We start from the raw sequence: 71,773 nt of genomic DNA on the forward strand, positions 1-71,773 counted from the left end.
GGCACATGATGCAGGCTTGGCTTGGGATGCGGATGTTTTCTAGGATAATGATGTAGCTGCTTTCCAGGGAACCCAATGCTTCATGGACTCTTTAGGCCTGCCTGGGCTTATTCTGGGCCCTTTGGCACACAGAGGCAGTCACAAGGTCATGACTTGGGGCTGGGAACTTGGCATATCTTTGACATTCTGGGTGCTTTTTGAGATGTGCTGGCAGAGTGGGGTGCAGGAAGGAAGGATGTTATCTGGCAGGAGCGTGTGCCAAAGATCCATCTGGTGTACCTAGCTGGCAGCTCAGGCCCTCAGCCTATACCTGTTCCAGTGTGCTGGCTTTCTTGGCTTAGCTCTACTTGCTGGGTGACAGGCAGCTTGGTGGACCCCATTCAAGAGCAAGGGCAGAGACTGAACACCAGTAATGTAGCCCCATTAATAGCCCAGGCAAGCCTGCCTCATGGGCGGAGCTAGGGTTGCTCTGTCCAGCCATTATCCAAGCTCCTTGGCTGATTCCCTCCAACCCCAGCATCAGTAAAAAGAAAGACAGCCCCACTTTCCTGAAGCCACCACAGGGGTGAGTACAGGATGGACAGTACCTCTGTAACCCAGGGCTGGGTCTGTGGGAGGATATGAGAGGATGGGGCTCAGCAGGCATGGCCATCCTGCAGGGTCAGCATGAACTGATCTTACAGAAGAAGAGAGCCTGGCTTCAAACACCAAATTGGCTGCAGCTTGAGGGACACACGAGGTCTCCTGCTAGGTCTCATACTCCATGCATGGTGACCCATCTGATGGCATGGGGCCTTGAAAGTGGGGCTTCAGGGAATGTTGACAATCTATGCCATTCCAGATATCCTGAGAGCCTTGCTGGTAGCTTAGGTCCTGCACTGTCCCTGGGTCATGTGGGGCCTGAACCTCATACATGCTTCCTCTCAGCCAAAATGCCTTCTGTATTCAGTTCTCCCCTCCATGACTTCTTGGCATGACTATGGCTGGCAGGTGGGCAGAGGAGGGCCAACTGGAAGGCCTTCCACATCCCCTATAGCCACATCTCTGCCCCCCATATTGCTGTGAGTAAAACTAGATCCTTCCTTCAAGCTCTATACCCAGGCTCCATACCCCCACTCCTGCACACTGGTTAGAAACCATGTAATTTCCTGGACAATGGAATGAAGTATTCAGGAGACACCAATGCTCACAGGGCCAGGTGAGGCCTGGCAGGCTCTGGGTATTCATAGGTATCCATTGCCATATGGATGTACCAAGGTCTTCGAGTCTAGAACAGAGGCCTAGAGGTCTGATACTGTGACAGAATGGAACGCACCAAATAGAGGCTCAAAAATTCCATGGATCCCGAAACAGGGACCTTGACTTTGTAAGAGAGTTAAGGGTGGTTCAGGGGTCTGGGTGGGTAAGGCAGAAGTAGAAGGATTGTGGCTGTATCTAGAAGCCCTGGGAGGTCAGAGTGATTAGTCAGAGGGTTCAGGGCCAGCTCCCTTCCTCCAAAGTGTCCTTAGGTACATACCTAAGTAGGGAACATGGTTTTGGTAGCTGGTGAAGAGTCAGCTCTACCTAGGTGGACAGTTGGAAAGTCTGGAGCAGGACAGGACAGGACCTTGGCTGCCAGAATTTGGTGAGACAATTGTCCCTAAGTCTCCCAATTCATACAGGTGTACTTTTCAGAGTTGCCGTGAGCATATGAAATGTGAGTTCCATGGGCACTATGGACTCTGGCAGCAGGATTAAGAGGTGGTGGGCACCAAGGCACTGATGTGTTAGGCTGGTGACTTCAGGGATAACAGGGAAGCAAAGATGGGGGCCAGGACTTGCCCTGTGAGCTCCAGGCAGCCGTATTTGGTGATGTGAGATGATTCTATGGCAGACCATGAACTTAGGCTGGAGTCTTTCCTGTTGTGGGGACAAAGAACCATGGTGAGAGGTTCGGCTCATGACTCCAGCAGCAGCCTCTGCCAGCAAAAGGGAGAGAGGTACATGTGGCATGAGCACCTTGCTGGCACTGTTGTCTGCACTCAAGTCCCTCCCCTCTCTCCTACCCCACACCCCATCATCATCTGGGTTTCAGCTTGGTCCAGAACTGACCGGGAGGTGACTTCCAGCTGCCCTAGTCTAGAGAAGCCCCGGTGAGTATTCTGAAAGTCCCAATAGCCAAGGGTCCCAGGCCATTCCCCCTATCCCACCACAGACAGCCTCATGTCATCATGGAGCCAGCATGGGTCTCTATCCTCCCAGCCCTGGTAATGCACATTGCTGAGGCTGCTGGGTACCTGCCCCCTCAGTAGGCCAAAACCCAATATTGAAGCCTGACTGGTGTGTCAGTGACAGCCCATAACATTGTGGGTGGTGGCCTGGGCTAGGTGGGGAGGGTTTGGGCCAAAGAGACCCTCTTGATCCATCTTGGCCTGCCTGCACTTGAGATGAGATGGCTCAGGCTGACCCACATTTGCCTTGAGTGATGGTGTGTGGTTATTCTCACCACTGGAGCCTGTGCATGGTGAATTAATTTCCTGGTGCAATAACTATCTGAAAGGCTAAGAGTATGTACCAGCAAAGTCCTGCAGGTCTGGATCCTATTTTGTAGGTGCCCAGAAGAAAGTGAGATTCCAGGGCCTCTGAGGGTCCATTGGTATGCTAAAGCCTCCCCTGTGTGGGAACCAGCTCATGGGGGGTTCCTCTGGGCTCCACATTGGCCTCTTGGGTAGGCAGAGCATTTTTCCATGTGGCCAGGCTGCTGGCTGGTAGCTATGCCATCAGACTGAGCTGGGTCTTAGGCCTGTGGGGCAGCCATGTGCTGGGCTTTGGGGCAAAGAATTCTCAGTTCTCGAGGCAGAGAGTTAGATCTTAGATACTTACAACTAAATGGCCCTGGCCGAGGAATGCTATCTCTCTAGGTGAGCCCCTCGGGCAGCACAGGTGGCCTCTACCATCCGGTCAGGCAGTTTCTGCAGGAAGAGAGGCGCCAGTGTGTCTTGCAGGTATAGCCTGGAGGGTGAAACTGAAGAGGCTCTTAGGTAAGACTTGGGAGACTTCCTCTGGGTTATCTCCACATTTCCACTCACCATTCCAGGTCTTTCAGTCCCAACTGCCTCTGGGAAGGTGTCCTGTATGTTCTATGGGTGAGGGCTTGATCAAAGGCAGGATTTCAGGAGCCCAATGCTCATTCATTTTTTTTTCTACAGTAGCCTTGGGATTCTCAGCTCCAAGGGTCTCCTGTGGAGGGGGGCACAGTGTTGTGGCCCCCACTATGTAGCCGTGCCGGCTGACAAGCAGAGCTTTCCAATATCTGTCTCATTGGGTTCTCCAAAGGAATTTGGCAAGTGTGGGGAAAAGGATGAAGAAACAGGTAGAGAGAGGCCAAGGGGCTGTTGAGATCCCCAGTTGGCTCCAGCACCCTGTTCCAACCCTGTACGTCTTCACCAGGATTAGAAACAGGTTACCCAGCTGGTATACATGTGTATACCTGTACGCATGTATATCTCATGTACACATGTGTATTATACCTGTGTACACATACAATGTTTTCTGGTGTGTGTGGCATGCGTATGTGTGCACAAGTGCATGTGTGCCATGGCCACAGAGAAGTTCTGTGCCCCTCACCCAGCTACATCTATATCACTGTGTCTCTTCTTACTTGTGTTTGGCATTTCTGATGCTGAGTTGGGGGGCTGCGGCTGCAGGGGAAGGCTGGGTAGTGGGGGAGGGGCTGTTTATGCCAGACATCTACCCAGGCTACACATTCCTGTGGTCATCTCTTTAACTTGGTAAAAATTTGGGAAATTTCTAAATAAAACAAAGCAAACATTTTCAAAAGGATTTCAAAATCGATGCTGCTGTGTCTCCCAGGAATTGAATCACATGGGGTGAGGGGAGGGGAGAACTTCTTGCCAGCCAGTACCTTCCAGAGGGCCAAGCTGTAAGGTAATGGGCTCCCCATCAGGAAAGCATCTGAACTTAGGAGACGCTGGACAATGGGCTCTGAGACCTATCCCTCACCCACTCCGAGAGGTGTCCCCAGTGTTAGGATCTGAAGGAGTCTCAGAATCTGCGTTCTGATTCAGGTAGGAGGAGCTGGTCCCCACCCTCTCTGAGATTGCATGAAGCAGTGAGGTGGGTAGGAGGGGCTAGGAGAGAGTTCAGTTAAGGGCTGGAGTTCAGGCAGCTGAGAGGGAAGCTTCAAGGAAAGAGAGAAAGGAGAGAAAAGGGTGATGGGTGGGTGGGGCCAAGGGGCAGAAGTGTGCTCAGTGGCGCGGGGCCAGGGTAACCCCATCACCTGAAAAAGTCTAGCCTAGACAATGTGAGTGTCATGGTCTGGTCCTATGAGCCCTCTGTGGTCCAGGGTGGTATGGGGGCAGGGGCAGGGCTTAGGAGCGCAGGGCCTGGGAGGATGTACCTTCTACAAGACACTCTCTCTCAGTATCCCTGTTTACCAACACACAATGTCATGTATGGTGACTTCTGGCTTCCCCTGAGAGCAATGAGTGGTTGTTTAGTGAGGCCCTTTATTGGGTCTGAAAGATGGGAAGAGCCTTCCCGGTGTGGGTAAAACTGTATTACTTCTCTCATGGCTACGACCAACACCTGACCAAAACAGCTTGAGGGAGGAAGGATTAATTTTGGCCCACAGGCTGGAGGATACAGTCCATCTTTGCAGGAAGGCCTGGCAGGAGGCGACTCCATGATGGCACAAGTATAAGCTGCTTGCCTTCACCTCAGCAGACCAGGAAGCAGAGAGTGAGGATGCTGATGCTTAGCTTGCGCTCTCTCTCTTTTCCGTTTACTGCATCAGGGACCCTAGCCCATGGTTGGGATGGTGCTGTCCATGCTCAAGCCTTCTCCCCTCAGTTAATCCTCCCTGCAGATTCTCACACAGACAGCTCACAAATGTCCTAGGTGTCTCAATCCGATCAGGTTGAGAGTCAAAATTAACGAGCTACCAGAAAGGTTGGGACAAGTGTGAGCAGAGAATCCTGGAGGCTTTGAAATGCCCTCAGTAGACCACAGGCCCTACCTCCAAAGACAAGCAGAAATTCCCAGGCTGTGGCATCTCTGTGCCCATGCTGCAGTCATCAGTCTCAGGAAACACACTCCCTGGGAGCCATGTGTTAGCAAATTCACTCCTCTCCTTATTCTGCTTCTGGCCCCAGACTATTAGTGTGCCTAGTGCACATACATACACACAGGACACTGATGCATATCTGTGTGTTCACACTTGGGGCACAGGGGACAGTTAGGAGGACTCTCCATTACTAATGTTTGTGAGCCACAGAAGTGAACCCAGGTCCTCTGCAAGAGCAACAGGCACTCAGCCACTGAACCATCTCTCCAGCCCCTGGTGAGCTGTTCCTCGGGTGGGGTGCGGGGAATGAGGTTATCCCACCTCAGAGGTTGTCAAAAGAACACAGGCCAGAGTCTTGGGGTCCCTGAGCTGGGCTTTAACAGTTGCCCCTCTGGCCAGTCTTGGTTGTCCTACTACTATTAGAAAACATCAGTCAGGAGAGGCGTCTACTGCAAGTCTTTTCCAGAAAAGAGCAGGTGGCCGAAGACTGGATTCAAAGTCTCTGCATCCTCCTCAGAAGAAGAAAAGGAAAGCTCTAGGTCTCTCAGTGTGAGCTCTGCAAGAATTCTCAGCTTGGGGTGTGATGTGGGAGAGAGTCAGTGACCCCTTCTTTGTGTTTTCAAGTTGTTCTGGTTGTAATTAAAGGCAAGGCATCCCACAGTCTCTCTGAAGTCCAGTGGATCTGCTTTGGAATAAGACAGAGATGGGATGGGAGGCCAGGAAGGTGTGACAATCTGTGTAGCATGCAGGAGGTTCTTCACTCCAGTGTCTGTCTGCTCCAGTTTCAAAGCTCCCATGGCACCTTTGGGCGATTTCTCATATTCAGGCATCTTCTCTGGATCTAAAAAAACTCAAGTTAAGATTATGGGGTGAGGTCTGAGTGCCAGGGCATGTCTCCCATCATGGCTTCTGTTGTCCTGGAAAAGGAGACACAAGAGGCCTCCAAATAGCTGTGAAGGCAAGAGTGCTCCGGTTTGGGGGTCTGTGGTTCCAAGATCTGGGGTGGGTCAGGGATCTCAGGTGGAAGGTCTTAGCGGAGGAGGCTTTGGCTTCTCAAGGGCTTGACATCTCAAGCCAGGTGAGGAAGGCATGGAGGAGCATGGAGGTGGCTGTGAGATTGAGAAGGGCATGGAGGGGCATTTCTGGAATCCCATGGGTGTAGGACTTGAAGTTCCTGTGAAGCCTTCAAAGAAGAAATGATCACAGTAATGAATACCTGTGTGAGACCCACAGGGACCACAGCTACCCATATAATCCTGATTTCCTCCATACTGTTGGGACAACTCATCCTTGCCTCCACTGCCCTTGGCCATGGGGAGCATCTGAGCTACCTTCTGGCTTCCTTGGACCAGTTATTTCTTTCTAGGTCCCCCACACTCTCCAAGATGATACCTGGAATACACTGGCTCTCTAGCTGGGTCCCAAGTTCTGTCTTGCCCATTACAGATCACTCCCAACGTTCAATAATGGTTAAATAGGATATGCAGGGTGTCTGGCCCAGGAGGATAAGGGGAGACCAAGAGAGGTCAGTAGAGAAGGCCATGGCAGGGCAAGCCCCACAGAAAGATCATGCTGGTCTCTTTCTGGTTTCCCATTGGGCCCATCCCCCACCTCCGCCTCACAGTGCCAACTCAGAAGATTTGACCAAAGTCTAGTGACCTAACAACCTGGGCACCAGACAGCACACAGCCAGGCAGGGAATCAGTTACCTCCAGCAGGGAGTAGGAGGCTGCACAGATACACAGAGTGGTGTTTGCGCTGTTGGCTGGAGGGATTGCTACGGGTGAAGGACTTGCTATGCAGACAGCATGGACCTGAATTTGGCTGCCCAGCATCCATGTAAAAGCTAGAATGGAGGGCATCCGTAACCCAAGTGCTTAGTGCGGTGGTAGTGGGCAGAGTCGGGAGGATCCCTGGAGCCCATTGTTCAGCCAATCTAGCTAACTGGTGAGCTGCAAGTTCAGTGGACTTCCTTGGCTCAAAAGAATAAGGCAGAGAACAATAGTGGAAGATGTCTGGTGTTGACCTCTGGCCTCCATGTACACAGACATATAAATGCACCTGCATGCAAATATACATACATGCACATGAATAGGTGCATATACTATACTCCCCCCTCATCCCACCCCCCAAAAAAAACCAAAACTCAAAGGAGTAGATGTGCACAAAGTGACAGGAATGACCTCAGGTCAGAGTCCTAACTCTCCCCAGAGCCTTGGACTCCCACTTGGCCACTGCCTCTGTGTGCCCACCTGCCCACCCAAGGCAGCAAACAAAATTTGCTGAAGAGCAGGCTTACATCACAGGGAGACATATATGGGAGTTAAGTTTGTCTGAGGGCTTTCTCTTTGGAAGAGATATTAGGTGCCCTTGAGAGAGGACCTGGAATTCACATGCCCAGGGGAAGCCTGCTAGATGCGCAGGATCAACCCACAAATGCCATCTAAATATGGCCAGTGTTTGCTTGAGGCAGCCTTATAGGAAGCGAGAGTGGATGGAGTTGGCAAACACACCCACAGCAGCATGTAGGTGAACTTCATGATACCAGGTGTCTGACACATCGAGAGCCAAGGACCGTCCTAGCTCCAGTGCCATAAGCAGTGGCTGATTTGGTCCCCATCAAATTCCCCGAGTACCTTTCCCCATAGCCCACCTTGTTCCATTCATTCCAACCTTGGAGAATTCACTACCTCTGCTTCTGGAACATTCCTGAGAACACGGGGCAGGTCCATAAGCTACTGATGACAGCCACCCTCATGGGGACAAAATGTGACTTACTGTCATCTGTCCATGTGAGGGACCGAGGGTAGGGAGCCCCCCAGCTGTGCAGGAATGGCGGAGACCAGGGAACTGGCCCCACCCCACCAGTCTCATTCTTCCTGCTCCCAGGGAATGTCAGGTCCTTGTGAGATGACCCTAGGGCTGGCCAGGGCCCAGACCTCCTGTCTTCCTTCCCTGCTCCTACCCTTGATCCTGGAGTTGGATGGCTGGGGACCCCAGGAGAAAGGGCCTGCTCTGTCCCTCCTCAGCTATCACCTTTCCGAGGCCATGTCTGGGGTCGTCAAGTCTGGTGGTTGCCCCTAAGGGCCACAGAAGACTCTAAACTCCAGGACAAATGTCTGGTGGCTGACTGCAATGGCCAGCTTTAAGGTTGGTAAGAGCAGTTGCTCCAGCTGGGCCTGCTCCAATAAAAGGACTCAGTTCCTCAGCTGGGGCCTGTCTTCCATCCCAGCCTGGTGGGTAGGGGTCCTTCAGATAGGCACCTGCTCTGTATCATCAGTACAAGCTCATGGTGGATGGACAGCCCTGGACATAAACCAGAGCCAGATGTGAGGTGCAGGTGTGGGGGCCCCAAGAGGCTGTCTAGCTACCCTCCTTCCCTTTGTGGAGGCTGGCTGGCAGCCACTGTCAACGCAGAAGCTCCCAAAACACACACACAAAAACACAAATGCACAAGGCACGTTCCAGAACCACTTTAGGACAATATTTGCTCTGAACCAGAACCCTGTGGCTACAGCTGGCGTCACCTCCTGCCACCACGCATGCGTGGGTGGTGGGACATTCTTAGAGAACTGTCTTCCTGCGCTGTACATGCACATGGTTCTGCTTCTGGCCCAGTGGCATGGGCAGCACAGTGGACAGGGCTCTGTACTCTGAACTTCTGTATGTGAGGTAGGAAGTGGCCCTGCAGGGCCCAGGTGGAACCCGGAGACCTGGGATCATCTGTTACTTAAAGAGGCGCAGACTCCATTCTGGATGTCCCTGGCCTTGTTTCAGTGTTTCTGTCCCTGGGAGGTCTCACATGAGAGAAAGCTGTTGTGGTTCACCAGTGTCCCAATGTGCTCCTAGTGTGTCTATGTCATCGCGGGTGTCGCAAGGATGGAGCCTGACATCCAGCGCTTTCCACTAAGCCAAACCCAAATCCTTGAGCTCTCAGGAAGCCCCTCTCTCCATGCCTCAGTTTCCCACTCTGTAAATGGAGACATTGCTATCACCTGCCACCTACTGAGAGTTCTCAAGTACCAGGAAGGGAAGAGAAAGAATGAATGTGGTGGGCTATGGAAGAGAGAAGGGTGTGTGTGTGCACGTGTGAATTTGTTATGTACCTGTGTGATTGACTGAAGATGTGTCTGTATGCACATTTGAGTACAGATGTGAGTGTATGTAGTGCCTGTGACTCTATGTATCTGGTGAGTGCATTTGTGTATTCCAGGGTGAACCCATCTTGTACTTGTGGGTTTCAGTGAAAGTGCTTGTGTTTGGGTGTAAGATATTAGGGTGCATGCATATGAGTGTGGGTCAGCATGAATAATGGGTTATGGGGCATAGTCCTGATAAACTTCAGGGACCCCCTCCCTTCTCAAGGCTCCCATGCACCCTTCTTGGATGTATGGCTTGTGTCTGTCTTTGAATGTGCTGACAGAGCTCCTGTCCTGCCTCCAGCTCTATGGGGCACCATGTCGCAGGCCTCCTCTCCTCAGCCCCCTCTTTTCAGCCTCCCCTGAACTGTAGACCCTGCAAGGCTCTGTTCTAATGCTCAGCTCACCATCTTTGAGCTCCTTGGCATCCTCCTGCTTCCTGCCTGGGATGTGCTGGAGTGACTGGGTGTTGAGCTGCCCTAATAGAAACATAACAGGCGTAAATACCAAAGTGTACCAGTGGAAGAAATCAGAAAGGACTGCTTCTAAGAAACTGTCATCCTAGGAGAGAACAGATTCACAGGGGATAAGGCATGTCACACCTCAAAAGCTGAAATTCATTATTTGGAGCCAAAGATCAGTAAGCAGGAAGAGGCAGGGGAATGAGGTCCACAGTGAGGAACACCAGTGGGGACCGGCAGAGGCTCCACAATCACAAGTGACATATAACCAGCCTTACCTAACCAGACTTACAGCAATCTCCATATCTCCAGAAGGCCAGATCCTCAGAAAGTGGATGTTAAGCCCAGAATTTGTAACTTTCCACTTTTAATCCCATTTCACCCAAGAAAATTTTACATGACCTCACAAATATAAGATGGGTGTATAAATAAAACATTTACATTTATTTCAAAGCAATTCCTGATATACATATACATATAATTTTACCATTAATTAAAGATGAAAGAAATTTTCACATCAATGAGATGGACATGCTTGTTTCTTACATAAAGAATGAAATATGGCCTGAGTATTTGATATCACAGGCTGACATCTTCAATGTTTTTCATAGTTGTCCAATATTTTGATTTTCTGATGGTTAGTGCTGGGAACACTGATTTGAAAAAAGACATAGTACAAAGTCTCAAGAGAAAGTTTACAGTCATTTCAGAAATTGTTAGAAATTCTGTCCCCATCCTAAACCTGCCACTGTGCCTTCCTGGCCATGACAGACAATACTCTCAAGCTGTGAGCTCAGGTCAGCCCTCCCTTTCCTCAAGAGTTTTGTCACAGCAACAGGAAAGTGGCTAGCAAAGAGCTAGAAGGGGAAAAACCATCAACCCACCTATACAGGCAGAAACATCAGAATAACATCAGATCTGTCGGCAACCTTCAAAGCAGGAACATGTGGAGCAATGGGTTTCAAGCCCTGACATTCAATAAATGCTCAACCAAAAGTGTCCTATGCAAGAAATCTCTACTGTAAGATCGATGGTGGAAAAGGACATTTCAAGAGGAGCAGAAACTAAGTTCCTGGCCACCAAGCCAGCACTGCAGATGGATGAGAGGAGCAACACATACCTGAGAGAAAGAACAGTCTCGGTCACAGAGCTCAGGAAAGCATGAATGTCTCGAGAGAAAGGGCTGAACAAAGGAAAGCTAGGTGGGACTCCATCATGTCCCACATACCAAAGCAGCAAACCCTTAATACTAACAGGAGGAGTAAAGAACTAACAATGATTCAACCAATCAGAAAAAGAACCAATAAAATTACAGAAATTAGCAAAGATCTCTCAATAATAACAATGGCCCCAACTTACCAATAAAGAGACATGGACTGGTTGACTGGGTTGGAAACCCTGGCACTAACTACCTGTTGGCTCCAAGAAACGTGCCTCCTTGGTAAAGATGCAGACTGAAGGCCAATGATGGAAGACCATCTATCAAGCAAACAAATGCTTCAAACAAGGAGCATAGCTAAGACACCTGACAAAACATACTTCAAATCAAAATTACTTAGAAGAGATAAATGGCCGGGCGGTGGTGGCGCACGCCTTTAATCCCAACACTTGGGAGGCAGAGGCAGGTGGATCTCTGTGAGTTCGAGGCCAGTCTGGTCTACAGAGCGAGATCCAGGAAAGGTGCCAAAGCTACACAGAGAAACCCTGTCTCAACAAACCAAAAAAAAAAAAAAAAAAGGAAGAGATAAATGAAGCCACTATGCACTAATAAAGGGAACAATTGACCAAGAAGGCATAACAATTTTAAGCACATATACAAATAAATACTAATGGACATAAAATGTCAAATAAGTTCTGATAAAAATTACTGTGGCCAACTTCTGTACCCCACTCTCATCTTTTGATTGGCCATCAAAACTAAAAGCCAGTAAATAAACCTCAGAGTTAAACTACACCACAGATCAAATGGACTTAAGAGCTATATATTCTCTCCAAAAGATACAGAATACATGTTCTCAGCAATCTATGGAACTTTCTCTGAAATAGATCACATTCAAGGCCAAAATGAATTTTCACCAAATACAAAAGGATAAAAACAATTTCATGCGTCTTCCTTATCTTTGTCTTCCACGGTAGCTGCATCATCTTACATTCCCATCAGTTGGGCAGAAAGGTGCCAATCATTTCACTCTATGTTTTCTGTGTTGTGGCAGCAGCTGGTCATGTGAGTAAAATAGTGTCTCATTGTCCTTTTGAGGTGCATTTCCTGAGTTGCCAGAAATGCTGAGTGGTACTGAGTGACACTGGGTGATGCCAGGTGTTGAGTAATTATGAGTGATTGTGGATGATACTGGGTGGTGATGCAGGGTGATACTGGTTGATGGCGAGAACCCTTTTATGTTCCTGTTGTTCACCTTTCCATCTGTTTGGAATAAATGTCTTTCAAGCCTCTTGCCTATTTTTAACTAGGGTGTTTTATTGTTGGGCTGTGGATATTTTTGTGTGTTCTAGGCATTAGCTGCTTCTCATACACACATTTTTCAAATATTTTCCCATCCCAGAGGATTTCTCACTCTTATCCTTTGGCAGGGAGTAGGAGATGTACCCAGAAGCAGTGGGAAAAACAGTCAATGTGTTTTTCTACTCTGTGGCGTCCATGGACTAATGTGAGAAGAACTGACATCCAAAAACTATTGAATAATCCAACCCATGAAAAAAGTGGATCTCTTCACTGTTGTAAGTACTTATTTCCCCCTCAGTAATATTTAGTAGGTGGGAGCAGGAATTTTACATCTTCTGTAGATTTATCCCCAAGATTTTCATTGTTTGGGCTCATTGTCAATTTCACTTTTATTTCAGTCTCTGATTACTCATCATTAATATTTAACTATCTCATTTATATAGAGCTGAACTAATTGGCACAAAGGTCTTCATAATATTTTCTTGTTATCCTTTAACTGTCTACAGACCATAGAATTTTGTTACTTTCTTTTCTTGTTTCTATGTGGGTTGCTCTCTCTCTCTCTCTCTTCTCTCTCTCTCTCTCTCTCTCTCTCTCTCTCTCTCTCTCTCTCTCTCCTCTCTCTCTCTCTCCCCTCTCTCTCTCAAACACACACAGTTGGTGGAGTATAGAGTATGACACTGGTGAAAGGAAATAACTAGAGAATAAAGTATTGACTATACAGAAGGGAATATCAAGTATGGAAAGTGGAGAATTATCTGGGTAAACTAGAGAATGGAATCTAGAGGATCTGGTTATAGAGTGGAGCATGGAGACTAGATGCTGGAGTATGGATGATGAATCATAGGATTAAAATATGGAAAATGAGCCGGGCGGTGGTGGCGCACGCCTTTAATCCCAGCACTCGGGAGGCAGAGCCAGGCGGATCTCTGTGAGTTCGAGGCCAGCCTGGGCTACCAAGTGAGTCCCAGGAAAGGCGCAAAGCTACACAGAGAAACCCTGTCTCGAAAAACCAAAAAAAAAAAAAAAAAAAAAAAATATGGAAAATGAAGTACGGAGAAAGAAAAAACATGAAAAATAGAGTATAGTATGAAGAACAGAGAGAAAAGACGAAGAATGGAGTTTGGCATGTGAAAGGTAAAGAATGGAGTACAGGAAATGACATGCAGTAAAATGAAAATGAAGTTGGAATATGAAGATTATTGTATGGGGAATATTTACAAAAAGTGGTTAAAGCATGAAAGGTAGTATATTAACAATGGAGAATAAAGTATAGAGTACAGAGCACGGATAATGAAAAGTCAAATATGGTATGTGGAGAATAGAATTTGCGGAGTTAGTTAAGGGGGAAAATATGAGAATCTGAGTGTGCACAATATTGACAAAATAGTATGGGGTGTGAAGAATGACAGTGGCATATGAAGGATGGACAAAGGACACGAAGGATGAATAATATAGTGGAACTTAGCATGGGAGATGAAAGGTAATCATACTGAGTAATGTATCAATGATGAAGCATGAAGTAGAGTGTAAATAATGGATGGATGATAGAATAGAATGTGTTGAGAATGGAGTACCAACAATGGTAAATACAGTATGGACAGTCCAGCTTGGGATATGGAGTATGCAGACTATACTCTGGAATGGTAATGGGAGTGGGATCAGAGGAAGGGTTCTACAGAACAGAATAGAAGGTAGAATGAGTTTGAGAACAGAGGATGAAGAATGAAGAAAAGAGTGGAGTGTGGAGCATGGATAATGGAGACTAAGTGAGGAGAATGGAGTATAAACATAATAATTACCACGTATGGGAATAGAGGATGAGGTAAAGACAGAGGAGGATGAATGGAGCACAATATACTCAAAACAAAGTAAACAGACAGAAGTGTGTTAACAAACTATGGAGAGAGGAGAATGGAGAATGAATGAGAGAGGTTGGTCAATGGACCATGAGGTATAGAGGTTAGACTACAAGTGAGTAGCGTGAAGAATATAGGGGAGACCATGGAGAACTGAACATGATATAAGGATAGTATATATAGAAAGAAATATGGGGGGGAAACCATAGAGTGAGGAGCAAAGAGAGAAGAAGTTAATCATTGGCATGTGAAATGTGGAGAATATATGATGCAGAATGAAGTGCGGAGTAAGAAAAAAAAGAGTATGAAATGAGGAAATGAAGAATGAAAAGAACTTTGCGAATGGATCTTGAAGCATGGAGAAGAGGAATGTAGAACAAAGGAGGGAATATCAAGTGTAAGTAGAGGCATAGATGGGAGAACATGATGAACAGAGTGTGAGATATGGAGTCTGAGTACAGAAAATGAAGTATGGAGAATAGGAACAAAGTCTGGAATAGCAGAATGGTGCCTTAGTTAGGGTTTTTATTGCAGTGAAGAGACACCATGAACATAGCAACTCTTATAAAGAAAACATTTAATTGGGGCTTGCTTACAGTTTCAGAGGTTCAGTCTATTACTATCATGATGGGAGCATGGCGGCATGCAGGCAGACATGGTGCTGGAGCTGAGAGTGCTACATCTTGCAGGTAACAGGAAGTCAACTAACAGTCACACTAAAGGAAGCTTGAGCAAAAGAGACCTCAAAGCCCAGACCACAGTGACACATTTCCTCCAACAAGGCCACACCCACTCCAACAAAACCACACCTTCTAATAGTGCCACTCCCTATGAGATTATTGGGGCCAATTACATTCAAACTACCACAAATGGGAAATGGAGGAGAAAACGTGAATGGAAATGAGTTGTGGAGAATAGAGTGCACAGAATGAAGTATGGCTAATGGGTTGAGAATGAAGAATTGAGGGGAGAAAAGGGTAAACCAATATGCAGGGTTGTAAATGATTTCTTTTACCATTTATTATAACAACAAAACCCGTGCACAAATAATAAAGAACAAAATAGAAACCTGAGTCGAGTCACAAGCCACTGAGAACACCCACCAGTGCTGGCTTCCCAGCTCCAAAAGGGCCCAAGACACCCTCTGGCCCCACCTCTTCCCTTCAGGTCACTCTCTCTTTCTCTCTCTCTCTCTCTCTCTCTCTTCTGGGTCCTCCAAGGCAGCAGGCTGATCCATTCTGGCCAGCTGAATGGAAACTCTGCCTCTTTTCAATTGAATAACAGACCTGCAACATAACAGAAATCCCGTAACTTGGAGTGTAGCAACAGAGTTTGGCATGAGGGAGCTGGAAAACAGAGAGGAAAACGTGATAAATGGAGGAGAAAGTATGAGTATAGAGTATGCAAAAGTGAAGTATGGAAACAGAGTGTGGAGTGGGAATGAAACACAGGAGAACATGTGAATGCAGCATGAAATGGAGGGTACAGGGTGTTAAATGAAGTATAACATGAGAGCGGAGTATGAAGTGAGGAGACTCGAGAATGGAAAGGAGAGCATAGTGCATGGAGTATGTGATATGGAGGAAACACCGTTTAAATTGAGGCTGGAGTATGGAAGCACTGTATGGAGTGAGGAGATAGCAAAAGTAAGGCTGAACATGGTGAGTGGAGCATGAGGTACACAACATAGAACATGAAGAAGGGAAGAGAGAACTGATTGACAAGAATGGTGTATGGAGTGTGTGACACAGTGAGGAAAGTATGAGGACTAGACAATATGTGGAACAAAGCATAGAGAGAACTAAATGGAGCGTACAGTCCAAAGGATAGCATATGTAGGCTGAAGTATACAATGTGGTACCAGTGTGTTGGGTGGGGAGAGTAAAGATGTAAAGAGAACTTAATGAATGGAGTGTGGGGTTTGGGGAAGAGATGATGTACAATGAAGTGAGGAGTGAGGTATGAGAAGACTGGCAAACAGAGGGATGACATGGAACACACAGCATGCGAAATGGAAGTGGTGTAGAATGAAGTATGAGTATGAAAACAAAGTATGAGTGAGGAGAATGGAGACGGGGGAGGGCTTAATCAATGGAGTGTAATGTGCAGCGATTAGACTGTGTAGAAAGAAGTATAAAGAAAGGAGGAGGAGAACGGAGGGGAGGTCATGGTGACTGGTGCATGACATATAGAGAAGGGAGTACACACAGAGAGAAATGTGGAAACAGACTATGAAGTGGGAAGAATGGAAGATGGGGGAGAACTTGGTAAGTGGTGTGTATGAAATAGAGAATAGACTATGTAGAATGATGTATGGAATACAAAATGGAAGTATGGACAATAGAGGGGAGAACTTGGTCAATGGACAGTGAAGTATTGTGACATAGCAGACTATGTACAATGATGCATGCATTATGGAGTTAGGAGAATGGAGGACAGATGTGGTGAATGGTGCATGACGTATGGAGACGACACTGTAGAATGATGTGTGGAGTATCACAACAGTATATTATGACCAAACTGTGAACGGAAATCATACAGTGAATAGAGTACAATGTATGGAGTCAAAAAGTGAGAAGAATAAAACAGGGATTATAGGACTAGAGTATGGAGTGAGTGAAGAAATGGCTAAAATAAGGGCTAGCAGAGTGAACAGAGCATGAGGTGTACACTATAGAGAATGCAGAGTGAACTACACATGAAGAATGGAGTGAAGAGAATGGAGAACTGAGTATATTGTATGGTGACTAGAGTATGAGGCATGGAGAATAAGAGTGTAGAATGAACTATGGGATGTGGGGAAAGAGTTTGGAGAGAGGAGAACAGAGACTGGAGAGGACAGCACTGTGGATGGAGCACGTGGTCAGGAAAACAGAGAATGTAGAATGAAGTGTGCAGTGTGTAAATGGTGTTCTGTGTAGAAGACCAGAGATGTAATGGAGAAGTTCATGAAGAGAGCGTGAAGCACGGAAAATAGACCTTGTCCAAAAACTATGTAATATTGTAATATCTAGTCAAGAGGATGGAGAATACAGAGGGGGACATGGTGACTGAACACGTATGGACAGTAGAGTGTACAATATGAAGTGTGGAGTATGATGTGAAGCAGTTAGGAACAGAAGGAGAAATGTGGCAAGTGGACTGTGATGTATGGAGATTAAAGTGTGAGAGGTAAGATATGGAGCACAGGAACAGGGGAGAGGAAGGAGAACGGATCAGAGAAATGTGAGGTGTGGAGGACAGACTATGTGGGATTATGTATGGAGTAGGGAAACAGAAGCCAGAGTAAGGAGAATGGAGAGACAATGAATGCATATAGACTAAAGTAAGTAGAACAGTAAGTGTGTGAACAGAGTAAGGACAGTAGAGAACAGAGAAGAGAACTTGGCCAATGGAGTGTGTGATGGGAAAAGCATGGAGAATGGAGGAGAGAGATTGAGAATGGGTTTATAAAATGGTGGATGAAGCCGGGCGGTGGTGGCGCACGCCTTTAATCCCAGTACTCGGGAGGCAGAGGCAGGCGGATCTCTGTGAGTTCGAGGCCAGCCTGGTCTCCAAAGCGAGTACCAGGAAAGGCGCAAAGCTACACAGAGAAACCCTGTCTCGAAAAACCAAAAAAAAAAAAAAAAAAATGGTGGATGAAGATGTAGGTGTGCAGTAGAGAGTATATGGAATGAAGAATTATGGGAACAAAGCATGGACAAGGAGAATAGAAAATAGGGAATAATATGGTGGATGCACAATGAAATGTGGAGAAGAGAGGATGGAGAGTCCTGTATAGAGAGAAGATACAGAGAATGGAAAAGGGAACCTAGTGAATGGATACAAGGTGTGGAGAAAACACTCTACAGAATGAGACATGGAATTTGGGAACAGATTATGGAGGGCAGAGGCTAGAGGAGAGTGTACATCATGATGGACGATATGATGTATAGAGGATAGACTTTGTAGAATGCAGTGCAGTGTGTGGGAACAGAGCGGAGAGAGGAGGGTGGAGAGGTCAGCACTGTGACTGGATCATTGGCTGTGGAGAACGGAGGGTACAGAGTGACATGCACATTTTCTAAGCAGTGTGCTGAGTGACAAGAATAGAGATGTCAGGGAGGACTGGGGGAAGAGGGTGTGAGGTGTGGAGAAGAAGCTGTGCACAACGAAGCATGGACTATGGAGTAAAAATGTGGAAAACAGAGAAGAAAGCATGGTGAATGCAGCAGGAGATACTGTTGCTTTTCTGTCAGCACAGAGGCTGCACTTTAATCTGCTGCTATTTTAGCCAGAAAATGCAGCTCTGCAGTTACTGGCCTACTTCTCTGGTAGCAGCCAAGCTGCTCAGGCCATGGCCTGGTGGGAATTCTGTTTCCACAGGCACCAGGTATGTCGCTGTTGTCAAATATAGTTTTTAATTGAATCTCTGTTGTTCTTTTTATCAATGAGACTTGGGAGTCAAAGGCTGAGGTGAAAACCCACTAGCTCAGAGAGGTTGAGCAGCAACTAGCTGACCTTCTCTCTTTGCCAATATCTCCAAAAGAGAGCATCCTTCTGCTCGCCAAAACAAAAGAAGCCACACTACACTAAGTCCCTCCCTACTGCTTCCTGTGTATCTCTCTATCATCTTACAAACACTCTGTGACTCTGTATGATTACTTTCTGTCAACTAGTTGCTAACTTGGCCTTTGATCCGAGGTTGATTTCGTTTAATTAATGCAAATGCAAACTTGGGGCTCACAGTGTGATCAAATATCCCACAACAAGATACAGAGAATAAAGTGTGTAGAATGAACATGGTATATGAGAACAGAGTATAGAGAGTGAGGAGAATGGAAGAGAGAATGTGGTGAATGAAGAAAGTTAGAGAAAGGACCGTGTAGAAGATGTATGGAGTACAGAGAGAAAAGGACACACAGAATAAAAGAGAGCATTGTAAATGGAGTAGGAGGCATGGAGAAAACACTGTAGAATGAAACGTGAAGGAAGGGACCAGAGCTTAGAGATAAGAGGTTGTGAATGTAGGGGAAAATGTTATGAATGAAGCATGGGGTGTGCAGTGTAGGCTATGCAGAGTGAAGCATGAAAACAGGGAATAGGCTGAGTAGACTGGAAATGGAGTAGATAACATAGTGAACAGAGTATGGGATATGGAGAATAGACACTACTGACCAAACTATGGTATACAGAAATGCAGTATGAAGAGAAGCAAGTGGAGAACGTAGGACCTAGCCCTGTGAGTGGGGCATGAGGTACAGAGAATGATATAAGAAGAATTGTCTAATGTGTGAACAATGTTGGATGAGAAAAGTAGAGGATGTCAGAGAGAACCTAGTGAATACAGTGTGTGGTGTAGACAATAGATTATGCACAATAAAGTATGAAGTACGGAGTTAGAAGAATGCAACACACAAAGGGGATAACATGGTGAATGGAGCTTAGGATTTGGAGATAGAGTGTGGGGAATGAAGTATGGAATATGAAAACCATGTAAAGAGAGAGGAGAATTGAGCATGGAAAATGAAATATCATATATAGAGAGAAAAATATGCAAAGGTTGTTTGGAGTATGGAACAGAGCATGGTGAGAAGAGAATGGAAAGTGGGAGAACGTGGTGAATGGAGTAGGAGGTGAAGAGAAAAACTGTAGATTGGAAAAAGCATATGGAAACTGTACTGAGGAAACGGTGAATGTAGCAGGGCACTTTTGAATGGGGCATGAGATATGCAGTGTAGAGCAGGCAGAATGAAGCATCAGAATAGAGAATGGCATGAGGAGAATGAAAATTGTGGATGACATGTTGAACAGAGTGTGAGGTATAAAGAACAGACCATGCAGAACAAAGTACAGCACATGGGAACACAATACAGCAAGAGAAAAACGGACAATGGAGAGAGCCAGCCCTTGGATGGAGCAGGAGGTGTGGGGTATCAAGTAAGGACAATAAAATGTGGACTACAGAGTGAGGAGGATGGAAAACAGAAACTATAACATGGCAAGTGGGACATGGAATGAGTGTGTGGATGAAATTTAGAGTATGAGAACAGAGCATGGAGGGAGAAGAAAGAAGTGTGGAGTATGGACTGAGAAGAGTAGAGGAAGGACCATGGTGAACAGTCGTGATGTAAAGAGGGTCGGTAAGTAGAAAGGCATTTGGGAACACAACGTGGAGTGGGGTGACTAGAGAATGCTCGGCACTGGTGAGTGGCGTGTGAGATAACAAGAACAAATTATGTACAATAATATGTTAAAACAAAGAATGGAGAGAGGAGAATGGAGAAAGGAAGGGAGAACTTAGCCAGTGGAGACTGAAGTCTAAAGATTTATCTATGTAGAATGAAGTATGCAGCATAGAGTGAAGAGAAAGTAAAATGGAGGGAGAAACCCCTCAATGGTTCGTGATATATGGAAATGAGTATGTGGAACGATGGGGGGGAAATAAGTATGTGGAACGATGTGGGGGACAGCAACAAAGTGTAACATGAGGAAACAGAAAATGGGGAAGAGAACAGGGTGAAAGGAGAATTGTGTATGCATTATAGAGGATGAGGCTGAAGTGAGGGAACAGAACATGGAGTGAGGAGAACAGAAAACCGGAGCCGTGACTGGTCTATCCAGCATGAGGCATGGAGATAGGATGCAGAATGAACTTTTGAGGGTGAGGGAAGAGTATGGAGGGAGGAGAATGGACAATGGAAAGCAAAACATGGTGAATTAAATACGATGTGTAGAGAAAACACGAAGTAGAATGAGGCATCGATTGTGGGGCTAGAGTATGGAGTCAGGAAATGGTGAGGTGGGGAGAACCTGGTAAGTGGAGCAGGAGGTATGTAGTATAGAGTATGAAGAATTAGATATGAGGAAACAGAATGGATGAGAAGAATGGAAAATGGATTAATAACATGGTGAGTAGAGTATGTGGTATAGAGAACGGACTATGGAGAGCAAAGTATGGCACATCAGAACAGAGTGTGGAGAATGGAGAGGAGAGCTGAGTGGATAGCACATGAAGTATGAAAGATAATGTATAGGGTGACGTATGTGGTGTGAGAGCAGTGTGCTGTGTAAGAAGAGCAGAAAATGTCAGGGATACGGTAACCACACCGTGAGGTGCAGTGACAATAGTGCGCACAATGGAGTACAGAGTCTGAAGTGAGAATGGAAAACAGAGGGGATAACACGGTGAATGCAGCAGGGGACATGGATGCTAGGGTGTACAGAATGAAGAACAGAGTGTAAGAACAGTGGGTAGCGAGGGAATGGTAATGCAGAGGGGAACATGGTGACCGGATCAAGAGGGAGGTAATATACAGCATGCTGAATGGACTATGGGAACAAAGTACGGTATGAAGAGAATGGAAATGAAGCAGAGAACACGGTGAGGAGAGTATAATGTGCCGAGAATAGACTATACAGAATGAAGTATAGTCTACATAGAGAGGAAAACAGAATGGATGGGACAGTATGGATTACAAAGAGTAGAGAGTGTAGAATGAAGCATACAACATGGGAACAATATTTTGTGTGGCAAACGTAGCATATGTAAGGGAGAAGGGAGTGAATAGAGTGTGAGTTATGGAGAAGAGATTATGCACAATGAAGCATGGAGTGTGAAGTGAGGAGAGTGGAGAACAGAGAATACCATGAATGAAGGAAGGTGTACCGACTGTATTAATTTTAGAGCACATAGTATCAAATGTGGAGCATGACATGAGGAAATTGAGAATGGAAGGGAGAACATCATGGGTGGACTGTGGTGTACGGAGATTAGAAAGTACAGAATGAAGTAGGGAGTGTGGAAACAGTGAGGAGACTGGAGAATGAAGGACAGAACAGTGTGAACAAAGATTGAAGTGTGAAGGATAGAGCATGTAGAACTATGTATGTAGAATGGAAACAGAATGTGAAGTCAGGAGAATGGAGACAAGACCAGGGGAAAAAGAAGCATGATTTATGGAGAATAAAGTCAGTAGAAAGAAGCGTATAAACAGACTATGGGTGAGAAGAACAGGGAATGGGGGCTAAGTTTGTTAAGGAAGTGTGATGCATGGAGAATGGACCACACTGATTGAGGTATGGAGTATGAGAACTGAGTAGTAAGGAGAATGGAGAACGGTGGGAAGAAAGTGGTTAATAAGGCATGATGTAAAGAGTAAAGCAGGCAGGAAGAATTATGAGAAAAGAGCATGGAGTGAAGAGAATGGAGTACGGAGGCAAGAGCTCTGTAAATGACGTGTGGAGATTATCCTGAGTATAATGAAGTGTGTAGTATGGGTTGAGGTGAATGCACAATGCAGAGAAGAACATGGTGAGTGGGTCATGATGTATGGAGATGAATCTATAGAATGATATGTAAAGTATACTGACAAGGTATGGTGGAGAACTTGAAAAGTGGGGAGAAGAATGTGGTACACTGAGAACTAGGCATGCCGTGTAGGAGATGTAGAATGAAGCACAGAATACTGAGTGAGGACAATGGAAAATAGGGGGATAACATGAGGCATAGAGAATAGAGTGTGTGTGCAGAGGGAAGTGTGGAGCATGGGAACATGCAGAATGAGGAGAATGGATAATGGATAGAGGACATGGTAAAGTACATAGGATAGAACAGTGAGGAAGTGGAGGATGGAGGGGAGCACAGTGTGAGTGCTGTGTGAGATATGGATGACAAAATTTATAGAATTATGTATGGAGTACAGGAACATTAGACAGAGGAGAATGGAAGGGAGACCATCATGAAGGGGGCATGATGTATACAGAATAAAGTAACTAGAAAGAAGTATGTGAACAGACTATAGAATAAGGAGAATGGAGAGGAGAAGTTATCAATGTGCTGTCAGGTAGGGAGAACAGACTACACAGAATGAAATGTGAAATAGCAAGTAAAAAGGGTGGGGAATGGAAGGGAGAGCTCCATCACCAGAGTGTGTGATACTGAGAACAGACTATGATTAAAACAAGTATGAAGTAAGAGAACAGAGTGCAGAGTGGTTGACAAATAGACTGTGAGGGACGAAGAACATAGTACAAAAGATGAAATGGAGGCGGAAGAATGGCAAACAGAGGGGAGAGCGTAGTGAAATGTGCATGGTGGATGAGATGAGTAGACTAAGCCATGAAGCATAACAACATAGTGGTACGAGGAACCTGAAGACGGTTAGAACCTGGCAAATGCAGCATTAGGTATGCAGCAGAGAGTGCACACTTAATACAGGAGCAAAGTGTGGGGTGAGGAGAACTGGAAAGACAGGATAGCATGGTGAATGCAGCATGAGGCATGGACTGCAGTCTGGAGGGTGAATTGTAAGAACATAGTATGAAGTTAGAAGATTGGAGAATGAAAGGGAGAACGTAGTAAATGGAGTACAAGGGATGAAGAAAATGCCATGCAGAAGGATGTATGCAGTATGGGGACAAAGTATGAAGTGACAAGAATGGAAAATGGAGTAGCTGACACTGTGCATAGAATGTTAGGTACAGATAATGGACTATACAGATGGAACTCTGGCATAGAGAATCAAGAATAAGGAGAGAAAACAGAGGGAACGCACTGTGAATGGGGCACAGAGTACAGGGAATAGAGTAAGTTGAATGAATTACGCACCATGGGATCAGTGTTTTATGTGAGAAGAGTAGAGAATCTAAGGGAGAACTAAGTTAATAGAGTATATGACACAGAGAATGGACTATGAACAATAAAGAATGGAGAATAAGGTGAGAAGAATGGGGAAAATGGATAGTATGATGTATGTAGCCTGAGATATGGAGAATGAAGTGTGTAGAATGGAGTGTGGAGTATGAAAACCATATTGAGTGAGGAGAATGAAGAGTGGAAAGGAAGTATATGACAATCAAGACTGAAGTATGGAAAAAGCTTATGTAGAAGATGTAAGGAGCATGAGAACAGAGTATAGAAAAAGGAGAATGGATCGTGGAATGGAGAAGATAGTGAATGGAGTAGAAGGTATGGATTTAAAACTGTACAATGAAAATAAAACACTGGATATGGGTACAGAGCATGGAGTGAAGAGAAACCAAACACAGGAGAGAACGTGGTGAATGTATCATGAGGTATGCAGTATGGTGCGGGTGATCAGAGTATGGAGTGAGAAGGATGGAAACGGGGGCTATGATGTGCTGTATACAGTACGGCATACAGAGAATAGATGGCAGAATAAACCATGTGTATGGGAACAGAGTGTGGTGAGAAGAGAATGTGGAAATATGGGGCTAATACTGTGAACAGAGCATGAGATAAGGAGAATGGAGCCTGTGGACTAAAGGACATGATGTGGGAACAGTGTGTTGGGCAAGAAGAGTAGAGGACACAAAGGAGACCTTAGTGAGTAAAGTGTGAAGTGTGAAAACAGATGATGCACATGAAGTATAAAATGTGGACAGAGGAGAATGGAGACTAGAGAGGAGGAAACAGTGAGCTGGAACGAGGCATGCAAATTAGAGTGGCACAGTATAAAGTATGGCTACGGTATGAGAAGGTTATGAATGGAAGAGAAAACAGGGAAAGTGTACTGTGCGATCAGAACTGAAGAATGGAGCATGGAGCATAGAAAGTGCAGAGAATGGACAAAGCTGTAGAGATCACTGTGAATGCAATGTGAAGTAGGAACAATAGAATATGTAGAATTGGGTGTGGAGTATGTGAGCAGAGGACGGAGTGAGGAAAAATGAAGGGCTGGTGGAGCATGAAGACTATAGAATCAAGTAAATAGAAAGAAGTGTGTAAGCAGACCATAGCATGCGGATAATGGAGAATGGGGCAGGGGATAACCTCATCAATGACATGTGAGGTACCCAGAGTAAACTATGGGTAATGAAGTATGGATTACAGTGATTATGGAGTGAGGTAAATGGAGAATGGAAGGAAGAAGTTGGTGAATGGATGATAAAGTTTGGAGAATAGAGTATGTAGAATGAAGTATGGAGTATCAAGGTTGAGTAAGAAGGTTGAGGCATGCGTGGGAGAGTACCATGGATGGAGTGTGAGAGATTGAGTTCTAGTGTGTCGAATAAAATATGGTATATGGAAACCATGTCTACAGTCAGTAGGATGGGAATGGAAGGGAGAACATGGTGGACAAAGCATTAGGTGTGCAGCGTAGAGTCTGCATAATGAATTGTGACAACAGGTTATGAGTGAGGAAAATGAAAAACAGATATGATGTATGGTGAATGCAGCAAGAGTTGTGGAGAATAGAATGCGTAGAAGGAAGCTGGCATATAAGGCAGAGTATGTAGCTAGAATCACAGAAGGGAGAGCCAGTTGAGTGCAGGATAGTGAGTGAAGAATAAAGTATACAGAAAGAAGTATTGAAACGGAGTATGGAGAGAGGAGAATGGAGATCACAAGAGACTGCATGGTGAAAAGAGTATGAGTTACAGAGAACAGAGTGTATACAATCAAGTATGGAACATGGCATAAGGAGAAAGAAGAATGGAGGGAAGAACACGATGGAAGAATGGGCTTATAGAAAATGGCATATGCAGAACGCAGTATGGAATGTGTTGTGAGGAGAAAGGAGAATGAAGGATTACTATGTGGTTACAGTGTGATGTTGTGAAAAAACAGTAGGCAGAATCAAGTATGACATCTAGGGAAAGAGTACTGATGAGGAGATAAGAATGTAAAGAAGAATATGATGAATGAGACATGAGGCGTGTAGCGTAATATGCAATATGAAGTATGGGAACAAAATATAGAGTGAGGTGGATGGAAAATGAAGAGAGAACATGGCAATGAAGAATGAGGTGTGGAAAGTAGAGTTGGTCATAGCACACAGTATAGAGTATGGAGGAAGGAGGAGAGAACGTGATGAACGGCTGCTGCTACGGTGTACTGTGTGCTACATTGTCTAAATCGTCTTGTTCTTAGAGCTGACTCTATAAGTGGGGTTGCCCCATCCCAGACCCAAGTGTGTTTATGTCAAGTGTCTTCTAAACACCCTGTCCTGGGTCCAGTAGCTCCCTGGCTCTGTAACAGTGAGAGGAGAAAGCAGCAACAGCTAGGGGCATAAAATCATTGGGCTTTTGAGAACATCTAGAAAGTAAACTATTTTGACAGAGGTTGTGATTATTTAATCCCATGACATAAAAAATGTCTGCAGTGAAAGAGAAGCCAGAAACTCATCTATGGAGAGGATGCTTTGCTCTACCGAAACTCTCGCCCAGAACTCCAGCATGATTATTTCAGCTTGACTGCCTCTGGAAGTTCCTGCTGGATGTTGTGAACACACAACTTGGTGGTGTCACCTATCTGGTGTTATTTGTTCTTTTACTTGGAAGCCTTGCCTTAGGGGACACTCTGTTGTACCCAGGATTCTCCTCATTGGAAACCCCAGCTGGCTGCCTCAATGGGGCTTCCCCAATGGTTTCTGCTGGATGTTTATTATAAGTTCCCAATTTGATGATGTTACTTTTGTTTGCTCTCTTAGACTGCTCCAATCATTTCTGCCGGATGTTGTAAGGGTCAAAGATGATGTTTTACTCCTTCTGGTGCATCTCCCCCACTGTATTATTTGCTGTCTATTTCCTTATTTTTGCTTGATATCTATTTAATAACTACACTCATTAAAAACTGAAAATATAATTGGGCATGGTGGCACAAACCTTTAATCCCAGAACTCAGGAGACAGAGGCAGGCAGATCTCTGAGTTCAAGGCCAGCCTAATCTACAGAATAAGTTCCAGGACATCCAGGGCTACACAGAGAAACCTTGTCTTGAAAAAAGCAAAAACCAAAATATCACCGGGGAGCAGTGGCGCACGCCTTTAATCCCAGCACTCAGGAAACAGAGGCAGGCGGATCTCTGTGAGTTTGAGGCCAGCCTGGTCTACAGAGTGAGATCCAGGACAGGCATCAAAACTACATGGAGAAACCCTGTCTCAAAAAACCAAAAATAAAATAAAATCCTGAAAATACAGATACTGTAGCTCATTGTCCATAACAGATAGCACATGTGACAGTGGACAATAGAGAATGTAGAATGAAGTATGGAGTACAGGGGCAATAATAGAGTAAAGAGGGTGGAGATCAGAGGAAAGAACATGATGACTGGAGCATGAGGTTGGGAGACTAGAGTACTTCAGTGAAGTATAGTGCTGCAAAAAGAACATGGAATGAGGATAATGTAGAATGGAAGGAGGAATATGATGAGTGAACCATGAAGTATAGAGAATAGAGTACAATGAACAAAGTATAAAGCAATGAATGGTGAGGTTGAAGAGTGGATGGAAGAATATCATGAATGGAATGTGAGGCATGGAGATTCAAGTGTGGAGAATGCAGCATGGAGTATGGGAATGGAGTCTGGTGTGAGAAGAAGGAGAAGGAAGGGAGCATGTGGTAAATGACAATCCACTATGTAGAATAAACTATGGAGGATGAGATCTGATTATGGAGCCAAGAGAATGGAAAATAGAAGGGAAAACATGGTGAATTATATGTGTGTTATGAAAAACAGAGTATGTAGAATGGAGTATGGAGCATGGGTTGAAGATTTGTAGAATTGTAGGGAGGGATGGTGAATAATGCGGATGGGGATTACAGTATGTAGAATAATGTGTAGGATATAACAATACAGTGTGAGTAGAGAATTGAGGGGGAAACATGGTGAATGGTCCATGGGGTATACAACAAAGAATATGCAGAATAAAGCATTGGAACCGAGTATGGAGTGAGGACAATGAAGAAGAAAGGGAATAACATAGTGAATAAAACATGAGGAATGGGAAATAGTCTATGTGTGATGAAGCACGTAGTGGGAATAGAGTGTGAAGTAAGAAGAATGGATAGTACAAGGGATAGGGGTATGAGCAGGGCTTTAAGTGTGGAGAACAGGATGAAGTATGCAATATGGAGTGAGGAGACAAAAACATTGTAAAGGAGTCATGAGGTTTCAGATTAGAATATATATTATGAAGGATGGAGCATGCATGGAGAGGCTGGAGAATATGACAAATGGACTGTGAGGTATGGAGTTGAGAGTCTGTAGAATTTAAGTGTGAAGTTTGGAAATAGAGTATGGAGTCAGGAGATGATGAACATAGAAGAGAACATGGTGAATGGAGCATGAGGTATGCAGTATAGCATCTACAGAATGAAGTTTGGAAACAGAGTATTGTAGATGTAACAGTCTTACTAAATAAGAAACACAGAGCCAAATGAAGAGTTAAAAGCCCAAGAGGTCAGAGCAGTATCTAAGAGCTAAGACTAAAAGCAACTGCCTTCTTACCCTTCGCTGCCACTGCTGTCCTTCCCCTCCGAAAGAGGCCTACTTCCTGTGTGTCTGTCTTTTTATTGACTTTCTGTTTTGCCTTCTTATTGGTTGTAAACCCAACCACATGACCTCCTCGTCACTGCCTGTCTATACAGACCTCTAGGTCTCTATGGTTGGTATTGAGATTAAAGGCATGTGTCTCCATGCTGGCTGTATCCTTGAACACACAGGGATCTGCCTGTCATGTGATCAGGATTAAACGTGTGCACCACCACCATCTGGCTTCTGCTATGGCTTGCTATTAGCTCTGACCCCCAGGCAACTTTTATTTATTAACATACAAATAAAATCACATTTCAGCACAAATAAAATATCACCATAGAGTATGAAATGAGGAGAATAGAAAATAGAACAGATAACATGGTGAATAGAGTATGAAATATGGAGAATGGACTATCTAACAATGGAGTCTGGAGGGAGGAGAAGAGAGGGGAAAGTATGGTGAATGGAGCATGAGCTACAGAGAATAAATGTGTAGAATGAAGTACACAGTGTGGGATACCGTGTTCTATGCAAAAAGTAGAGAGAGAGCATAAGGGAGAACTTAGTGAATAGAGTATGGAGTACGGAGAAGAGAGTATGAACAAGGAAGTGTGGATTATGAAGTGAGGAATCTGTAAAACAGAGAGGAAAGGACTGTGAGTGTAACATATGACACATATGTTAGATATATACCATGAAATATGAAGTAGGACATGGGTATATTGGAGAATGAATTGGAGAATATGGTGAATGGACTGTGATGTACGGTTAGAGTAGGCAGAATGAAGTATGGAGATTTGGAATAGTGAGGAGGATGGACAGTGGAGTAGAGAACCCTGAGTGGAGGATGACCTATGGAGGGTGGAATATATACAATTATGTATGGAGAATCTGAACAGAGGATGAGTGAGGAGAATGATGAATCATGTCAATATGATAGATGAAGAACAGAGTAAGTAGAAAGAAGTATGTGAATGGGCTATAGAGTGAAGGGAATGGAGGGGGGAACTTGATGAATGGACTGTAAGGTGTGGAAAGCAGACGTTGTAGTCTGAAGTATAGAGTTGGGAACAGAATATGGAGTGGAGATGATGGAGAATAAGAGGGATAATATGGTGAATAGATCATGAGGTACAGAGAACAGAGCACACAGAAGGATCTCCAATGGGAGAACATGGTGAATGAAGGATCAGGTATGTGATTTGAGTGTGCAGAATGAAATATCATGTATGAAAGCACTGAATGAGTGGAATGAGGGAAGGAGGGGAGAACATGGTGAATGGAGGGTAGGTATGGGGAAAAGAATTTGTAGATGAAGTATGGAGTATGAGAACAGATTGTGGAGTGAGGAGAATGGAAAATGGGAGAAACGTGGTGAAATGAGTATGAGTTATAAAGAATGGAGTATGAGGAATGTAGTGTGGACTATTGATTGAAGGCACATAGAACAGTGCGGAGAATGTGACAATGGTACATTATGTATGGCAACTAGAATATGTAGGATAGTGTATGGGGTATAACAACAGGGTCTGAGATGCAGATAGTGGAGAACAGGGCATAACGTGGTGAATGAAGCATGAAGTATGCTTTATATAGCATGCATGAAGTATGGGAACAAAGTAGGGAATGTGAAAAAATGGAAAAGAGGGGATAACATGGTGATGGAGCATGGGGTTTGGAGACTAGAGTATGCAGAATGAAGTACAGAGTATGAGAACAGAGGACAGACTGAAGGGAATGAATGATAGATGGGAGAAGTGTGGTGACTGGAGTAGGAGATGCAGGGAATAGACTTTAGAGAAGGAAGTGTGTAATATGGGAATACAGTGTGAAGTGAGGAGACTGGAGAGTGGGAGGGATAGTGCTGTGAATGGAGCATGAGGTACAGAGAACAGGGGATGTAGAATGAATCACAGTGTGGGAACAGTGTGCTGAGGGAGACTATACTTCATCAAAGGGTAGAACTTGGTGAATCAAGAGTGAAGTACTGAGAATAGACTATGTAAAATGAAGTATACAGCGTGGAATGAGGAGAATGAAGGATATATAGAGGAGAACATGGTGAGTGGAGTATAAGGTGTGCAGGTTGGGGGTATGTAGCATGAAGTACGGAATAGAGTGAGGAGATGGTGGATGGAAGGAAGAATCGAGGTATGGAGTGTAGAGTTTATAGAGTGAAGCGTAGAGTATGGGAGAAGTGAAGACAGTAGAGGACAGAGGAGACAACTATGTAACTAGTGCTAAGGATGGGGAATTGAAAATATAGAATGAAGTAGAGTGTAAGAGAACAGAATATAAAGTGAGGCAAACAGAATGGATGGGAGAACATGGTGAATGGAGTATTCAGTATGTGGTATATACTATGCTTAAAGAAGAGTGGAAACAGAGTATGGAGCGATGAGAATGGAAAATGGAGTGGATAACACTGTGAACAGAGTGTGAGGTATGGAGAATGGGCCATGCATAATGAAGTATGGCATATGGAAACAATGGGTAGAGAGAGGGGTACAGAAGGCAGAGGCTTTGAATATGAGAACAGTGAGGAGAATGGAGAATGAAAGGGAGAACACAGTGAACGGAGCATGAGGTATAGCGAATAGAATGTATAGAAAGACATGTGGAGTGTGGGAGTAGAGGGCAAAGAGAGGAGAATGGGGTGAATCCATGGTTAATGGAGCACGATGTATTGAAAAACACAGATATACAGAAGTATGGAGACAGAGTATAGAGCCAGGCACTGGAGAATGGGGGCAGAATGTGGTGAATGGAGCATGAAGTATGCAGTGTGCAGTATGCAGAATGAGTTTGGAAACAGAGTGAACAGTGGGGATAAATGGAATGGAAGGGAGAACATAGTGAATGCAGTATGATGTATGGAGAAGAAGGAATGCAGAAAGTATTGAAACAGACTGCAGGGTGGTGAATGAAGAAAAAAGGGGGAAGCACGGTAAAAGAGTGTGAATTATGGACAGTAGACTATAATTATTGTGGACTGTAGAATGAGGAGAATGGAGAACAAAGAGAGAACACGCTAGAAGAATGATATTATGGAGAGTGGGGTATGGAGAGTGAAGTATGGAATTGAAGCATGGAGAATGGGGAGCAGGAGGTAGAACATGGCTATAGCATGAGAGTGTGGAAACTAGAGTGTGGACATGGCAAAAGCCAGGCAGAAAATGGTGAATCGAACATGAGGTATGCAGAACAGAGTATGCAGGTTGAGGCATGGAAACAGAGTGTGGAGTTAGGAAAATGGAAATCAAGGAGGATAACATTGTGAACGTAGCATGGGATATGGAGAATACTATGTAAGTTGAAGTGTGGGGTATAAGGAAAAGAGTATGACATAGGGAAAACGGGGAGTAGGGGGGAAACATTGTCAGTGGACCATAAGGCATACAGGACAGACCATGTAAGAATGAAGTATGACAACAGATTATGGTCAGGAGTATGGGGAATAGAAGGGAGAGTATGGTGAATGGAGAATAAAGTCTTTAGGATGAGAACAGAGGGCAGAGTTGGAAGAGAAGGGAGGAAACTGCATGATCAATGGAAGACAAGTTACAGAGAAGAGGATATGTATAGTGAAGTACACAGTATGGGGGGGTGTCGAGTTAGGAGAATGGAAGGTGAGCTTGTGAAAGGAGGGGTGTGAGGTATGGAGAATGAAGAGTGTGAAGTGAGGAGTACAGGGGGAAGAGGCTGGAGGCAGGCTGGAGAACACGGGGAACGGAGTGTGTGTGTGGAGTGTGAAATGCAGAGGGGATGAGGAGGGAATGGAGGGAACGGACTGTGAGGTAGGGAGACTGGAGTGTACAGAATAGAATGGAGCATGGGAACAGGAAGGAAAGGGGGAAATGATGGGGAGAAGTAGGTGATGGAGTGTGAGCTGTGGAGAACAGATTATGTACAATAAAGTAGGCAGTAAAAGAGCAGGGTATGGAATGGAGAGACTAGAGAATGGAGTGGAAATAGCTGCATATTGAACATGAATTATGGAGAATATAGTACGTAAGTGAGGTGTGGATATGAAAACAAAGTATGGAATGAGGGAATAGAGAAGAGAGGTGAGGACTTGGTGAATGGAGCATAAGACATGGAGATAGAAAGTCTGATTTTCCATGCGTCATTGTACATAGTCTAGTCTCTACACTCATGCTCATTTCTGTTCTCCATTCTCCTCATTCTGCCCCCTGACCTAATACTCCAGACTTCATTCTGCATATTCTAGTCTCCATACCCCATGCTCCATTCACCACATAATCCTCTCTGTTTTCCCCTCTCCTTACTCCATACTCTGTTACACTCCATATGTCATTCTACATTTTTGAATTCTCATACATCATGTTCTATTCACCACACTCTCCTAAGTGTTCTACATGCCCTTAACTCATACCCCAACACTACCTTTAACATGCTCTGTTCTCCATAATACACTGAATTCAACATATCCTCACTTCAGTTTTCCATTCTCTTTCCTGTAACCTGACGTGGAATGATGTACAAGAGCAGAATATGATATGGGGAGAATGGAAGACAGACAGGATGAAATGGAGTGTGAGAATGTAGAACAGAGCATAGAATGAAGTATAGTTTGAGAGAATGGATAGTGGAGGGGAAACATGGAGAAAGAAGAATGAGGTACAGAGTATGTAGAATGAAGTGTGGGAATAATGTGGAGTTGTGTGGATAAATAATGGAGGGGAGATCATGCTGAATAGAGCACGAGGCTTGGAGAATAGAGTGTGTAAAATTCAGTATGGAGGACAAGAATCTGTGGGTGGAGAACAGAAGTGTTCACTAGGACATGATGAGGGAGCATGAGGTGTGCAGACTAGACTATGAAGAAGGAAGGATGGGATCAGAGTGTAGAGTGAAGAAAATTGAGAATGAAAGTGAAAACAGTGACTACAGCATGAGATACCTCATATGGTGTATGCAGAATGATGTGTAGGAAGAGAGTGTGGAGTGAGAAGAATGGTGAATTGGGGGTGTGACAGGGAATAGAGCATGTAGGATGAAGTACGAAATGCAGGAACAGCATGGAGTGTGGACAGTGAAGACGAGATAAATAACATGGTGGAAAAAGCATGAAGCACGGGACGTGGAGTTTGTATGATGAAGTATGGAAACAGAATGTGGGGTTAGGTGAATGGATCATGGAAGGAGAGCACGATAGTGAAGGAGCATGAGTTATGGAGAATAGAGTATATGGAATGAAGTATGAAATGTGGATTGAAAGAATGGAGAATGGAGGGAAGACAAGGTGAAATGTGGAGTATAGCAGAAGTACAGCAAATACGGTGTATGTCTGTAGTGCATTAGGTGAAGAGAATGGGAAATTGAGGTGGCAACATGGGGGATGCCGTCTGTTACAAAGAATAGAGTCTAAACACCAAAGTCCAGGGCGTGGGAACAATGTAGGAGCTGAGGAGAGTGGGAATACAGGATACAGCATGCTGAATGGAGATTGTTACAGAGAACTGAGTGCATAGAATCAAGTAGGAAGTTTGGGCAGAGCCTGTGGGTTGAAAAGATGGAGAAAGTAGGGGAGAACACTGGGACTAGAGATAAGGTATGAAGGAAGGGTGGGTGGAAGTAGGTCTGCTGTGTGGCATGTGGAGTTATGGGAAATATAAAATTGTTTCAAGCAGAGAACAAATTAATGAGACTGGAGAACAGATTAGAGCATATGGGTATGGAGAATGAAGTGTGAGTTTTGAAGAATGGTGTGTACAGCTTATGAAGTATAGTTTCAGAAATAGAAAGTGGCATGTGAAATGTGATGTGTGAAAGATGGAGTATGGAAAATAAGTTCTGTGCAGTATGAGGAATGTAAGAATACAGTAAAATATAGCAGATATGGAGCGTGCGAAAGGTGTTTTATGAAGTGTGGTATTTGGAGAATGGGGTAGAGAACAGCATAGCATACAGTGGATGTGGAAAAATGGCATGGTGTACATTGGGTGTGGAGGATGGCATTGGAGCATGGACTATGGAAACTGAGTATAATGATGAAATAGATGGGGAATGGTGTATGGACAATAGATATAAGTATATTGGTAACTGACAATGGATTGTAAGTATTGAGAATAGAATATTTGTATGGAGAATGGAATGTGGTGTAGGCAATGGAAAAAGAGTGTGTAGACTGTTGTGTGGAGTATAGAACTGAGAATAGTCTATGGACAGCAGAGAACAGAGACTGGTATGTAAAGAAAGCAGAGTGGAGACTTGAGAGTAGGATGTGGAATATTTAATACTCCATATAGGGGGTAGAGAACAGAATAGGAGCCAGGGCAAATGAAGTCAGAATATGCAGAATGGTGAATGGAGAGGAGAAACCTGGAAAGATTAGAGAATAAAGTAAGGAGAATGCCACAAAGTTGCCCTCTGGCCTTCACATGTGTGCTGTGGCATGCACATCCAGGTACATATGCACATACACACAATAAGACTAAATAAACACAATTTAAAAACACAAATAAATGGATGTAGAGAAAATTGTATGGGTAGTGAGGAAGGAAATATGGAGTTTAGAACACATACACAAAACATACAAAAATTAGTGTGAAATACAGTATAGGAAATTGTGTGCGAAGAAAATGGGGATGGGAGATAGATTACAAAAATGGAGAGGTGGAAAGAAGGAATGAGATATAAAATATGAAAATGTGAGTGGAAATGTGATATGGATGAAGAATAAAGACAGTGTGGGAGTACAGGGAATGAACAATGATGTGTTGAAGTATACAAAAGCATGAAGGATGGAGAAAGGATTGGAGGGCAGAGTATTGAGAAGGAGGCATTGATACAGTGGATGGAGTGGAGTGCGTACTGAGTGTGAAAACTGAGAGAAGAATTCAGAATGGAGTATGGTGTATGGAATACAGCATACAGAAGATGAAGACTAGAGCATGGGATGTGGGTGGAGGGTAGAGTGTGGATAGTGGAGACTGGTTACTAGAGTGAGCACTATGGAAAATGAAGACCAGAGCTGAAAAGTAGAACATGAAATATTGGCTATAACGTGTGGTGTATGAAGAGCAGAAGATGAAAAGCAGAATGAAGAGAGTGGGGTGTGGAGACTGGAAGAGGAATATCAATAATAGAGAATGGAAAAAGCTGTGTGGGTGTAGAATGAACTTTGGAGTTGGTCAATAGTGTGTGGAACACAGCACATGGGAGATGGTAGTGGGTAGCTGTTCCAGCTTTGACCTTGAAACACTGCCCCTAGAGTGACAGCAGGTAACTGCCACACCTGCCTATGACCTGCCCCTGGGGCATGGCTGAGAGGGAGCCCCTTAGAACTTGAGGTTTGGCTCTTCTGGATACCTCGTGGTCCTGGAAGCTGGATGCGACACCAAGCCAGAGTTCTCCGCTGGATGGTACTTCATCTCTCCCGGATCTGTAACCAACCCCTACTGGCTGTAAGTCACCCCAGAAATAAACCCCTCTTGATTACCAGATAAATTACGTGGATTGCCTCATTAATTACAGTAGTAGTGGATGACACATGGGGAATGGAGAATGAAAAGTGAAGAGGGGAGCATGCAGAATGGGAAATGAGAGGCGGAAGTTGGAGATGGAAAACATGGGAAAGAGAGAATGGAAACGGATATGGAGAACGGGAGAGTGCAGAAAGAATGGGGGAGAATGGAGGGTGGAAAACGTAGGTGAGGAATGTGAGTAAGCATGGTGTGTGGAAATGGCACTGTGGACCACGGAGTCTGAAGAATTGACTATGAGGTAGTTTGGAAGGTGTGGCCTGGAGTATGATGGCAATGTGTGGAATGAGGAGACTTGAATGGACATTGGGAAGTGAAGGATGGACTTTCTCCCACCAGATTCTGGGCTGACGCTACCCGCATTACCTTGATTTCGGTGGGTTCTCATGCGCTAGGACCCAGCTCTCCATGGTGAGGGCTGCTCTGAGGACACACGGTGTACCGAGGTCTTTAGCTGTAAGGACAGGTACTTGTGTGGTGCAGTGGGGAACACTTACCAGTCCTTCCAGACGCTAGTTAAGGCACCTTGCTTGCTCTCCTGAGTGTGTTCTGTGTGTTCTTTCATGCTGTTCCCACTGTGGCTGATCACCACTGCATGCCACACTTGACTCCAGTATGCCCAACTCCTGCGGACAGTAAGCAAAAGAGGGCCTCAGTTCCCCCACTGTTTCTGGAAAGATAAGCATGCCACCTCTCAGGAGTGTTGGGTATCTCAGGAGAGCCCTGGGAGAGGGCTGTAAAAGTCTAGGGACACCAAGGAAACAGCAGATTTCTGGAGGCTGAGAAGCCCCCAGGTCCTGGTGCCAGCACCTCACTGTGGAGGCCTTGACTGAAAACACAGAGGCTTGGAGCTTCAGGCTTGTGCTTTCACACATCAGGGCCCCCAGGGAGGCCTGAGGACAATGTGCTGCCTTGGTGGCATCCCTTGGGTACCCAAGTGGCCTAGTGCTCCATGCCTCACTGATTTCACAATTGCCTCAGGGCCTTGAGTTGTGGGTTTAAAAACCTCCTGGCTCCTCTGGCCCTGATGCAGCCATCTTCATGGCTCACCTCCCCCACCTGGAGCCTCCCCTTCTCAGGCCTCTCCATTACCTGTGCCTCCTCATTTCTAGCTCCAAGTGCCTCCGGGTGTTTCTACAAATCGAACCCTGTCCAAGAGGACAAAGATTTGTCCGTTCAATAAGTTTAAGAAGTGTCTGAAGTGGCCCAGTTAGCAAATAGCAAACAGCACAGGACTACCCTCACCAGCCCCTCCCCCAACCCACAGACCTTCCCTACACCCGACACACACAGCCCACCAACACATGACCTGGCCCCAGCCCCAGCCTCAAGGAGTTAAGTAGACAAAAAGACCCTTGGAGGACTTGTTCACGCCCACCCTACCCGCGCTGCCTGCTGGAACCAGGCAGCAGGCTGGGCGGAGGATTAAGTGATAGACATGGGCAGGTGGCTGCACACAGGCTCCTACCCTCACACAGCTCTAGTGAGGGGCTACAAGCCCCTCCTCCCATTGCCCTTGCTGGAGTTAGCCAGAACCCTGGCTCCCAGGCAAAGATGAAGCCCCTACACACTAGGAAGCAGAGGCTAAAAAACAAATTGGATAAAGAGACATTTGGGGCTCTTTCAAACATGAAGGTCTGCTTCTTGTCCACAGGCCTTGTAGCCAGCTAGAAAGCCCACCAAGCCTGTAAACCAGTCTATCCATGGGATCTTCCTGTCCCCCACATGCTCCACGTGTGGCTTGGCCCCCTGGTCTTGGGCCTTCCCTTTTCTCCTAGTTCCCTGGGGCTTCTCGGCCACCTCCAGGCTCCACCAACTCTCCTCCATGCAGAAGAGATGAGACCGGAAAGATCAAGGCCTGGGCTGTACTGGAGCCAGACCCGAGCTACCAGTCTCAAAAAGAGTCACGTGAGAGGTCCGGAAGCCAGAGGAACCCATTCGTCTATGACCCCTCTCCTGGTCCCTGCCTCAGGCCCCTGTCTCCCAGAGAAGCTGTCTCAGTTCTCTACTGTGCTACGATTACAGGACTTCCTGCTTGGCCGGCCAGGAGCTAAGAACACAAGGGGAAACTGAGGTTTGAGAGAGGAAGGACATATAAGAGAGCTGAGTGTAGCACTTGGCCCAGCAGTGGCCACTAGGGTCCTACAGCCTCAGTTTCCCCCCCCCCCCCCCCCCCGCCCACCCCGATACAATTACCCTACTGAGGAATGCTAGCACAAAGGGCAAGTGTGGGCTTTCCTAGACAAGCTGAACCTTCCTGGCCTCTCAACTTCCTCCAACTGGCCTCCCTGCTCCTGATCTAACCGTACAAACTTCTGTGGCTCTATATATCTGGAAAAAGGAGCCCTGCCCCAGGAACCCCAAATTTGAGGAGCTTTCTGTGGACCTCTCCACTCAGCCATGTTAGGACATGGGCAGCTGAGTCCACTGTTCACCCTGGATTCCTCACCTCTAGTGATTTCCCCACTCTACCCTCCACCCAGAATCTACTCTGGAAGAAAGAAGAAGCCAGTGGTCCTCCAACCAAGTGTGCTCACAGCCACCTGGGAGGCCACTTGGGACTGTCACCTCAGCCTAGAGTGCAGTCAGTGCTGGGAGGAAGAGGCGGCGTCAGCTGGGGGGGGGGGGGCGGGCACGTGGAAGGATATACAAAGGCCAGGGACACATCCTGCAATGGTGGTGAGCGGCCCTGGAAAGGACAGGCTAGGGAGTATGCTTTGGAACTCTCCTGGGAGGAATGAGGCCCAGGAGTGACTTCCACCTTCCCAAACTGCTCCTACCTCCGGTGCTTTCACTCAGAAATCTTCTCTGCCTCTCCGCTCTCTGTTCCTTTCATCCACCAGCCCACACCAAAAGAGTAGCTCCCTAGCTGACCCTGGACAACTTCCCTCAACCTCTCTCAAGACCCCCAAACAAAGCCAGTACCCTGTTAACCTAGGAGTGGCAACCCCACTTCTGCTCCGGACTAAAGCTGGGCCTCCCTTCCCCCCCCCCTCCCCAGAAACATCCCTCCTTGGAATCCCGCCAGCCTTCCTGTCCCCACCCCCCAAGCCCCTCCGTCTGCTATCAGGTATCTTACCACCCAGCTCTCTGTCCAGAGCCCCTATCCAGAGCCTTGGCCCAGCTCTTTCTCCTCCCATCCTCTCTCAGGCCACGCCCCCTCCCAGTCTGTCCCAGGGCCGCTGCTTCCCTTTGCAGTCCCTTACCTAAGGTCATTAGAGCTCCAGCCATCATCCTTCCCTCGCGGAGCCCAATGCCAGCCCTGCGGCTCTGCAACTGCACAGAGAGGCTGGGCCTGCCTGTCTGGGGGACTGAGGTGGCGGGGTGGTCACTGTGTAAGCCTAGGGTAGGCAGAACAGCATCCTCTTCCACTGCCTGGCCCCTGAGAAGCAGGAAGGGGAAAGACAGGGGAGAGGAGGTGGGTGGGAGAGAGACCTGAGGAAGACCAGGGGAAGGAAGGGAGAAGGGGAGTGGGCTGAAGGAAGTTAGAGGCCAGAGAACATCGGAGGTAGGATGCCTATCAGGAAGCTACCCAGGAGTGGGGTCTTTGGCAGGGGTTGGGGGAACCCTGTTAGGCAGGCTCAGCTCTGGAGGCTCTGACCACAGTTGGGCTTCACCTCCAAACTGGCTAAAATTTTGTTGTCTCTTGCGCCCCCGTGAGGTCAGTGGTCATCATGACATCCATTTGGCGACTGAGGTGGGGTTCCTGGGGGGGTACGGGTGGGAAGTGCCCCCAGCCCATGCTCACTGGCCTCAAACATGGTACTCTTGCTTCTCCTCAGGTCCTCTAGGGGCCCTGGAGACATCAGGGGTTTCCACGTGCATTCAGCTTCCCAGGGTCTCTTCAGAGGAGGTGTGGATCATCACCCCTATCTCCTTTTGTTCTGTCTTACATGGGACTCTCATCCTAGCTGGTCGTACCCCTCAAGTCCTGGGCCCATCCCTTCCAGGCTTCCCTAGTCTGGCCTCTCATTGACCTTCCAGCTATCTCAGAGTCCCTGGTCTTTCACCAGTCCTACCCTCAGAAGTCACATTTGTTAAAGGTCTGGGGACTACAGGGTGCTATACCAGGGCCCTTTGGGACAGGGCCCCTAAAGTTAAGGCTCTAATAGAGGGCTGGACTGTGTCTCTCGGGAAATGACATCCCCTCAGGCAGCAGCAGCCCCCAGCATGGCTATAAATCCACCACTGATGGCAAGCTGCTAGAAAAAGGAACCCCAACCTTCTTGGCAGCCTGCTGGTACAGAGTTTCCCCTATCTCCTGGTCTTTAGGGCCTCTCGCCCTAAGAGGAAGACATAACCTCCAGATTCCAAGAGCTTGGGGGATAGTTCCTGCAAGCCCACACCTAGGAAGCCACTGTAACTAGACAGTGAATCGCAGGCAGACAAAGGATAATGAACCATGTCTGGACAGATACCGTGGGCATTTGTGCTAGTGAGGTGCATATCATAGATGCTGTGACACCACAGAGTTCTCCAATCCATCATGAGGGACACAGGGGCTCTTGATAGATGTGGAAGGGACCCTGAAGGTGTAGGGAAGCACAAATGAGGCTCTCTATATCCAGGTTAGGGTTATCCTGTCCCCTTCTGGGGAGGAGGGTTCCATCACTCTCAAAGGAAAAAGCTAAATGCCTCCCCACCCAGGAATCAAAACATCCAGTGATGGAGACTGTGGGTTCAAGTGAGCAAGCCTCAGGTAGGCTGAGGAGGGCGGGGATCACACCCTGGAGCCCACACTGTCCCAGGAATCCTCAATGAAGAGCTGGAGTTGGAAGCCACATCCCCTTGTCAGGAGAGAATCTCTGTCCCTCCATGTCCCTCCTCTCCGGGCCAGAGTGCTAACGGTCCCCATGGAAGGATGTCCGTGTTCTCAGATCTGATGGGGCCAGAGCCAGGACAGAGGAAGGGGGCTGTGCAGCCAGCCCAGCTGGGACAGCAAACAAGCCTCTGGGGTCTCTCCTTTCCCTTGCCTGCCCACCACAGGGGTCTGGTTGGGGCCAAGCCTGGGGGAGACTTCCTGGATTTATCTCTGCAGCCGGTGGCCAGCCCCAAGCCTGGAATCCCGGGTCAAGCTAAGGTTCGCCTGCCCTGCTGTGAGCAGCTTGGAGCTAGTCAGAAGGCCCAGGCTGAGCAAGGGGGCTGGGACAGAAAGAATTCTGGGAAAGATTGCTTGGGGCCTGTGTTTGGGGACCCAACAAAGGCAGTGGTCCTATCTTTCTTGTGGTCAGGGTCCAGTGAGCAAGGACTGATGCTGCACAATGTTGACGTGGCCGAGTCTGCAGTGGAAGGTGAGCAGGCTAGGGGCATGGTTGCTGCTTTGGCTGCAGTCCCATGCAGAAGGCAGAATGAACAAGGAGGAATAGGGTTGTGCCCCCAGCAAAAGAGAAGCCAGAGAGAGGGCTTCCAGAACCCTGTAAGATTTTGTTCCACACTCAATGATAGGCAGTGACCAAAGCAAGACCATCCCAGGAACAAGATTTCAATCATGCACTGCCCCAGGAAGAGCCCAGCATGCTGGCATGGAGGTCATGTGGCCTCTGGGGCTCCGAAGTGGTCCTTCTCCTACTACCCTAGCCAGGAGACTAAGGGTCCCTCAACATTGCCCATTACTGCTAATCTATGGTGACTCTTGGTCCTTGCATAGGCTCCCATGGCTAAGAAGCTGGTTGACCAGCTCAGCTCAACATACTCCTCTGTCACAAAGTGCTAAAAGGAACAAGGGACCACCAGTGAGGGTCATATATGAGTCCCTGGTCCTAATGACTCATAATCTTGGAGGAGGTGGTATCTGTGGGTTTTTAGAGAGCCCAGAGTTCAAAGGCTCCGCGGTCATAGCAAGCCCCAGAGCATCCCAGAAGGAAGGATCCTGAGCCACCATCTGGATCACCATCTCTCAATGTGTTCATGATACCAAGTTCCTCCTGCCCTATCAGCCACCATCCCCACCAGACACCTGCTCTGTACCACTTCTGCAGCCCCATGCATATTCCTGACCACGAGTCACTTTTCTTCTGTGGCCCAAAAGGAGGCTCCTACAGAATTATAGGACACAGAGCCAGCAAGGAAGGGGGAGATGGACCCACCTGAGAAAAATCTTGCTAGGACTAGAATCAGAGCACCTATCCCTAAGAAGGCAGCCACCCACGTGGTCCCAGCTGCAGAAACTATTCATGAGCCAAGATGGCTCATGTCACAGCCAACACCATATACTCCAGCTTCAGTGTCTGCTGAGGCCAGTGGACTCCACCTGTCAGGGCCCTGGACCCCAAGACAGCTGCAAACACACAAGGTCTTAAAGACTGGCCCGCCTTGGGGGACATATCCCACTCAAGTAGGACATGTCTACATGTCCACTCATCTCAGGGAGTGAGGTGCACCTCCCTAATGGGTACTTATCTACCATGCTAGAAGCTCTGGTTCATCCCCCAGCACCCCCAAAACAGGCAAAGAAAAACATGAGGCCTCGGAATGAGGCCTGCTCCTGACTGAGCAGTAGGTACTGTCAGGGTGTCAGCTCCATGCCAATGGGCGGACATTCATCACGGGGAAGACCCAACATCAGGGCCCGGGGGGTTAAGAAGTAACCAGGGTAGGTCCTTCCACCAGTTTGCCAAGCTCTGCAAGTACCTGGCCTGAGCACTTCTCCACACAGCCACACCCTTACCTGGACCTGGTGTCCTCTGAGCCGCTCCAGAACCTTATCTCTAGATCCTGCCGCTCAGGCTCTTACTTCCTTGCCGAGCGAGGCTGCCAGTAACATGGGCTCAGGCTGTATTGTAGTGACCCCTCGCCTGACCATGTAGCCGTCCCTTGCCTTCTGGACTTTGAGAGAAGGAGTCCTGGAGACCAAAGCTAGAGATGCCTTTCCAGCTCTGAGCTTGTATCTGGTCAGGAAGGACCGTGGCCAGCCTTGGGTCCTAATGTCCCTCCATCATCTGCACAGCCCCTTCCTTGCTGCTCCTGGAGTGTTGAGTAGCTTAGCCACTCTGACCAGCAGCCTCCCATCAAGCAGCCTTCAACCTTAGCTAAGGCCTTCCCTATCACAGGAAGCCTGGGGGTGAATTTTAACGGTTATTTTTAGAACCTGAAGTACCTCTAGAGGGGCTCCAATGGAGATATTGGGCTATGGGTGGGGGCAGTAGGTCTTTCTCATCTATCCCAGAGAAGACTCTAACCCAGGTCCTGAGTCAAGTCCTGAGTGCCTAGACTTCTACCCTCTCTGGTGATCTTGCAGACATGTGGCATCCCTGAGGCTGGGAGACTTAGTGGACACAGGCCCTGAAACCTCAGGTAGGCAGTCAGAAGTCCTTAGGCCCACTCCTTTATCACCCCAAGGACTTTTGTGGCCAGAACAACATTCCCCACATTCCTGAGGAACAGAGGCTCACAGCAGCCCAGCCTTTCCCTCCTCTCCATCCACCTTGGCCCATTCTGCATTCTAGGCCTCCATTCCCTTCACTCGCCTTCTCACGAGGGTCCCTCCACTCATGGGTCATGACAGACATTTGAATCACCTCTCAAAGTGTTCACGATGCCAGGTTCCTTGTGTTGTTATCAACCTCTTCTAGACACCCTGGTGACCCCTAGGAGGTGGGTCTGTTCCACAGTACTCCTAGGAGGTGGGTCTGTTCCACAGTACTCTTAGGAGGTGGGTCTGTTACACAGTAGGCCCCTCATCAGAAACCACCAAGGCCCCTAGGGAAGCTCCTATAGGACATAGGACCAGAGAGGAAGGGGATGTTGGGCCCAATGCGGGTCAAGATGCCTGCCTTTACCAAAGACATCTGAGCCCATACTGCAGTGTTAGGAGAATAGAGGTGACCAGATGCAAGGTGGGGACACCCAGAAACAACACATACTGGGACTTCAGGTGGTATTGGGGACTTTGATGGCCCTGGCTATCCTGCCATGAAGACACAGATCAAGATCAAAGAGAGGACTTGGAGATGCATAAGTAAGGACTGCAGGGCAGAGGGACAGGGTGGAAAGTGCCTCTCCCAACAGTCACAGCAGATGTAAGAACACAGGTTCTGCAAGGAGAGCTGATCCTGGGACCCTCCCTATGGGGAATTGCTAAGGCTATGTGGGAAGCTCATAAGGTCTGGAGGCAGGAAGTGCTACACAAGACTTTCCCAGGGTTGGGGCACAGCTCCCTCTTGCCCTATGCCCTGTACCCAGTATATAGAACTGTAGCAGGAATCTTAAAAGTTCTTATTAATAAAATCAAACCTGGAGCCAGGTACTGGGGTCAACGCTGGAAGATCAGAGAAGCAGAACAAGCCACAGGTTCCTCGCCTCACAATTCCTCAGCTGATCCTGTTTCCTCAGATTGGAAGCCTCTGTCCTTATTCAAACGGATCTCAGCTGAACTGTACTGCTCAAAAGCCTAAAAGCTTAACCAGCTCTAGTTCCTCATCCTCATGCCTTAAATACCTTTCTGCTTCCTGCTATCACTTCCTAGGATTAAAGGCTCTTGTTACCACGCCTGGCTGTTTCCAGTGTGGCCTTGAACTCACAGAGATCCAGGCAGATCTCTGCCCCTGTAATGCTAGGATTAAAGGTGTGTGTGCCACCTTTTTCTGGCCTCTATATCTAGTGGCTGTTCTGTTCTCTGACCCCAGATAAGTTTATTAGGGTGCACAATATTTTGGGGAACACAATACCACCACATAGAACTTCAAGCTCCCTGCAGCCATTACTGCCTCACTCCTAAGGAAGGCCAGCTGCTCTCTCTCTCCATCTTCATCATGGATAGGTGACTATTTCCCAGCCCACGGCAGCCAATTCCTTTCTTCCAGGGGCTGGTATAGCACCAGCAGGCCTTGGCCCAGGCCTCAGTACTTCTGCATCCCACCTCCAATCCTGCACTGCCATATGATCTGGGTCTCCATACTGCAAGGGCCTTTGGGTAAGGAGGACAGAACTCCTGTGAGTTGCCCTTGAAGACGGGTGTTCCTGGTGGCCCACAGGAGGGGAAGTCTGCCCTGCCTTTCACTCCTGACATCCCCCCACCACCACCTACACCATGAGTCCTTAAACCTCAAACATCCCTTGCCAAAGGTAGGTGGCCCTAGGCCAGAGGTAAAGGAATATGGGCTATTAATGGAAGTCTGAGCAAGGTTGTCTCTTTGTCTCCTGGGGCTCTCCAAAACTCCAGGCCTAGCCCCCCACCCTGCTCAGGTCTTAGGGTACTATCCTGCCCTCACTGAGGCCACACGAAGACTACCAGGCAAGCTCCAGGGCTCTATGCCTGCACCAGACTGGGATGGGGGCTGCTCTGCTCAGCCAGACTCATGCTTTCCACTGGTCCTGCAGGCCAGCAAGGCTCTGGTGGGTAAACACGTGTGTGTGGGCACCACGGACATGTGGCGGCTCTGTCTCCTGCCCGCCCACCCGTCACTTTTTCCTCTTCCCTTAATACCAGCCAGGCTGCTCAAGCCCTGTGGCCCACCCAGACAGGGCGGGTCCTGTAAGTGAGGGAGGGAAAGAAGCCACTGTGGAGGAGGAATTTGGGGTACCAGTGGCCAAGATCTGTAATGTGGGGTCCCAGAAAACACATTTCTGGAGGAGATAGTTTCTGTACCCTATGCCAAGCTGAAGGCCTCTCTGCATTCCCCAAACCCAACCTGTTCACACATCAGTGGCCTGGAAGAGGCCCCTGGCCCACTCTTCCTAGGCCTTGCCTTCCTGAGAAAAGACTTTGAGGGATTTCTTAGAAAGAGTAATTAGAGAGCCACAGGCCCTGTGAGGTCCAAGAAGCTCCATGGCAGGCCCAGCCCGCTTCCTCCCTGGCCCAGCAGTGCAAAGGGTCCCATGGAGCCAAAGACACAGGCGGCCAGCCTACCCAAACCACTGGGGCCGCCCAATACCAGGCCTCCTTCCTTTCCATTTCCATGGGTTCTGTGTGGAGATGAGTGCAAACCAAAGCCCCTGAGAGAGCCACAGCCTTGATGAAAGGGGCTTCACAGCTCACCCCCAGCCACCAGTAGTCTACCTTCCAAGTGTCCAGGTCTCCTTGTGCCTGGGCCTGGGGCTCTGCCACCTGGTGCTGGTGGAGAGAGAAGCTCCTGCAGACCCTCTACTACAGCAGTGAGAACAATGGCATGGTTTCCCTAGGACCTTTTGTATTTCTGAGCCAAGTATGAGAGTGGCCGAGACCAATATGGGATGTGCCCCAGAGCCAGAAGGACTGGGAGGAATCCTGGAGAGGGTGAGAAAGGGGGACACCTCACCCTCAATATGCTGAAGGAAGCATAATCTGTCCCCTAGCTTTCCCTGGACATAGTGTAAAAGGTCACATAATACACTGGGCCATGAGGACCAGGGATGTGGTGAGGGCTAAGGGGTTGGGGTAGGCACATTTGATGGTTAGGATACCTACCAAACTGCTATAGATACCTTCTAGGTCCCATGTCTTCAAGGACTCAGGGGATAGAGCCAGAGAGAATTCTCTGCACAATACCAGCCATCAAGAAGAAGCCATTTGCTTGCCCTTCACCCTCAGGCAGGACCCCACAGGGTTGGAGGCAGCAAAAAAAAAAAAACCAACAGAGCTCTGTTTACTGGTTAGCTAGCCTCAACACAGGGCCAGGGCTCTACTGTATGCTTGGAGTTTAGACCTCCCAGGTCTATAAGACCCCAGGCTTCCAGCCTGAAGCTTGTTTGTTCCTCAAAGCTGGGTTTCCTACCCTAGCCTGGCAGGGGCCCCTGGAAGCCTCTTGTGCTCCCATACTAGTTCTTCACATACAAACCCACCACCAGCAAGCAACACCCGTTAAATCACCACGCTGTCCATCCACAAAGCTTCCCTGTTGTAAAGGCCCCCATTGGGCCTCAGGGTCAACAAGACTGAATTCCAAGGCCTAAGGCCCTGGCAGAGCCGCTCATCTCTGAGGGAAGCCATTTATCACTACGAGCCCCGGCCCACCCATCCGCTCTGCCACCCTGGCTAGGACCCCACAGCCCCACCGCCGACTTGCTCAGCCGCCCCTTGGCCAGAGCTCCTTCACCATCATCTGCCAGAATTTGCTGTCTGCTTGGACTTCCAGGACCCTCTGTCCCAACCCAAATTCTCTAGAACCACCCTGCTCTTCTCTCGGCAGCTCAGAGCCCCATGGAAAGGCTAACTGTGGAAAGAGTTTCTGCACGCAGAGCAGTCAGAGCATGAGCCTTTTTTTTTTTTTTTTTTTTTGGATTCTTGGGGCTCCTTCTGCCTCACCCTCAGGCCCCCTGTACATTTCCAATAAGGTCTTATTGACTCGGCTCTGCAGGCACAAATCTGGATTAGAAACAGGTCTAGTGGGCTTGTTTTGGATACCTTGCTGACACGGTGAGCTGTTTCAGCAGCCTCCAGGACAGGCTCTCAGCCTGGGCATCTCCGGCGAGTTCGCTTCCTGGCAGGGGACAGTGGGCAGCAGACATCTTGGGGTCCCTGGGGCCTACAGGAGCTTAGGCAACCAAGTAGCCTTGCCCAAAACTTCAGGCCCCAGGTAGGGTGCTAGGCCCCTTGTCCTTCATTAATTTAGGGAGATCAGTAGTTGGTCCCTTGTTCCCAATGGAAGGAAGCAGTAGGTATAGCCAGGTGTGGGTCCCTAGAACATTCTGGGACGGCTTTGGCTGAGCAGGCCTGTTCTGAAGATGTGCATGCTAGGGTCCGGAGTCTTCAAAGTTCCCAAGATCCCTCCTGCCTGGTGCCCTATTGCTCTAGGTCTGGCTATCTCTATGCTCTGAGTGTCAGCTTCGCCCAGTTCCCCAGAAAGAGCACCCACCACCTATGACTGGCTTCCTAGACATCTCTAGTCATATGGAATACGAGGCAGGGTGTCACCTCAGGGGATATGTCCTTCCAGTGAGACCGAACATTTCTAGAAGCTCAGAGGCAGACATGGTGATGCTAGCTGACGTCATATTGCTTCCCCTTGCTTGCCTTGGTACCCATTCTTGCCCACCTCTCTTGGGGTGAGGTGGGGACAGCCTGGTTGTTACCAGTCCTCTCATCCTGATACTATGGGGGGAAAAAAAAACATGGAGTAGGGCTGGTTTCTCTGGCTGTGCAGGGTTAGTGAGAGAGAGAGTGAAAGCAAAGACATCCAGTTGCAAAGCAGTCAGTTTACTCCATCTGCCCTCCAGGAGTCCCACAGAGCACTGGACAGCACAGCCTCTTGACATTTTTGATTGTGGATGTCCCGCCTACCATCCTGGACCAGCTTCAACTTCAAACCTTCTGTGGCTCAGTCCTAACCTGTGTCAGCCCTATCATCCAGTAGTTGGCAAGTGAGAAAAGACTTTATTTGTCATTCAATATCTGGCGAATCTGGCCCCATCATGGTGGAGGCACCAAGGCCAGATGGGCCAGAGCATAGCAATGGCTGCCTGAAGAGTCTGGATACCGAGGGTCATCCATGGCTGGGGTCCTCTGCTTCCCAAGGGCAGAAAGGTATAAGGTGAAATGAAGGTCATGGGCAGTCAGGGCCACCCTAGCAACTGGAGAAGAGGTGGGCCCCTGAAGGCTGTAACCAAACCTAGGGTGAGGGGCTTTGAAGCTGCAGGAGTAGCTCATCAGCAGAAAGGAGCTCTGGGCAAGCCTGGGCTGACCTCTCTACTCCCTTCTTTGTCCTCTTTTTGGGGGTCTTAGAGTGCCTGGCTGGAGCCTATTAGGCGGTGTCTACAATTCTCTCCCTCTTTAGGACAGGACAGGAAAATTCATGCCAGGGCTGGGAATAGCTACTCATCCATGGCCAACACGCCTATGCGTATGGCTGTGCTGATTGGTCTGCTCTCTGTGGCACATGTGTCCCTGCAGCAAACAGGCCCAAATAAGGACAACAGCCTCTCCGAGTGTCCCCATGTCCTGGAAGGGCGGGGGCCTGAGAGTTGAGGATGAGATTGGCAGTGGTACCTGCCAGTGGGTCCCAGGCCAAGCAGACATAGCAGCTGAGCCTGCCATTCTCCACCTGTCAGAACCAGTGGAGATGGAAGAAGACAACTGGGCAGGACAGGACAATGGGGACATCCTCCTGGTGAGGCAGGACTTGGGTGGGGAAGGGGATCCCATGAGGGGGAGCCATGAGAGGCTGCCAAGTCCATGCTGACCAGTACCCAGTGCATCTTGCCTGCCAGCTCCCTCCGTCCTGGAGCCCCCAAGCAGATTCAGTGGTCTCCTTGACTGGCCAACTATTCTGTCTCCTGAGAGGGTCCCCAAGTTCTGTCTCTGGGCATAGCCAGGGCCGAGAACCCACTGCCAGAGCTGACAGCCCCTTCCCCTCGCAGGTCCATAAATGGATCTGGGGGCAAGGGCAGCTGAGGGGGCCACAAGAGAAAAAGGGAGAGCTGACGTGGGAAATCCGAGAAGGCCAGCTGCTCTGCCATTTTCACTTCCTGTCAGCTCAGCAGCTCGTATCCTTTTTGGGGTCTCTCAGAGCCTGGACATCCCAGCTGTCTCTCATGCCTACATTCCCTACCTCTTGAGGAAGAGTGCTGATCTCTGAGGCTGGAAATAGCTGTGCCTTGTGTCCTGAAGAGGACATCAGGGCAGTGAGGGGCAGCAGTCCCTCCCTAGAGGGGCAGCTGGGAGGGACACTTCAGAGAGGTTCTCTGTGGTCACTCACACTGCCTCAACTGGCTCTGGCCCGCCTGCCTCTGGCCTTCTCCCTTTGTCGGGGGGTCCTTGGGCCTGGACTTGTGGGGAGCAAGGCGGGTGGGCTGGAGGCAAGAACCCAAGGCAGGGGCCTGGAGCAGCTGCTGAGAGGGAAAGAACATACTCAGCGGGCGGCCCAGCAGGGGCGGCGGCCCTGTGCCACGTTTTGCGCGTGATGTTTCTTTCCTGGAGGCCCTGGCCTCAAGCACCCTCACTTGCTGAAGTTTCTTTCTTTCAACTGCATCCCGCTGCCCGTGTTTGCTTTCCTTGGTCTGGGATGGGCAGCCGGGGAGCCGGCTCTGTGCGACTTGGCTTCTTCCGAAGACCGCTTCCTGGAACACTTGGCAAGGCTTGCCCTGGGAACCGAACCGTCCTCTCCCTCCTCCCAGCCTCATTCTCCACTCCCAGGCAAGACACCCAAGACCTAAATGAGGGTTCTGAACTGTGCAAGGAAAGTGGGGATGGTACAGAGATCCAGACTCAGCACTGTCCCTGTGCTCAGACTTGGGGAGTCCAGGTAGAAATAAAATTATACGACAGCAAAACGTCCTGAGTCGAAGCTCAGCCCCTCAACTCGATGCACTGTATCCTCAGTTTCCCCATGTGTCAAATAAGAAGGAACAGCCCCACCAGCTCTAACCAACCCTAGGGTAGAGGCTGTACAGCAGCTACTCATCCTCCTCTAAGAGACCTACTCCCAGCCCTTCACTCAAGGGCTCAGTCGAAGGGCCTAGCTTTGTATCCAACCCTACTGCCCTTTTTTTTTTTAAAAAAAAAAGTCCAAACCCATGCACCAGACCAGAGTTTAATCTGCCTTTCTGTCCCCATGGGCCCCTTCCTGGACTTGCCCCTGGCAGGATGTGGTAGACATGTAGTCGGGATCTGTGTGAGAGTCAGATTTAACCTAGTCCTTTAAACAAAGAGGTAGTGACATCAGTGGGTGCACTGTTTTTGTCTACTAGGGGCCTTCCTGAGGCCACGTGCCATCTGGGCTCTGGACCAGCATGCAGGAACCTCACAACAGCTTCCCAGTATGGCCATTCTCTTGAGAGGCCAGGGCCCTATCCAACAGCGTCCTTCCTCTTTAGTAACCACTTGGAATGGTGGAAGGGGGTCCCAGGAGCCAGAAGGCTATATGTTGGAGTCAGACAGGAAGAAGGGCATTGGGGGGTCTCCTTTTCACAGGCTCCCCCACAGTGATGTGGTCATTCATACCCATCTGCTGGCAAGGGCTGGGCAGGGTAGATAGACTGAGATGCCCAGAATTATCTATTCCTCAGGACCTCCTGGCCCTTGGCGGTTGTCCATGTGCAAGCTTTCTGCTCCCGGGGCCTTTCTATGGACATTCTGAGTCTCCACTCCGTGGAGGATCCTCCTTAAAGTGACTGGGTTTCCTATCCATAGCTCAGAGCGAGAGATTCTCTGGGTCAGGCAAGACTGGTGGGGAGTATCTGCAAGCCAGGCAAGTCCGTGTCCTCATCACACGGGAGCTGACAGGGTGCTCCAAGGCCTGGACCTTAACCACTTACAGATCAGGCCCAACAGACAAACCTCAAGACAGGGAGGCTGGAGACTTGAACAAAGGGAGCGGCTGGCACCTCTAGGGCCATGGTGATGATAGGACTGGACATGGCCTCCAAAATGGGCTTCAGAGTTGCTGACTGAATATGCTCAGTTATAGATCTGAGGAAGTCGTTTTCTGTGTGGAACAGATTCACCCATCAACAGGCAGATTCTAGGTCCCCAGCTCTGAGGAAAGGACCTTGAGGTACACTATACTCCTACTTCCCTGCATGCCCCTTCCACAGCTTCTCAGTCCCTCTCCAGAAGATCCCTGCACGGTCTGCCTGCCTCATTTGTCAGTTCTACAGGAGCCTGAGCACAGAAGGTGAGGTCCACATAGTCTCATGGACACCCCACCCCATGAGAGTAGTTCTGGAATGCATCTGTAACACACAACCCCAGGGCACCCTGTAAGGCAAGGGGCAAGTTCCAAATGGTGCCAGGGACTTGCCTGCTCCGTGGCTCTGGTGGTCTAGTCTGGCTCTGGGAGGGGGTCCCTGTCTGGAATGCACATGCGGAAAGATGGCGCCTGGAATTTTTCCCTTCGGGGGGAAAAAAAGGAAAGAAAGAAAATTTGTTTTAAAAGGGGAAAGATTGATGTTCGCTTTGCTTTCCCACACTTGGTTTGGAGCCAACGAGGTGGTTTGAGAAAGAAATTCTCCTGTCCGCTATTAAATGTAACCGAACACGGTCTCCATGTACGAAATCACAGAGGGCCTCAGACACGAAGTTCAGGAATCTTCTCTCCCCACTGCAGGCGAGACATACCACTCCTCATTCTGGCCAGATGGCTGGGCAAGAGCTGGGGGTGGCGGGACTGAAAAGTGTCTGGAGATGAAGGTGGAGTGGGCAGCCTGTAGCCAGGAGCTGCTCACAAATGACCAGTCAGGCCAAAGCCCCCAAAGCTGCCCAGGGTGATGGGTCAGCCAGCCTTGGCTCAGGGGACCCTCAGGCTCCAAACTACTTGATGCATTCCCCAGGACAGAGATGGGGGGGTGCTCAGGACCTTCAGAGAGTCCTCTTGTGTCCCAGGCCAAGTGCCCTGCTGTGTCTTGGGTCCAGATGAGTTCCCCAGCAGTTGATTCCTGCAGGGCAGCCCCCTGCCCTGCTACTGGTAGCATTCTGCCTCCAACAGAGGAGAGGACTGGGACCAGCCTTGCCCCCAGATGGAACCCAGCTCTCTTCTCACAATCTGTGAATCTGTTTTCCCCTGGCTGAGAAGGGTAGCAGGTGGGCAGAGATCTCACAAGGTGGTGTCTGCTGAGTGCTGGCCTTGCCTCCCGGGCTGTCTGGCCCCATCCCTCTCTCTCCTCTGAAAGCACACCTGTGCACACAAATGCACAAAGGCCGGAGCCTCCCAAGCCTAGTCTTTACAGATATTCAGCCTTGCCGCCAGTAGAAAGGAACAAATGTTTGGGGTTCACCTCCTCCTTGAACCCCTCTCTTCCCATGTGTCTATACACTTTCTAGAGCTACTCAGACAAATGCAGTAGGAGGGACCACTTCCTTGGTGCTCCGAGATGGAGCTTTGGGTGGCATGGACTACTTTTGGAGACCTAGAGAGTCAGTGGGGGGCACAGGACAAGACCAGAAACTGGCTCCTCTCTAGATACCTGCTAGAGTTGATACCCAAGGGTCCCTCCACCTGTTTGCCCGGTTAAGCAGGGCCAATGACAATCATAAAACATCAAGGGTCTCGGTCTCCTGAGCAGGTCTTCCATATGACATGAGACACATCTGCCTGGATGTTCCCTGTGGTGCTTCCCAGCTTTGATGGCTGCTAAAAGAGGCAGGGCTGAGACGAAATTCTTCTGCTGCAACTTCAGGCTTGCTCAGAGAAGGCATACAACTTCTGAAGAGCCAGGACATTGTGCTGGCTCTAGAACACCCAGAGCATGCAGGTCTGCTGCTACCCATGAGCTCAGCCAAGACTTCATTTGCCCTTAAAACCACCAGAGGCCCAATTTCCACCACCTGTACAGATCCCCCATTGCATGGCTGGTCTTGGCGGTGGCTGCCCTATAGGGCAGTGGATCAGATGTGCCCAGCAGGGCAAACAAATTCATGGATGAAATAAAAGAGGTCCGTAAACTATACATTCTGATCAAGAACATGTGCTATTTCGTGTCCAACCTCTTTGTGTGTGTGTGTGTGTGTGTGTGTGTGTGTGTGTGTGTCCAGCCTCTTGACTTCTCTGTGCCACACTGGATGGAGTGGAATTGCCTTGGGGCACATGCAGTATAAGTGTGTGCCCAGTATGGACTCAGCCATTGTGAGGCACAGCCTCATACTGCAACCTTCTGTGTGGACCTGTGATCCAAGTCTAGCCAGCATGCTGCACTTTATCCAGTGACTCTAGACCCAGGGTAGAATGAGTACTCACTGGAACAAGACAGATCCTCTAACCATTCCTGCAAAGGCCCCTCTGTCCCGCCATCCAAGGCCATGATTTCCCACCACCAAATTAGAGTTAAATTAGCCACACCTCAGGGGCTCTGTAACTGGGCTCCTGACTGGCTAGTGATGGTCTGGAATGTCCTTGTCACTGGAGACTTCTCTCTTAGTTACTTTAATAGAAGAATCTAGATATCATCCTAGATGGCCCTGGATGGCCAGGGATTCCAATTATTACAAGTTAGGCTTTTGACTGAGATCTCCTCATGAATGTCCTACTCCTAAACCTGTGGTTACTGTTTCTGTTACCTTACCAATAAACTGGCTCTGTCAGTTCTGTGATGTCTGGACTCTGGAGGATCAGAAGTTCAGTCATCCTTGGCTATGTAGTGAGTTTGAGGCCAGCCTAGGCTACACATGGCTCTTTCTTTAAAAAGAACAACAAAACAGAAAGCTCAAATTGAAGCTGCCTGATACAAGGACAGTGGTTAGCAGAGCCTCCTAGACCTGCAAGTTACTGGTCCTGGTCTGACACTGTCTCCTGTGATTCTCCTTAAACACACAGGTTGTTTGGTTTTTTGTCGTTCTTTTGGGGGGGGGGTGAGGGGGGTAGGCCATCCTCCTAAGCAGTGGCTCAGGACTTTTACTCAGAGCAGGTCACTGTGAGCAGACAACAGCAGAGTGTGCAGCCCTGGGCTCCCAGCCACTCCACCTCAGGGACTGGGGCTCTCAGAGCATTTCAGCGTGCAGAAGAAGCCTACTGTGTGCAGAGCCCAGCCTGAGCCAGGGCCAGGCAGGCAGGGCTGCCACAATAGCCCAGGTGTAAGGTAATGAAAACCGGGTGTGGGAGCGGCAGGAAGGGAGGAGGGGGCTTCAGCCGAGCTGGGAAGGCTGCCAGCTTAAGTGTCGGGCCTGCTGTTTCCTCCAAGCACCCCAGCTCAGAGCTGCTTTCCCTTGCAGAAGGGGCCCTGTGTCCCTGCTCTCCTGATACCTCTGTCCTCCCAGGACATGCAAGCATCCATTAACACGAGTCTGTGGTGGGCACTAGGCAGATTGACAAAGGCTGGAGTACCCCAGAGCAGTCCAGACCCCACCTATCTTGAAGTCCATTCAGCCTCTGCATCTGGCTGAAGGTTAGAAGCCACGGTGGGGTGAGTGGTGCACTTCAGCTCCAGCTCTCTCACTGCTCCTTTGAAAGATGGCGGTGGGGGAATCTTTACAGCACGGTAATTAGTGGACAGACAAATGGAGGCCTTTTTTCTCTTTTTTCTGAAAGCTCCTTCTTTTAGATTCCCTATTCCGTGGAACGGTTAGGGCCAGTCCCCCTACAAAAGACAGTCATTAGCGCTGTTTCCCAAGGGTTTTGCTAAGAGGAAACTATTCTGAAGTCTATTTAAACAAGGGCAAATCTGACACAGTAGAGGCCTTTTGCCCTGTCATGGATGCATGGGGACACAGAACACTCCATAAAAGTCCTTCACGAGGCTTACTGCCTCAGGCGGGTCCCTTCTACCTGTCTCTCTCACTATGAAGGGCCGGCGCCTGCTGGCTTGGTTGGGTGGGATTAGCCCACAGTACATTCCATCTGGCATTCTCCAAACAGAAGAATCTTAATAGGAAATTAACCTTAAAAGGTGATGGGGGTTCTCCCAGGGCCACCTTCTGCAAGAAGCGGCATGTCAGAGAGGAGGGAAAACCGGAGTTAATCCCCATAGCCTTCCTGGGAGCTTTGCCTATGAGACTGTTCACAGCTCATGATCCAGCCTGGGCCTCCCACCTCCCACGCTGTCCATGGCCTGGGGGCCTGACACCCTATGCTGGCATGGCCATGTGGGGGTTGGGGGAGAGCATAGGGCCTCTGACAGCTGAACCTAAGGGGCTCAGAGAGAAAGGGGCATGGGTTAGAACTCCAGGCTTTCTTGGGTACTACAGGCCAAGAGAGCCAGCTGGGGAAACTGAGTCTCTGGGATCAAGGGCACATCAGAAAATGAAAAGGAAAGGACCACAGTGCATCTCACTTTCCCTCAGGAGGCTGGCACTATCTCAAAGCCAGCTCTACATGGAAGAAGCACGTATGTTCATTGTGGTGAAGACCTGAGGGGTAACTTTACATAGAGGATTCTCTCTTGCCAGCCCCCATTGGCCCTACAAAGAGAGGGGTATAGAGGGGGTGCACCTGAGCCCAGCGCTCTGTCCCTGGGTGGGCCAGATGCTGCAGAGTCCAGGGCAGGTTCCCCTCCTCCTTGAGCACGACTGGCCAAGGAGTGCTGCTGCAGATGTCATTATTACCAGGACCCATTTACAGGGTGCACTTTGTACACGCACGGGTTTTACAATCCCTTTTATTAGTCATAAAAAGGGACAAGAGGAGAGACGGCAGCATGTTGGGGCTGGAGCCCAGCTGCTGCCCTGGCTGAAGAAAAAGGCCCAGAGCTGTGTGATAGCCTTCAAAAAGAGCCCCAGCCAGACCTGCTCCTGGGATCTAGGGTCAGGGGATGGATGGATTTCAAGTCAGGGCAGGGTCCCTTGGACCCTTGTGAATCTCGGGTAGAGGGCAACCAGCGGCTCCAGAGAGCCCAGCACTTGGTGCTTTGTGGAATAGGGGTAAGGGTAATATGGAGGATGAGAATTCATGAGTCTAAACTGTTGGCCCGGGGCCATCCCTACTTCTGAGCTCTCTTTTAAGCACATGGGATGGTCTAGGCTGCGCAGACCGGCCACCTCTTGGATGCCAGCTTCATGTGTCACTATATCACCTCCTCTGCCCCTCCAAGAATTCTAGGGGGTTCCATGACCTCTCACTATACCCCAAATCATAAGTGGCCTCCAAGCTCATCTCTCCAATGCTGTTTTTAGTTTGTCAGAGTCCAGGTAGCAAACTCATCAGAGCTGTAGAGGGTACCCACCCAAGCATACAGACTGAAAGCAAGACAAAACACTAGGAAGGAGAGCCAGAAAGACAGCCCCACTTCAGTGTCTGGAGCAGGGGATCTGTGTCTGTAGTTCTGATCTCTCCTACCCTGTACTCAGCTACTCCATCCCTTAGCTTTCCACATGAACCCCAACTTTTTAGCTGCCTAGAACCCCAGGTTTGATGAGCTCAGGATGCCATGGGAATATCTCCTGGGGTTCAAGAAGGTAGCTATCTAGAAGAGGCCTTGATATCTGAGGCGCCCTACTCAGCCTGTTTCTGAGCTCGATGATCAAGGCCATCCCCGGGAATTAGTGCAGTTGGCAGGCAGGTGATGCTCCCACCACCACCCCCTCCACTCCCACTGCCCTTCCATCAGGGGAAGAAATGTTCCTGGTGCTGAAGAGAAAGTGACTCTGCAAGGTTGAAGAGGCTACTCTGGTCCGGTGAGGTCTGTCTCTAACTGGTTTCCTTCCTTTCTCAGCACAGGACCTTTGCCCCTTCTAGGAGGTGAGATGGGAGAACCCCAATCCCACACAGGTTTTGGGTAGAGCTGGTGGCTACTTTCAGGGGGCTACGCTGTAATCTAGGTCTTTCAGAATAGCCAGTACCAGAGGCAGGACCCCAGCCTCTCTGCCTCAGTGCCATCTGAGGAGGTTGGGTTCATTGAAGAAGTGGTGTGGAGTCCTCAAAGTGCTGGTCTGGGTCAAGTGTCTCCCATCCCTGGTGACAAGCCTGGAGCTAACCCAGGTTTCTAGGCAGCCTTCTGGGGGAAAGGGGAGGTTACAGCTCCCCTCCCCCTCCCCCAGTTCCCAGCTTGTCTCTTGACAGCTGTAAGGTCTGATCAGAAAGTGAGTTCTGGATCCACCAAGGTCCAAAGCCTAGGCATTCTGTTGTCAGCTCACCCAGGGCCAGTATTAGAGGCTTGGTGGCTACTGGAGTCTCTGTCCAGTCTCCCTGGAGCGGGGCTGCCCCCTCCCACAACAGGTACTTTCCCTGCCTCCCCCCACCACCCATCTGACAGGGCCTCCCTCAGGGCAGGGGAAGAAAGACCGGAGTCTTTGGGGTCTGCCCCGAGGCGCCCTGCAGGCTCCTGCCCCCCCCCCTCCTCCCAGACCAGAGATTCCTGGAGGCCCAGGCATGGCCTTCCCCACCACCATGGAAAGCTGGCCCTAATCAATAAGGCCACATGTTAAATAAATCACTCAGAGGCTTAGTGCTCGTTCCTGCAGCGGCTGTAATAATAGTATTAACAACAATGTCCCTCAGAATCCTGGCAGAGGCTCCACTTGTGGGTAGAGATGGGGCGGGGGGCGGGGGGCTATACTGGCGTCCAGGGCTGGGGCCCTGCTTCCAGCCTCTGCCCACCCACTGGGCCCACAGCAGCTCAGAGCCACAGTCCAACTCTGATGCTCTCTCCGTTCAGGGCAATCTGCAAAGTTCAGACCCAGGCCCACTGAGACAGGACTGAAACTGAGTGTGATCTGGCCCCACCTCAGGATACACCCTAGGACACATACCATCATGCTCAGCGTGGTTTCAGGCCGCTCCTGAATAGGACTGCAGGAAAATGATGGGGAAGGAAACGGAGAGACCCCAGTCTGGGAAGAAAATGGTAAAGGCAGCAATGAGAACTAATTAGGGCTGGTACAAGTTTACCCCTTATTTCTCAAGACCTGTTCTTCCTTAGTTTCGTCCCGAAACTAACTATCTCCAAAGAGTCAACACTACCCATCCTGGCAGGAAGAAGTCTGGCCTGTGGGCCTAGCACCTCCCTGGCCTTAGCTCTCTAGAGGGGACTGGCTAGGTGGACCTGCAGAGAGCAACCTGGAGAGTAGGTGTGAGGCCTCTATCTCCCTGTGCCTTTGTAGAGTGCCTAGTAAGTAAATGATACGCCATGAGGTGAGGGCTGCAAGAAGTGACTGTTATGGATGGAGGGGCTTATCTGGTCTTTTGAGGGCCTAAAGAACTGTAAGAAGTGTGCCTCAGGAAGCGTGACTAGATAAAGTCCAGGAGGTGCCCAAGTGGCAACAGAGTCATCAGGAGGCCCAAAGCCAGGCCTACAGAGGCCCAAGCAGCAGCAGAGTCATCAGGAGGCCCACACTCAAGCCTCCACAGGCAAAGGGTGGTGGTTTGTTTCACCACACAAACTAGCTCATTACCACCCAGAGGCTCCAGTCCTGGCTGGAGCATGGAGAGAGATAAACAGGACCCTCTCTAGGTGTCTGACAGAAATGGAGGGTATTCAATGAGAGGCGCAACCATCGTGAGGCTGGAGAATCTGTTGGCTCTCCCTCAGTGGGGGAGCCTTGCAGCCTCCGATGTGCAAGGCCCACAGATGACCAAGGACCAGGGAGGAAGCCCTGGCTTTGGAGAAAGACATGAAGGCCAGAAGGGAGCCAGGCACCGCATCTGCGCTCCTTTGTCTAGCTCAGGGCTAGTGCCAACACTGTCTGATGAGGACTAGCAGGAGGCTCCTTAACTTCACTGTGGGCTCCTAAGGGGTTATTTAAGAGGGTCTCACTCTCCCAAGCCTGACCCCATGCCATAGTTTGGGGGAAGCTCCGTGAACGTTGAGACATCAAAGACTATTGAGTTCAAAGATACCAGAGGGCAAAGGTCACGGGTTCCAGTTACCCCTGGTTTCACCACAGCCCCTAAAAAGAAGGGTGGTGGTGGTGGGGGGAACACAGGCCTTTTCCTCCATGCCTTGAACAAGGTGGGGAGCAGAAGAGAAGAGGCAGCTTTCACATAGCCAGGGCCTGCTCATTTTTGTTTGTTTGTTTGTTTGTTTTTCCAAAAGCAATAGAAAACAAATACTCTGCTCCTTGCAAGTCCCTACATTCCCTCAAAATAAGCCTGAGGACTCAGCATCCAGTATAGATGGGGGGGGAGCCAGTAAGTTGTTTGTAGCCCCAAGGAGATGAGGAGCTGGGGGGTGGGGGGCGGGGGGGGTCTTTTCTTCTTCTTTTCCCCTGCGGCCCTGGAGCCTGAGCAATAATTTTCCTGCCCCAGTGCCCACCCTGGACCTAGGGCAGCAACTACATGGAGGAGGCCAGGAAGAGGAAGAAGGAGGGGAGGGAGGGAAGCCACAAGGGGTGAAACTCAAACTGTTTGTTGGCCCAACCACCAACTTAAAACAATGAAGTCAGAGGAAGTCCCATAGGAAAGAGAAACAGGCTAGGGGCCAGGTGGTCAGGGGGGCAGCTCCAAGGGGCCAGGGTCACCCTCGGAGACCCAGCTCTCTGCAGAAAACTGAGGGAATAGCGTGGAACCTTCCGGCGAGGTTGAGTCAGTTCAACGCTGTCTCTAAAGTGGAACTCCAAGAGGACCAGAGAGACGGTCCCCGGAGGGTATTTCAGATGGATCAGGCATTGGCTGGGTATGTCAAAGGGGTCCCATGGCCTGAGGATTCTCTTAGACACAACTGTCACTGAGGCTTGATAAGGGATAGGGATGTGACCCCTAAGGAAGCAATGGCTTCTCATGGCCTTCGCATTGTTCCACATGTCACTTGCTGGCCCAGCACTCTCCAAAGAGACAGGGAAATGGAGGACACATACCCACCACAGCCTGTTCAATGTTAGAAGATGGTGTCTGGGGAGGTGCTGGGCCAAGAGGCCAGACAACTCTCCAGCCTGGAGACTCTAAGTTCACCACACTAGGAGACCCCAGCAACTTAGCTCACAGCAATCCATGTCAACTGAGCACTCACATCACATGTTTCCCCCATTTCTAAATCCAAAACCCTTCTGCTCTGGGCCAAGTGTGTACCCTTGGATATTCATATCGGGACTGACACCACAGGAAGGTACTTCTCCCAGGGCCTGTAGAGCAGAGTTGGACTAGTGCTCAGTTCTGAGGCAAAGGGAGCCAGGCACTTGGGTCGCTCTGCCTGGGGTCTCAGGCGGAGTGGGGCTTTGAACTCCTCACCCTATTTGTCCCCTCTTCTGTCCTCCATCTTATCTGAGGTTGGAGGAGTCCTTCCTGGCCAGGTGTTCCACAGAGGTCTGAGGCCTGCCCCGACACACACTTTAACCTGGCTTTTCCCAGGCCATCATGCCCTAGCAATAGTAGGAATCTGTGTCCAGCTATAGCCAAAGCAGGAATATGGTCTTCAGGGACAGACAGGACCACTGAGGAGAATATTGTTGCCTTGGCTGGGGATCCACATGGAATAACCCTGAATCCAAGAGCAACAGACTCAGGAATCAGGCCTAGAGACAGGGGCCCAGTGTTGGAGCATAGAGGGACCCTGAGAGGCGGAAGAACACTGGTCACTCAGAGGCAAGACTAGAGGGAGCTGGAGGGCAAGAGTGCATGAGGAGAGTCCTTGCTGGGAAGGAGAGATGTGGTGCCAAGAAAGCAAAAGAGGCAAGAGATAGTGGGGAAACTGAGGCAGAGCAAGAATGTCACTGTTTTAATTCAGACTACCATACAAAACAGTGCAGAGCAAGCAGTTCAAACAGCAGCCACTGCCTGAGTCCTGGAAGCTAGAAGCCCAAATCTGAGGGGCTGCTGGCTTGGCTCTCCCATGGTTTGCAAGATGGTGTCTTCCCCCCAGGCCTTCTGTAGTTGCTCCCTACAAAACTGTGTCACGATCTCTCCTGGCAAGGGCACAGCTGTGCGGATTAGTGCCCACCCTGGAGACTTACATTAACTTACCCCTACAGAGATTGCCATCTCCAACTGCAGTCACATCCTAACGAACTGAGGGCTTGAGTTTCACCTCTTGGTTTGAAGATGGAGGGAACATAATTCATTTCATGATTTTTTTTCCACCAGGAAGTACCACATTAGGAGAAGGCTGGGGCAGGACATCCACAGACACTCGGGAAGCAAGGAGCAGAGAAGGGCAATGTCACAGGGGCCATTGCCACCGAGGAAGAAAGCAGACTGGAGCTGAGTAAGCTAGGCCATGAGAGGAGCAGGCAATGGAAGCTCCCTCCTCTCCAGGGCCCCAAGGGTGAGGCCCAGGGCAGGGAGTGCGGGGGCCTTGGTGGGAAGACAGGCAGTCAGTCATCTCCTGAGCCAGGGGAAGGAGGGAGCTGAGTGTGGGCTGAGTACTTGGAAGCCGCAGTGTGGGAAACAGCCTCGCCAGAGCAGGATGTGAGGGGGACCCAGGAGAGGGGTGGGAGGCCATCGAACTGGTTGCACGTGCAGAGACATGGCCCCTCTGCCCGGATCCTGCTGGTCTCCTGGGGGGATCCAGACCCCTGACTCATAGTCATACTACTAGCCAGGTGGAGACCCGCCCAGGAAGGGACTGGAGCCATCAGCTGCCTCCAAGGTCTGAGGGGCTCCCAGGCACCATGGGCTCCTTGCCTCCCCTCCCAGTCCCCACATGAGGCTCAGATGAGGGAAGTGAGTGAACGCATAAGTTCCTTCCAACTAGCTCATCAGCAGAGCCCAGATGGAAAAATCCGCCTCCATGGAGCCTTTGAAATTGGAAATGATTTCTCTGGAAATATGTAGCGTGAGGGGTGAGATAAAGGACAGGCCTGCATGTTCCCTAAGACTGACACTGTTGGCTCCACACACCACGAACCCCTTTCCCAGGGCCCTACCGTCATCTTCCTTCACTCTCTTTTTTGTCCCCTATTCCTAATTGTCCCAACTCCTGGTGACACAGGAGGGGTCTGGGTCAGTTGGGATCAAGATCCAAGGTTCGAGGTAGGAATGGGGACTGTGAACTTGTGAGCTTGCTTTCCCCTAGATCAACAGGCCATAAGGACGGTGGCCTCCCAACAGGGCCCTCCCTCCCCAACCTTGCCCAACCTTTGCCTGTTCACACCAACAGGAATTCCCCTGTGACTATTTAAATAACCTCAGCGCATGCATGCCATATATCACCCTTGTCTATGACTTGTACTCCCGTTTGCAGAAGAACCTGATGCCCCTCTGTCTTCTTGACTCCCCAAATTCCCATTCCTTATTCCCTGATGAGACAGTGGGGTACCCCCATGAGCACACTTCTCTGTGCAGGTCATCACTAAAGAGTGGTGGGTATGTAAAGAAGTTCTGGGCTCCTGCCATCTTGTGGCTCTGCAGCTCTGGGATCCTTGGACAATACTCCCTTTCTTCTGGGGGCAGAGGGGAGAAAGGGGAAGATCCTCCTGGAAACTTTTATGGGCCAGAGCAGAAGTGACTCTGTTGCCACCTGTGAGTTGGGCTCCATGCCTATAGTCAGGGGGACATAGCCACAGAGTGGGTCCTTGCCTATAGTCAAGGGGACATAGCCACAGAGTGGGTCCTTGCAAGCCCCTCATGGCCTTGCCTTCCACTTCTAAGCCTTTGCCTCTCTTTTATCTCATGGGCCCTTCTGCTAGATTCACAGTGATGGTTCCTAGGCTTTACAGGTGGTGCTGACCTGCTCAGCATGGTAAGTATCCTTGGCCTATAGCAGCAGGACTCTGTAGCTGGGCCATAGCATGCTTCTGGGAAAGGATAAGATTGAGAGGAGAAAGTTTGTGTTCTGAAAGCTTTCAACCAGGTGGTTCAAATGCAGCCTAGACCCATGATGGGATGGGGAAGAGGGACTCTATCCACAAAAGGGCATGTGGACATGGGTGTAGCCAGCCCAAATAGATACCTGTGTACAGTGGATGCTCACAGAGAGTAAAGATCAGATGAGCTCCTAAACATGGACTTTGGGACTGGAAACAAGGGAAATGTCCTACTTCCTGATGAGTCCCCAAGCCATGAAGAGAGTGTGGGAAAGTGGAAGAGCCAGGGAACAGCAAGGGCCCCAGGGTGACACTGGACTTTCCTCTGGCCTTTCTAACAGCAGCCCCCAGTGTACAGCCTCAGCCTTTAGGAATGTCCTGTCAATGGCCAAAGCTGCCAAAGAGAATGGACAGGACCCAGGAGTGAGGTCCAGGCAGGTGGCCGGCAGCTCTGACACTTTCCTGGCCATAGTCTGCATCTCCCATGGACACTGCTGAGGTTTGGGGGGCTTAAGCATCTGGGTGTAGGGGAGAGCTTCCAGGCCTTTTGGCCCATCTGCTCAGCTCTCACTTGGAGGGCTTGTGTTGTTGAGATGTCTGAAATATTTGTTTTCCAAAGGATTAACTTCCAGATGATTCCAGGAGAGCCAGGAACAATCCACAAGGCTGGAGGAAGGAGGCCCTTGTTCCCTCTTGAATGCAAACCAGGACAGCATCCTCCACCTAGACAGACCAGATGACCTATTTTTCTTGGTTTAAACATCATCTGACTCACTCAGTCCATCACTGGTCCCTTCAGTAAATGCATCCTAAAGCTGTGGCTGGGGTATTCAAATCCCTTTGCCAGCACCCTTCTTTGCTAAGTGAATGAGGTGGTCCCTCACTACTCAAGAGATCACTGTCACAAACTGGACTTAGCCTGGCCTCCCTTCACCGCCTGATCTGCCAGCTTCTCCCCTCATGCCTCTTCTCTTCAATTATTGCCCTTGTGCTGATGTGGGTCGGCACCCACTCTGTCACTAGAAATCAAGGTGATGAGTTACCACCTGCTCTAAAAGCCTTCTTCACTTTTGTGTGTTTCACCCACCTCATATGATAGCTCATGGGATAGTGCAAGGGAACATGGAACTGGCCAACCTGGTGAGGCCAGTCTATAAGGGCCAAGACTCCTGAAAACACATAGTTTATCTTTGAGGTCAGGGTCTGTGTCTGTTTGCTCAGTTCCTAAATAACAACTCAGGTTCTTGTAGACGATAACATCATCGGGTCAAAGATGATGCTCATATGTCTTTTGCAGCCAGAGCAGAAACGGTAAGCACAGAGATGATGCCATGGAAATGGGCAGTAATAGATGTGGAAGGGTGAGGAAGAAACCAGAGGGTCAGAAGAGGCCAGAGGAGAGCTACAGAGTGGAGGCAGAAAGCATCCAGGGTTGCCAAAACAGTGGAGACACCATGTATAAGTGGCCTCAAAATGGTAACTGCAAAACTCAGACTCACCACATATACAGGGCCCACAAAGCACAGTCCCTCAGACATGTTCAGCTCCCTCTTTCTCTCTCCATCCTCATCTTTCTGGAATTCTCTTTGGGGAATAGCTATCACTCTTTGTGTCCACCCATTCTGTTGTAGGAGACCCAGTATGCCTGACAAGATTCATCCAGAGATACCCATGATGGCTGCAGAGCAAGACACAGGGGTCAAACCAGAAATGAGGAAGCCATGGTGCTTAGCTGTCTGTGGGAGACTGCTACTCTTGTTCTGAGTAGCAGTTCTGACGTCCAACAAGTCAGGACGGAGATGGGCAAGATGCAGGAGAGGGCACAGGCCATGTAGACATAACAAGGACATGTGGAAACCCAAGTGGACAATCAAACTTATGTCTGTCCCTTGCCACTTTGGATGGCATTGAAATGTGCCCCCAATTCAGGTCTGTTCTCCCCTGAACATTGGGTCTGTGCAGGTGTAACTCAATGATTCTTCCTGATCCACACAGGATGACAGTGCCCTATATGCGATGATGGTGTCTGTATCTAGCAGAGGAGAAAGATTGGACACAGACATAGACACACAGGGGAAGCTTCCGTGGAAAAGAACCAGAGATCTAGGGAATGCTGCCACAAGTTAAGGATACCTAGTGTCTCCAGAGCTTGGAAGGAGCAGGAAGGATCTTCTCTGGAAGCTTTATGAGAGAACATCTTCATCTTGGATTTGTAGTCTCCAAGGCTGTGATAGAATAAAATCCTGCTTTTAAGGTCCCAGTTCGTGATAACTTGGGGCAATCCCAAAATACCCACACACATTCCAAAACCAGGGTGAGGGGTTGCCAAGGTAAACTAGCACCTTTCATGAGGAAGCTGCAATACAGCCGGCTCAGTACCCACACCAACTGCAGGGCAAACCTGAGATAATGCATTGGCTAGAGCCACAAGGGGCTGACACCACATGTATGAGCTGGGGTAACATCTAGAAACTACCTTTGATGCACAATTAGCTGTTGCTTTCTGTCTTAGTCAGCGTTCTATTGCTGTGGAGAGACACCATGATTATGGCAACTCTTAGAAAAGAAAGCATTTATTTGGGGCTCAATTATAATCTATATAGACTATAGAGGTTTAGTCCATTATCTTCATGGTGAGGAGCATGGCAGCACACAGGCAGACATGGTCGTTGAGAGTTCTACATCCAGATCCATAGGCAGCAAGAAGAAAGAGTCACAGGGTCCAGCTTGGGCCCTTAAAACCTTAAAGCCCACCCCCAGCAACACACTTCCTCCAACAAGGTCACACACACCTCCTGGTTGTTTTAAATAGTGCCACTCCCTGGTAGCCAATCAAATTCATGAACCTATGTGACGCATCCTTATTCAAACCACCATACTCTCCCACTCTCCAGGTTAATCTTAGCAAGGCTAGTTGACCAGGAGCTGTAAGAAACGGTAAGAACTGAGTGTTCTGAAAAGCAGAATCATAAACTCGACATAGTGATGCACACCTATAATCCCAACACTCAGGAGATGGAAGCAGGAAGATCAGAAGTTCAGGGTCATCCCCCAAATCTCCACTCATTGTACAAGCCCCAGCGGTCAATGAATTGACAAAGATGCACCTAGCTTGTATCTGGAAGTAGAGCTCTAGTTCCAGCCTATTAACATGCAAATGTGCCAGGTGGTGGTGGAGCACGCCTTTAATCCCAGCACTTGGGAGGCAGAGCCAGGCGGGTCTCTGTGAGTTCGAGGCCAGCCTGGGCTACCAAGTGAGTTCCAGGAAAGGCACAAAGCTACACAGAGAAACCCTGTCTCGAAAAACCAAAAAAAAAAAAAAAAAAAAACCATGCAAATGTACCATTAGGAGTTTTGTCCACCCAAGGGAGTCCTTCTGCTCTCCTGTAAAAACCTCCATCACATCAGTGGTTGGATGTGATGCAGTCAACCCCAAAGATCTTTGACTATACCAGGAGGAGCACAGCAGAGGATAAAGGGCCATGGTGCCATGAAGAATGTGTTCTAATGATCAGAGAGCACAGGATCTGCCCATAGCCTGACTGATGCCAAGAAAACAGTCATTGCCTATGCTTCCTGAATCGTCACAGAAAAGGAAAAGGTTGGCAAGCAAAGAGAGATTCAGTTCCCATGTCCTGGGGGTGAGTTGCAGGGCGCTTAAGCCCAGAATCCAAAGGGGCACCCACACATACATATGGGCTTCCATCAGACATAGATTATGCCCTATTCTTGGGTGGCTGCTGAATCCGTTGCAAGTTGTAGAGAATGCCGCGTGGTGGCAGCACGATCTCTTGCTCCAAACGTAAAGACCCCCGGTATTAGGATCCATCCACACACGGTAATGTCCTGGCTCACCCAGGTCTAGTGCCTCGGTGGATCACAAAAGCCATCAGAAGAACAGGACACATGCATTTCTAGGCTGGCCCCTGTGGTCTTGGACCCCCCAAACCAACATCGCTTAACTATCGGTGAAGAATCAGTTGTATGTAAAGACCGCGGTTGCCGCGTGGTGGCAGTGAAGTCTCGTACATCGTAGTCCTAAAGCGGACTGCAACTAAGATTGGGGTTCACCCATAGTGGTATCTATGATCCCACAGGCCCGGGCTTCACGAGGCCAGGGGTTCACGAGAGTCCTTGATAGAACTTTCCTGTGAGCCATACCAGGCATCTGACTTATGGGGCTCCGAGGCTATCGGTGTTGTGGTGTGGAAATCAAGGCATTTCTACTACATGTGGTGATCATAGAGTGTGTTGTAGCTATCTATCATAGTGCCAACCCCACTAAGCACAGTCCTCAAATCCTGAATCTTGGTACTGACATCTGACATCTCTGTCCAAGGAACCATTTAATCAGAACACTTCACTCCAGCCCTGATCACCCCCAGATTCTCTCAGCAATAACAAAGCCAACAAAGTCAGCAACTTGGGCTTTGAGATGCTAATTGGACAGTTCAGGTGCTAATGAGTCAGGAGCATAGCTGTAAACAGTTTGGAAACTAAGCATTCTCCTATTACCAGAGCTCAGCCACAAGCTTGGGAGCTGCTGCAGAACCCCGTCTCAAGCCTTGGGTACCAGTTGAGCCCCAAATCAGCTACAGGTGTGGCAGTGCCCCAAAGTTGTCATTTTGTGGCAGCATAATTTTACACATGGTACAGCTTACAGGTGGCAAAGGTTGGGGTTCACCTGTTGTACTGTCCCCGGGAGCCTCCATACAAGAGTAATCAGAAGGCAGGGTGCTTGTGCATTTCCAAAAGGGTCTTCTTTGGTCTCAGATCCCATAAAGCAGTACATAAACCAGTGTATATGGCTCAATACCAGATGGCACAGAAGCAATTGTGAGTGGAAAGACCTAAACTGCCGCACCCAGTGACAGTGTCGTCTTAAACATTACAGCCCAGAGGCAGCCAAAGATGGGGTTTGCCCACGGCAAGGTCCGGAGGCCAAAGCTAGGGTTCGCCTGCAGCAATGTCTAAGGCCCCCCTGATGCCTCAGGGTTTGATAAAGGTCATAAAAGGGTGGCATACTTGTGTTTCTGGAGGGTCTTTTTGATCTCCGGACCCCAAAACCAGTCAGTATGGCTCACTATCAGAAGGCATAGAAGCCATTATATGTGCAGGGAAATGGATGTTACCGCGCGGTGGCAGCATACTCCTATCTATTGTAGCCCAAACGCAGCCATCTGGGGGGATTCACTCCCAGCAATGTCCTAGGCCACCCAAACCCGATGCAGTTCTTGGGGGGAAGGTTAGATGTGTGTACCTCTGGAGTGATCCCCTTGCACCTTGAAACCAGAAAACTTGGCTCACTCCTACACGGCACGGGATCGGCTATGGTTGGTAAGACCGAAGAAGTTGTTTTGCGGAGACAGGGCAGTCCCACACATTTCAGCACAAAGACGATGAAAATTGGGGTTCACCTGTGGCAATGTCCAGGGCACTCAGACCTAACATTCAATGATGCATGAAGGCCATGGGATGATAGGACACACACATTTCTTGGGTAGCTCTCTTCGGTCTCGCGCCCTTTGGATCGGTTCACTCTCCACACAGCGCGGAATTGGCTATGGCTAGACAGACGTTGCCGCGCGGTGGCAGTGCAGTACTACACATTTCAGCGCAAGGCGATGAAAGTTGGGGTTCACCTGTGACATTGTCCAGGGCATTCAGGCCTAGCATTCAATGATGCATGAGAGCCATGGGATAATAAGACATACACATTTCCTGAGTAATTCTCTTCGGTCTTGCACCCTTTGGATCGGTTCGCTCTCCACACAGCATGGAATTGGCTATGGCTAGAGACACAGACGTTGCCGCACAAGGGAAGTGCAGTCCTACACATTTCGTCACAAGGCAATGAAAGTTGGGGTTCACCTGTGGCAATGTCCCAGGTCACTAACGCATAGCATTCATTGATGCATGAGAGCCATTGGATGATAGGACATACTCATTTCTTGAGTGGTTCTCTTCAGTCTTGCACCCTTCGGGTCAGCTCACTCCCCACACAGCGCAGAATTAGCTATGGCTAGAGAGATGTTGCCGCGTGGTGGCAGTACAGTCCTACACATTGCCAGGCAGAGGCGACAAAGGTTGGGGTTCGCCCGTGACAACGTCCGCGCTCCGTGCCTCAATGATTACCAAGAGTCATAGGGGTCAGACATTTGTGCACTTATGAAGCGGTCCCCTTCTGTCTTGGGACCCCACAAATCAGCCAGATCTGCTCAATCCCTGCATGGCACAGAATTGGTTACGGGTGGGAGATGTACATACCGCGAGTTGCTGCAAGTATCACACACAGAAACCCCAATAGTGGTGAAAGCAGAAGTTGGGGTTCAACTATGGCAACGTCCCAAGTCACCTAGAAACCATAGCGAGAAGTTGAAGAGTTGTATAGAGGCTAGGAGATGTCAGGGTTCAGCTTGGTTTGAAGCAATGGGAGTATGGGGGCGGAGGGCGGGGGGGAGGCACGAACTGCTGCTTCCTGGCCCATGAACAGCCTGCCCGCGAGTGGCCAACTCTCAGCCTTTGTTCTGCTGGTACTGCCAGGGTTCTTAAGGTTCATCAGGGGATGGGATACTTATGGGAGTTGCTTGGGCTTTTATGCCTAGCATAGAAGGATTTCTGGGGTGATTCTCTTCCATCTTACATACCGATCCCCGAAAAGAATCATTTGTTTAAGGGTGTAGAGATGAGGGGAGACAGATAGCTCAGTGGTTAAGAGCACTGACTGATGTCCCAGAGGACCCGGTTTCAATTGCCAGCACCCACATGAATGCACCTGGCCGTCCAGTGTCTGATCACGCACCCCCCCCCCAAAAAAAAAAGAAAAAAAGAAACAAAAAAAGTGTAGAGAAAGCCACAACCATGAGGCAACAGCACAGACTCACATATTATCGTTCCAAGATAACAGAAGTGGGGTCTACTTATGACCAAATTGGGGGTGTCTTTTAGTATCATAACCTAGGTTCCACCCATGGAGATGACCAGAGCTTTCACGAAGCAAAAATGGGGGTGGGGGCACAAAAGAGCCAGAAATTAGCACTCAGCTGGCATGTAGCAACTGGGCTGAGGATCTGTCAAGAAGCTATTGCACCCTACATAACCTGAGAATCTGCCGAGTTGTCATAACTGGTCAGCACTGGGGCCCTCTTCACACCTGGAGTTCCAATCACTTCCATCTAGGGCTGCCCCACTCTCTGATGCCTCTAATATCTTTGATTTGTGGGTGCTGACCCTACGGGTTAGAGCCCCAGAACTCTCAACAGAGGCCAAGAACAATGGTATACCCCAAGTGGCAGAGGGACTGGGCATCTCTCCTGCCCTCATTCTGTCACTGAGAGTGGTAGCACGGTAGGATAGGGAGACTATGTTGTGCTCCTGGTTGGCTGGGGAGACCGAGGCCAAGCTGTGAGGTCACTAATAGAATTCATCACCAAAGACTACTAGTAAACCTGATGGCCAGGAAGGGGATGGTAAGAAGCACCCGAATTAGTTGCCTCGTTTGAAGCCACTGTGGCCAGACAAGGTCAGTCAAGCAGACGGGGACAAAGGCTGGGAGCTGGCCACCAGTAGCTGTTCAGCCGCCCTGCGGCAGCATGAGAACTCTGCCCCCATCCATACTCCTGTGGTGGTCACCATACAAGCTGAGTAGTGAGCAACTCCTGCATGGCAAGGTGCCCGGGGTTCCATGAAGGGCGCCAGTGGGCTAGGAGGCTGTAAGTTCTCGACCCAAAGGGAGATATTTGGGGACAATGCCAGGCCCTGTCTAAGAGATTCAAAGTGGGAGTTATGGTGAGGCTGTCTTTGGAGAATTTTCAGGACGGGTGAGGGTGTGGGGTGAGACGAACGTGCGCTGGAACGGTCCAGGGTGGAGGTGGGCCCTGCGGGGCCCCCGGCGGGGCCTTGCACTGATTGGCTGACAGAGTAGGGGCGGGAATTCTGGGCGGGGCCACTCCAGTTAGAAAAAGCCCGGGCTAGAGGGCCCGAAGTACCGGGTGCGGGAGGGGGGTGGGGGGTGGGGGGTGGGGGGTATGGGGGAACTGGGGAAGATGGGGTGCTGGAGGGGAGTTCTGTGGGGCCGAGGAGCACCTCGGCATCTGGAGTCTGGCAGGAGTGGTGAAGGGCAGAGGGGCTAGCTCAGGCAGTGCAAAGGCATTGGGACCTGGGAGCCAGGGAGGAGCATGGTGTAGCTTCCAGGCATCGCAGAGGCTGGAAAACATCGGTGTGGCGCTGAAAGGCCTGAGCTAGGGTTGGTGAGAGGAATGGGGAGCCAGACATTCATCCCGGTCACTTTTGGTTACAGGACGTGGCGGCTGGTCGGATAAAGGGGAGCTGCTGGGAAGGGTTCGACCCCAGACCAGGCAGTGGAGGTGTAGCTGGCAGCAGTGGCAGGTGAGGATCGCCGTCTGCTGGGCAGGTGAGTCTCCTTCTTCTCTCTGGGCCTCGCTGCTCTGACCTTCTAAAAGAAGGTTTAGAGAGCGAGGCCGGTGAGAAGAAGTGGCTGGCCTCCCAGCAGAATGGCACATGAGAGGCAGGACAGTTAGCAAAGGAGACATCGTCTCGGGGGGAGCCGAGACAGAACAAGGCCGGGGGACCATTGGCCACCCCGGAGTGGACAGAGCATTTAGAGGGAAGGAAGAAGAGGGCGCAGGGCTGCCAGTAAAGACTGAGGCTGCTGACTCCAGGGAGGTGATAGGTGACCTTGGAGACAGTGGCAGAGGCCATGGGATCCAGCAAGAATAGAAGCATTCCAGGCTGGGGTCAAACAGGGCAGGACGGGGGTCACAAGACACAGATGGGTCCCCAGCCGCCACCACATCCCACCCACCGTAATTCATTTAGAAGTAGGTTCAAGAGTGACTCTGGCAGGGCCTTCTAAGGCCTGTGCCAGAGAGTCGAGGGCCGGAGAGCGGGAAAGAAAGGCAGTGCGCAGGTTAACAGAGCAGGGTGTCACCAGGAGAGGAGTGGGGGCTGCAGGTGCAGGACTCCAGGGGATTTCACAGCAAGGAGGCTGCAGTGGGTCCAGCCTGCAGACACACCATTCCCACGAGGCACTGCGGCCCAGGGACTG

The 71,773-nt window shown here is 49.1% G+C and overlaps 2 long non-coding RNA genes across 2 annotated transcripts in view; one reads left to right on the forward strand and one right to left on the reverse strand.

Moving 5' to 3' along the window:
* Positions 1-13,168: 13,168 nt before the first annotated feature.
* Positions 13,169-57,901, reverse strand: LOC128094418 (uncharacterized). Its single transcript, XR_008212953.1, has 3 exons — positions 57,781-57,901; positions 36,251-36,379; positions 13,169-15,271 (listed from the first exon to the last, which is right to left on the reverse strand). It is a non-coding gene; the product is annotated as an uncharacterized LOC128094418 (long non-coding RNA).
* Positions 57,902-70,771: 12,870 nt separating this feature from the next.
* LOC128125439 (uncharacterized) overlaps positions 70,772-71,773 on the forward strand; it is a 2,635-nt gene continuing 1,633 nt past the window's right edge. The window contains exon 1 of the long non-coding RNA XR_008223161.1: positions 70,772-71,773. This exon is cut by the window's right edge and continues 311 nt beyond it. This is a non-coding gene — a long non-coding RNA (uncharacterized LOC128125439).

Source organism: Peromyscus californicus, unplaced genomic scaffold (genome assembly GCF_007827085.1).
Source record: "Peromyscus californicus insignis strain IS unplaced genomic scaffold, ASM782708v3 Scaffold_4__1_contigs__length_199733344, whole genome shotgun sequence".
In the NCBI taxonomy this organism is placed as follows: Eukaryota; Metazoa; Chordata; class Mammalia; order Rodentia; family Cricetidae; genus Peromyscus; species Peromyscus californicus.